Consider the following 51024-nt stretch of genomic DNA (forward strand, 5'->3'; position numbering starts at 1 on the left):
TCTTTAAACATGAATCACAGCACTGCGGGCTGGCATCTACTGAAGACTCCCATTGTGATCCTATTTCCCTGATCCTGGGAGGCTGGGAGCAGAGAGGAGGGGTCTGCCTGTCTGTAGGCACTCATGCCGGGGTCCCCGGGGGCATATCATAACCTATTACCTCCATCTCTGACAAAATATACATTTAAAGTACAATCACACCCCCTGCCTCCTCCTGTCTGGGCATTCCATCTCGCTGTCCCCTCTTCTGCAATCCAATGGTTCACCCTGAAGGGGGCGGCTTTATTCCGAGCACTCACACGCTCAGGAGGAGGTGCGAGACGGAGGAGAGAGCCCCAAGAAAGCGTTCTGTGTGTGTTTTATGTGCCAAATGAAAAAAACTTGATGTGATTTGTGCATTTTTGTATCTTCTGGAACAAATTCACTGCAATAATTGTGTAATTTCAACACTTTCAATACACAAAAAGCAATTAAATATAAATTAAAATATAGAAAATTAAATATGTGTTGATATTTCTCACAATCCATCTCTGAGACAAAGGAAGGACAATATTTACATGTTTTTTTTAAGACCAGACCTCCCGGTTCGCACTTCACCATCTGCACGAGTCACTGGCAGCTTTGTATTACCCACAATCCTTTTCAATGCGCAGCCAGTGACATAATCATCTGAGTGGGCAGCCAAAATGAAGAATAAGCCCATATTTTACATACCTGCATAACACATAGTCTTTAAAAAAAAAAAAGTCTCTGTCTCTCTTTTTACCCCTCCCCCACAAAAAAACGATAGGCCTTTGTTTTACATGAGCAATAAAGCCAATGTGCTGTGTTTCATGCTGCTTTCGAATGAGCTTCACATCCATAAATCCTCTATCCTAGTTGCATCGACCATAAGATGGGTGTGAAATGTGTGGCTCTCAGGGTATGAGGTCCCGTGTCCCTTTGCTGGGCGGATGTAAGCAGAGGTTTCATTAAACTGCAGAATCCCTGACTGAACCTTCCTTTCATTTTGGGGTGATTGGGGCCAATTTCACAGCCGGCACTCTGGCTGAACACAGAAATTGGAAAAATGTGAAATCGATTGTTCGGAATGCAGGTTCCATTCTGCCGTGCTCCCCTTCCATCATTTACAGTGTTGTGCAGCAATACAGTTGATTCTGGCCTGTGCGAGCCTGATAATAGCAGAACGGCCTCACGATAGTTGGCTGTTGCCTGCCATGACGTCGTGGTTCCACTGGCTGCCATTTCCTGGAAACAGGAGCGGCGCCAAACGCCCAGCAGCTAGTAAAAGTGACCCGTCCTGGACCCAAAAAAAGGATCCAAGTTCCTTTTCACAAAACCTCATTCATTCTCTTACCTCAGTTTTACTCACCGCTAACAAACTGCCATTATCCTTGGCACCTTGTGACCTTAAACTTTCTAAGTAAATATTACACTAAACTGAGTCTGAGCTACATCTGTACTTCCATATAATCCAAAAAAATTAAACAGAGGATGAAACAGAAACCTCATAATTAACTATACACCCGCCAGGATGAGGAAGATATAGTACTTTTTCCTAAACGAAGAGTAACGGCACGGTGATTCTTGTCCACAGTTCAGAGTGATATGGTTGTTCACGCACTGCGTCCTCGCCCTTTCATATAGCTTATCTTTTCACCCAAGGACTTCATATTAAACACCTTATTTGAGACCACTACAGTGAAAATGAGGCTATTTTGCCCTTAACCTCCATTCACACTTTCCTTTTGGACATTAATTAGCTTTGTACAGAGACCAAACAGAGACATTTTGTTTCCTGATGCCAATTAGCAGTCGGAGTTACAGCCTTTCTATAATGAACAGCCGCAAATTGTGTCATTTAAAAATTATTTACTTCAGCATGGTGAGATAATGAATCTAATTATGCTGTCAATATATACACTGTAATTAAGAGCAATCAAGATGAAACAGCATGGGAGTGTGAATTTATGGAAACTGTAAAGCAGCTGAATGTCTCATAAGAGTAATTAGCATGTTCTTGCTAACAGAAGCATACTGTGGGTTATAATTGATACTGCAAATATTGCAATAGTATAAAGTCCACAACAAGCACACTCTCCATCACTATGATTGAAAATGTGCATTTATATCCAGGTCTATTCTGCACAATTTGTTAATAGGCTAATTTTTTTGCCAAGCCAAATATAAAATGTCTTACTTCATTATGTAGAGAAAGCATCATCCTCAGTTAAGCTAATCAGTTCCATTTGTGTGGCAAATTGCATTTTATGGCCAGATTTGCCCAGTGCTCTGCATCAATGTAACAGGCACAAGAAATTAATGCACTTTGCAGAAATCCCGGAAAATGATGCCCTGACTCTTTCCAGTGGAGTGCAGATCCTCAAAGACTTAACAATCTATGTACAACGTACTTGATACACTGATGATGTGTTATTCTAAGTACATGCAAACACATTAACTATATAACCAAGTCCATTATCCTGAAGCTGCAGACTAAACCTATATGATCTTCACTATTAACGTGGTCCAAAAATGATTAAAAGAGCACTCACATTAGTATGCATGGTACAATGAGCAGGACAGCAACTCATGCATGGCATACAAACATGAAAGGACAATTCAACAAGTCAATCCATTTGAAAAGTATGTCTTCAGGCTATACTTGTAATATAGACCATATTTGTTAATGTAATTTAATTTTCTACAACATCATCGAGTTTCTGTGGGTGAAAACAGCCACTGACGGACACATAACAGTTGGCATGTTCATCCATAATCCAGACGCTTATCTTTGGGCAGGACGCCATCGAGACTATGACAGGTTTGGGCGCACTATGGACGGAATGGCAATCTTTCGCAGCGCATACAAGCTATGGGCAGTTCAGCAATGGTAATTAAACTAAAGCAAGGCCTACATAGAGATACTAGCACTGACACAGAGAGCTGAATAACAAAAGTTGCCCACGACGCGTACAGCCGCGATAGGTAACTCGGCATTTTCGGGGCGTTCGGAATGCGGGCGACGTCTGCACACTGGCGATTGGTTGGCGTGCGCGCTGCTGATTGGTTGGCGTCCGGCCGGCCTTCCGCTTCCGGGCGTTAGACTCCCGGTGACGTTTACGCTCCGCAGCCTGTCTGCGGGAGAATGGCTGCCAGTGGAGGTGAGCGTTTCCACACTGTTTGGGCTCGACGTTTGAGCACTTTCGGGACGGCTAGAAGTTCCCCAGGGTCCATGGCAGGTTGGGTCTGGATAACGTCTGATTAAAACGCTCGGCGTTATTGGCGGCGGTGTTTTTCTTTACGCTGGTAACCACTGTTATCACTGTATCGGGATGTGGATGGTACGGCGGTAATGGTGGCCGACTCGCCAGCAGTGCTGCCACTCGCGTTATAGCTGCTCCAGGAGACGCTGAGCCTTTCGCCGTGGTGTGCGTTTTGTTTCACACTAACGTTTAAATATTCCTGTGCGAATCAGTTCCAGTAAACGGTGACAGAAACCTTCCGCGAGACCCTTTAGCATCATGCTAAGGTGCTGTTCAGTTTGCACAACAAATGAAGCATCTGAAGGGGTTTGTGTCACGCTTCTGTAACCGGTAAATGCCGGGGTGGCATTTAAATTGGGTAAGCTGACGATCCGCTGTTGGGCATAGGTCTGTCAGTCACGCCTGTGTGTGGTTGCAGGGATGCGATCTTTATGTAAAAGGCCGCGTTTCCCCGGGACACGTAATGTTTTGGAGCGGAATGCCTAGCCGGTTTGCTTTTGTTGTGCTTTTTTGTGGCAGGGGCTGCCTGGTTGCATGGGGGGCTGTCCTCCTGAGCGCTATCCCGCTGTGCGGCTGGGTCGCCGGCCGGCTGCCTTCTAGCCGTGATCATTAACAGGGGTATCTTAAATCAGGATACCAAGAACACGGGCGCAATATATAAAGTGATTATAATGAACAATGCAATTGTGGGTTTTACCCTGCAGCCGGCTGGGAAGGCCATAGTGCTGCTTCCCCGTTTATTCATGTGTAAATCAGGGTTCAGCCCGTTGGCATTTCCTCATTCCTTTACATACGGGTATGTATAGATTTATTAAGCACATACAGATTTTGTCCTGCACTTAAAACGGATAATTTGTCACCATAGCATTTTTTCTTTCTTAAAGTGGAGTCATCAGTCTTGGCATATAAGCAATGGGTGTTTTCTCAGTCGAAGGAAATTTACTGTCTTGTCTTCGTACACTTTGGTGCTTGAAATTTGATTTCCATTCATAAGCTTTGTATTTGTTTAGCATCCTATACTGAAGATTGTGTGATGTTTGTGAAATGTAAAGGTACAGGCAAATTTCTGAGGAAGTAGAAGCCTTATTTTGTTCGATTGGGAGGCTGAGTGTCACTTCCTGCTCCCAGTCATTATCTTCAGGCCCAGTCTGCTGAAAATATGCTTCATTTGAAGATTGTTTGCCAGTGTTTCAATCCACCCCACGCCTGTGTGCTCAGACATAGGCAAACTGCCGCAAGTACAGAATGGGACTACAGCCAGCGCGAGCTACAATGGCGTGGATGCCGCTCATGCCTGCAACGTTCTCCAGCAGCTGAAAGCCTTGTATGATGAAGCACAGCTGACTGACATCGTGGTTGAGGTGGATCACGGGCAGACCTTCTCCTGCCACAGAAATGTCCTCGCTGCAATTAGCCCCTACTTCAGGTAAGGCAGCATGGGGGTGATGCGCCCTTCTGCTTCTTGTAGAAGCTCTGCACCAGTTGCAGGCCTTCGGGGTGCCCAGTGCCACCTCCTAGGACTCTGGCCACTTACTATTCTCTTGTCTGCTCTCCTAGATGTTTCTAATGATGATTGATTTGGAAGAGGTTAAATTATCCAATAGGGTTGAACAATATCACATCACAATATAATCAAGACTATGTGGCGTCTGCGAAGTGATCACCACGGCTTTAGATGCTGGCTGTAATCACTTGTCAGGATGCTGGCTTTCCAGTAAAGTATGGACATAAAGTACACCCACAGTGTGATAAGCAGATTAATAGTACACACAAAACATTAATGTGTATTGTGACTCCCGAAAGTTACTAATCTGTATATATCTGTCGTTTACTTGTTTAATAAATTTGTTTAGCAGAGCACACCACATGCTACTGTTTTGGTAAATCATGGTAACAATAAGCACTGAAGTGGTGGTGAAGAAAGGGGCAGCTGAACAGCCACAACGGGGGGTGGGGGGTTATGAACACGGATAAATAAGCATGTGCTGGCCAGTCAGTTCTAGTGTCATTAAACAAACTGTTTAAAAGGCTAAGTGGGTTAATAGAAGGGCTGATTTCTACCTACTTGCAATCTCATGAATATTGCTAATATGTCACATTTCTTTGTTGTCCAAAGCAGGTTTGGGTTGCTGGGTAAGAGCGCTTTTCCACCACACTTGTGGTACTTTCCCTTTTCCATTGACTTCTGATTGATTACCAGCACCAAAATTTCTACATTCCCAAGTGCCAAACCAATTGAAAGTACTTTTTGGCATTTCGGTACTTTGAGGTGGGGCTTCAAACGATGTCTTTGTCGATTGGCTATGTAAGTGTCCTTCTCCTGAAAAACAATATGGCTGCTGTCTTGAATGAAGTCATGATCTCAGAAAACAACAGAAATTAATTAAAAATAAATAAATAGTAATTATGCGTGAACAAATGAAAAGTTCTTATATTTGCAATCTGGTCAGAAGAACAGATACAAGATTAGGATGGCATGACAAGGAAGAAAATGTATTTTGTACAACATACTAGGGCAGCATGTTATTGGAAACTTGTCAGATATCACTGTGGTTTTGTTGTAATAAATACTGGCATATTTATATAGCAAAAAAGGATTTGAACATAAATTTTTAAAAGTTAAGTTTTACTTGCGATCTGGTTGGAAGAACAGATACAAGATCAGGTTAGCATAACAAGAAAAGTATTTTGTGTAATATACAGCAGGGTTATTCAACTCATGGTCCTCGAGGTCCGAGCCCTGCTGGTTTTCCAGCCTTCCTTTACCTGTCAGTCAGGTGTGAAGCCTCTGACCAATCACAATCAGTAATCATTAAACAACTACCTGGGAGAACTGAAAACATGGCCTCGATTTGGAATCGAGGTCCAGAGTTGGAGAGCCCTGACATGCTATTGGAATTTTTTCGAATAGCGCAATGTGATTTTGTTGTAATAAATATTGGGGTATGTATGAAACAAAAAGGGATTCAACGTAAATTTCTCACAAACCCATCTAGGAGTGATTTAAACGGTGATGATGATTTTTAAACATATACTAGTTAAATCATGGGAAATCATGGGATTTGAATAATCATCAAAATTGCAGAACATTTTTTCCCCTATGACAGTAAAAATGTTTTAGCGAAACTTAATCCTGCGCAATAATGTCTGTATGAAGGTATGAAAAAGCCTGATCTTTATCTAGCTGGGTAGCGGTGTGAGAATTCCATGTGCGTAACATGCGATGTTGGTATTAATATCACACATCCCCCAGCCCTATAATATACCAGTAGTGCTTTCAGTTTTTACACCAGTGGAAAGACAACACCTTGAGGTACTATAGTTTTGGTACTTTCTTGAAGTACCAGAAGTACGGTACCAGGTGCAGTGGAAAAGCGCCCTAAGATGATTATGTCCAGCCTATACTGTGTTTTTATACCTAAGTTCTGGAGCTCGTCCTGTGATCCTGGTTAGTATAAGTAGAGTATGGATGGATGGCATTGCTAGGTATTCATCCTCATGGTGTGTAGCAGCAATGTGTGGTCGTGTTTTATTCAGGTGTTTACGCTGCGAGAATGAGAGAAAAAAGTAATGAGCTTTATGTGAGAGGATATAGAGTTTGATGTGTATATGTCTGTATAGTAGAGCTCCATGATATTCCAAAACAATCACATTGTGATGTTTGAGATTTTTGCAGTAAATATTGTGATTTTTATAAAAACAAAAAATGAATTGAAAATTTACCCTAGAATAAACTAGCCAAGTGGAACTAACTTACCAATTTAGTGCCAAATAAGTTGGTGGTCTTGCTGCAGGTTATCCCAGCAGACAAACAGCACTGCCGACAGATCACTCACTTTTGCTCAATATTGTCTCTACGGAGTTCAAAATATTTCCAGTCAGTGGAAGACAAATGTCTTCTGGTGATCAATTCTTGTTCACTGTTCTCCACTTTAATCTCCATTATTGTTTATTTCTCACAAACCCACCACACTGTCTATAACTGAGTTCAACACCAAGAAGGAAGAGCTCCTGTAAAAGCAGAGACAGCAGCAACAGTAACTTTATGCTGTTTTTTTTTTTTTTATAAATGACTTCCTCTAGAAGATTATATAGTCATTAAAAGTAGACCTTGCTAAATTTTGTTTACAGTAAAAATGTTTCAGTGTAACATCCCTATGTGGTACATGGTTGACATATATCATTTTACATCAACTCGTTATTCAGAAAAGAACCACAATAAAACTAATTGGTGAAAGGAAAAGGACATGTCTTAAGGTAGTCAAGGTATTGGTGTTTTTAAGTTGCAGGATAGTTGTATTTCAAGATCAGGATATCATAACAAGAAATAAAGTATTTTGTATAATATACCATGACAGCACAGTACTCAAATATTGTGATGTGATTTTTGATGTAATAAATATTTGGGTATTTATGAAACAAAAAAGGAGTTCACCATAAATTTCTCATGAACCCGTATAGGAGAGATTTAAACAGCAAGGATGAAGATGGTTATGATTGTCTCAAAGAACACATGCAGAACTGATTCAAAAGCAGTGGAGGTAAAATTTAAACAGATTTTCAAACATGAACTAGATAATCTTGCAAATGAATAATCATTAAAATTGCAAAACTTGCTTGGTTTTTTTCCCCTATGTGGAGGAGCCTGCACTGCTACAGTGTGTAAGGAGCCTGCACTGCTACAGTGTGTAAGGAGCCTGCACTGCTACAGTGTGTAAGGAGCCTGCACTGCTACAGTGTGTAAGGAGCCTGCACTGCTACAGTGTGTAAGGAGCCTGCACTGCTACAGTGTGTAAGGAGCCTGCACTGCTACAGTGTGTAAGGAGCCTGCACTGCTACAGTGTGTAAGGAGCCTGCACTGCTACAGTGCATTGTCGCACCCATCACATGACAAACCACCTCAAGGGTGAGAACCTGAATGCAGCCATGTGGCAGGTGATACATCAGCACCACACCAGTCTGAATGGACGAGTGGGGTTTTTTTCCCCAGTGGCTGGAGTGCCAATCCTGCCACCAAACCCCGAGTTTTTCCCTGTAAGTTGGAGGACCTCCTTATAGGTGTGGATGTAGATTAACATCATACCCAGGACACAGCAATTGCAGGTTAAGGGCCTTGCTCTAGGGACTAGAACTATTCTGGGCATTCATGGGATTTGAACCAGCAACCTTCCAGTTGTAGGCACAGATCCCTAGCCTCAGAGCCACCTCTCCACCCATTTTTTCCTATGACTGAATCAAAATGTTTTAGTGAGACTTAAACTCCCTGCGCTATAATATCCGTACCAAATTGAGGTAAGAAAAGGCCTGATCTTAATCAAGCTGACTAGCAATATAAGAATTGGATCTGCATATTATGCGATGTTGGTATTGATATTGTACGTTGTCCAGTCCTACTGAAGCCATTTTTTGAATTCAGTACAAAATACTCCACCTTGCATTGTGTTGTCATTCGGCACTGGTACCAGTTTTTACGCCAGTGGGAAATCAACACCAAGAACCAACACGTTCTTGAAGTACCAAAAGGAGTATGGTACCTGGTGTGGTGGAAAAGCTCCCTTTAGTTGAGCAATGAACGTACAGCTTTACAGCACTGTACATTTCGGTATTCACGATATTCCTTGTGCCTGTGGTGTTATTCGAAGGCAGATGTATGGTGCAGGAGTGCGCCAACAACGTGACCTCTGCTGTGCTCCAAGCTGCTTCTGTTTCTTTCGGGTCAAAGCCCGGTGAGGAAACTGATAGATAGGTAGGTAGATAGAGATACTTTATTCATCCAGAAGGAAATTTAGGAGCATGTGCAGAGCGCCTAGGCCAGTTCGAGTCCAATTGAACGTATATATGCAGAACGAAATTGACTCCCATTCGCATCATCTTGGTGTCAGTCTGACTTTGAGAAATTTCATTTAGTACGATTTCAGGCGGATTAACATGTTTACATGTACTTTAAAAGTCCGGTTTGATTTTCTATGGTTTGGTATACTTCAGTGTGATATGCACTGTAGCGGAGCACACCACATAATACTGTTCTGGTATACTATGGTTTGGTATACTTCAGTGTGATATGCACTGTAGCGGAGCACACCACATAATACTGTTCTGGTATACTATGGTTTGGTATACTTCAGTGTGATATGCACTGTAGCGGAGCACACCACATAATACTGTTCTGGTATACTATGGTTTGGTATACTTCAGTGTGATATGCACTGTAGCGGAGCACACCACATAATACTGTTCTGGTATACTATGGTTTGGTATACTTCAGTGTGATATGCACTGTAGTAGGGCACACCACATAATACTGTTCTGGTACACTATGGTTTGGTATACTTCAGTGCGATACATACATACTATGAAATGAATGGATGCATTTGGAATGGATTTCAAAATCACAAGTAAATTTCCAACATGGAGAACATGCAAATTGTGACAGCGAGTTTATGGGTCATGATAGTTAGTCATAATTGGAGGACTGGGAACATTTTCACTTCCCAATTAATTACATCAGTACTGCTGAGGGACTCTAACACTGAGCCTGTCTGCCTCCTCTGTTAGATTGAACTCTGATATGTTGTGGAAAACGCATCCAACATGCAAACTCATTCACTCACGACATCTGTGTGTACGCTTGAAGTGAAGCGGAAACGGCCGCAGAACGTTAGTCTCCTGGTAGCATTTACGCTGCTTTTGGTAGGAAATTCAGACTAGGCTAAAAAAAAATAATTATGGCTATAGGGGTGTTTATCGCTACAGATATGCGACCATACACAATAGTAAGGAACATGGGATTCAAGTGGGAATTATTTCATTATAATCGTTGTTTTGATGTTTGAATTTATTTGAAATATTTTTTTTTCCGACGTGCAAATAAACATCTTAGGTTTTGTAATTCAGACACGTCAACAGATGCATTGCCTTTCGTTTACAACTATTCCTAATTGTATTCGCAGTTTTTAAAAACGGTTTTGGAACAAATTTTCTCTGCTGTGCCGAAATTGCACTGAACCCGAACCTGAAACAGAGGTTTGTACCAAAATGTGAATTCCGTGCACCATTACATTCATGGTTAGAAAATAATGTGTAAAATAGGTTATTGCTGGTTTCAGCTGGTTCCAGCTGACTGTCATGATCCTTGTGATGTGACGACTGCGTGTGCATTACATGAGATGTCGATATTAATAATATCATACAGGCCTGACAAGGTCATCAGTGAAGCATAGTGAATCTGGGCTGTACAGCCACAGTGTAAACAGTAGAAGAGCACTCTGAAATGTTTTGGCAGGTCTATGTTCACCAGTGGCCTTACGGAGAGCAGCCAGAGGGAGGTACGCATCGTCGGGGTGGAGTCTGAGTCCATGCGCCTCGTGCTCGATTATGCCTACACCTCCCGTGTCATGCTGTCGGAGTCCAATGTCCAGGCTCTGTTCACGGCGGCGAGCATCTTCCAGATCCCTGCCTTGCAGGATCAGTGTGCCCAGTTTATGGTGAGTCGCTTGGACCCCCAGAACTGCATCGGGGTTTTCATGTTTGCCGACTACTACGGCCACCAGGAGCTGAAGGAGAGGTCGCAGGACTATGTCCGCAAGAAGTTCCTGTGTGTGGCTAAGGAGCAGGAGTTCCTGCAAATGACCGCTGAGCAGCTGGTCAGCATCCTGAGTAGTGATGACCTGAATGTGGAGAAGGAAGAGCACGTCTACGAGAGCATCATCCGCTGGCTGGAGCACGATCTCACCCACCGGGAGCCCCACCTGCCACGGGTGCTGGCCCAATGTATCCGGTTGCCCCTACTGGATGAGGCCTTCCTGAAAAAGATCCCACCCACCTTTAGTCAAGCCCTAGCTAAGGATTGGCTGGAAAAGGGCAAGACTGGTACCTGTCCTCGACGGCTGGGCATGACTGCATCTGCAATGGTCATCTGCTTTGATGCTGCCCACAAGCACTCGGCGAAGAAGCAAACTGTGCCGTGCCTAGACATTGCCACCGGGAAGGTGTTCAAGCTCTGTAAGCCGCCCAACGACCTGAGGGAGGTCGGAATCCTGGTTTCTCCAGAGAACGACATCTACATCGCTGGCGGCTACCGGCCGAGCAGCAGCGAGGTGTGTATCGACCACCGTGCCGAGAGCGACTTCTGGCTCTACGAGCATGCGGGCAACCGCTGGCTTCCGCGGGCACCTATGCTGCGCGCCAGGATCGGCTGCAGGCTGGTGCACTGCTACAACAAGCTCTACGCCCTGGGCGGCCGTGTCTACGAAGGCGATGGGCGCAACGCCCTCAAGTCGGTGGAGTGCTACGACGCTAGGGACAACCGCTGGACAGCTGTCAGTCCCATGCCTGTCGCCATGGAGTTCCACAGTGCCATAGAGTACAAGGAGCGCATCTATGTGCTGCAAGGTGGGCAATCGGCTTCCTCGCTCTGCTTTTTGGCGTGAGGCGTGCTGTTTTTGACGATAAAGCTCCGTACTGTAAATCGGGTCTTTGACCCTGCATGTGTGTGTCCATGTAAGCGAGTACCAGTACCAAGATGATTAGTGGCTTGATATTGATCCTATGATGGGTCGCACTGAGTTATGACCAGCACAACTAGCCCTATAAAGAGCATTTGAATTGTCTGTGTTAATGTGTTTAACTTTGTCTGGCCCTCTGTTAGTCACATCGCTTGTCCTATTGGATGGCACCATTTAACAGAGCCAGTAAAATGTCCCTCCCCCCTCCATCCGCAGGTGAGCACTTTTTTTTCTTCGAACCTCACAAAGACTACTGGGGCCACCTGACCCCCATGAGTGTACCAAGAAGCCAGGGGCTTGCTACCCTGTACAAGAACTGCATCTACTACATCGCAGGGACCTGCCGGAACCACCAGCGCACGTTCGTGGTAGAGGCCTACGACATGGAGAGGAACATGTGGACTCGGAAGCGAGACCTTCCGTTTGATCAGGCAGCCAGCCCCTACATCAAGGCTCTCCGCCTGCACGGCCAGATGCACCTCTTTGTCAGGGCCACTCAGGTCACCGTGGAGGAGCACGTCTTCCGGACCAGCCGCAAGAACTCACTGTATCGATACGACGACGAGACCGATGAGTGGAAGAAGGTCTACGAGACACCTGACCGCCTGTGGGACCTCGGGCGCCATTTTGAGTGCGTTGTTGCCAAGCTCTACCCGCAGTGTCTCCAGAAGGTGCTCTGACAGTGAAGGGAACAGTGTCCAGAGTAGCTGAATTTGTCAGGGAGCCTAGTTCTGCCCTGCTCTTGGTGCTGTCCATGCTGGCAATATGAGGGATGGAGAGCCGTGAAAAGCATTAAGCGTCTGCCCCCTTCGAGACGGGCACTCTGAAGCTTGCGGAGTCAGGTTTCCGGCTCCACCCCCACCTTCCCTATTACAGATGCCTTCCAGTGGTACTAGATTGAAAAGTGCAATTATCACTGTGCCTGTTCAGTGTGTCTGGGTGCTCTGCTGGGAGACAGCGGGCAGGTAGATTCGCAGAGAGGGAGGGAGGGAGGGAGGGAGGGAGGAAGAGAGATGTAGATATAGAGAGATATAGAAAGATATAGAAAAGAGGTCACGTTGTGAAAATGTATACTGCGTATATACGGGTATGATCGACAGTGCTGCTTGTTAAGTTCATTTTGTTATATTAATTTTCCTAAGTTGAACTATGCCTCATTTGTGTTTAGTAGTTATCTTTTAAGTTGATGCTCCAATAGTGAAGATTTGGTGCAAGGGGCAGTGTTTTATCAGTTTTATTTATATTTTTTTTTAATGAACATGTCCGTTTAGCTAGGTAGTTCTGGGGAGTGCCTGTTCTTTATATACATATATATCAATAAGCATAATACATTTTTAAAGAGCCAGCAAGTCATTCTGGGCAAATTAAGCATTTCCGTTGAATCGAACAGTCATTGAATCGAATTCATTTGTCATATTGCTGTTCAATATTTAGTCGTGTAGCTATGGAAGCTATAATTCTGGATGTAAATGTGAAGGGTGCGCTTTTAAAAAGGCTAGAATGAACGCATCCGCGCGTTTATCAGCATCGGGCCGATTTCACAATACGCAATAAATGAGGATTTGAGCCGTATATATTGACTGTGTGGATTGACTAGCTTTGGCAAAGGTGTCGTCTGGTTTCTGTAGCATGTTTCCAACTCTGTTACCAGTTTCTCGTAATCTCACCTCGTTGTCTAATATCAAACTATGATTAACAGGTTTCAGAAACGCATTTCAAATACCTCTTCGTAGCATCCGTTTGGTGTCCGGAAGCAATAATGAACAGAATGGTGATAGGGTGTTCAGGCATAGACACCGTACCTCCTGTTACAATGTCAATGTCGGGCCTGATCGGGGCCATTTTTGTCCGAGTTGTGCCGCAGCACTGGCGTGTCGCTGTCCCCGCTGGCTGGGTGCTCCATTTTCTGCTCTGGGATGAAAAGTGTGACCACAGGCTTTGTGGAGCCATCCTGCTTCTCATCGAGCGCGAGACCGAAAGGTGCACACCTGTAAATATCCACCTTGGTTATACGTGCTGCAGGACATGTTGCTGATTTAATACAAGCTAAACTGTTGGTGCTGCTTTTTTTTGACAATCTTGTACAGTGTAGAGAGATCACATCCAAGCATCATCCTTTTGTTTTCACCATTTAAACTACTTGTCAGGAATTTAAGGTGTTTCCATTAATTTTTCATATTTGCACTACGTTTCAGAATTTCTTGCTCGGAGGTAGATGCCGCTAAACTCGAACTGCAAACAGTCTTAAAGCCAGTCACGATGTGCTGTGTGCTTTGTAACACACTGTGTCTCTGTGTCAAACCCGTGTTCAGAAGCACCATAGGGGTGTGTGTTTCATGAAGCCTGCCACCTGTCACCCCCATCCTGTGGAAGCGCAGCATGTGATTAAATACCCATGGTGGGGTCCCTGGTGTCTTCTCTTAATGAACATGTCTGTGTTTAGGGAGTTCAGGCATTCTGCTGCAAGATTAGGGGAACTGAAATGGACAATTCTCAGGATAATATCAATACACAGTACTGTAACTCTGCTAAATGTGTATCATACTGTACAATACGTTTGCTCTACTTGCACAGATTAAGTAGGTTTTGGAACCTGAAGAATAGGTGTGATTCCTCCACCCCCAATATATTTTAATTAGTGGTGTGTGTTTTTTATTTTATATATTTACTATTTACTTGGTTTGATTAGTTAGATGGATGATTAGCTACAGAAAGTGTATACAACGTGACATCGAGATCAGAAATGGTTGCTTTCTCCCAATGTATAAAATTCCTGCAGAGTGCATATGAAGTTTGGTTTAAAGAACTGGACAACTCAAATTTTGCATGCGAGATTGTTTCAAAGGGTTGTTTTTGTTTTTTAATTTTATGTAAAAGCTCTGGGCTTTGAACATGACCTGTACGGCACTAAGTACCAGTGAGAATGGTATACCACCATTTTTTTTTTACATGATTGTTTGCTATGCGAGTTTTCTATCATGGAAAAAGTTGTGATGTACTGTGAAATTCATTCCGTACATACTTTGAGAATAAAAATGGATAAAACAAACTGAATTCTCACTTTTTAAATAATGTGGTATTGCTGGGAATTTCATTTTTACTTGGTCCCGTATGGGATTTACATGGGAGAAAATAAATAAGTTAAACGAGTTTGTCGTGTGGCTCCTATTTAAGCTAAAGTGAACGGTAATTGAACCCTGAGGTCTAATGTTTACTGTACTTTTTAGTAGGAGAAATGCAGAGACGTTAAGCCATTAGGTCGCCTACTTATCTGTGTGGGCCTAAGTATGAATGTGGAGTTCTGGGTGAAAAGCCCTTTGCTCTGGGTGAACACTATGGGTTAACACTAGGGGTTAACACTAGGGGCAGGGTCAGCACTTGCGATCGAAGGAAGTCACATTTGTCACTAGAGGTATTTTAAGCTGGGTTCAGCGCCAGTTAGGAGGCACCACGGCATAACATCTACGATCGGTAAGACGCTATATTTTATTTCCGATGTTTTCGCTTAGTGTGCGGCGCACGTGGGGAGGGATGGGCGAACCTTAATCCGGATCCCCCACGTGTGTGACGTTATCCGCCGACGGCCAGCTAATGCTCTATAACTTACAAACTCTACCACGAGTTAGTCTTTCCCGGTACAAGTGGACCCAGTCATTGCGATTTTCTGCCCTTAAAAGGTTAAGAACTTTGAAATACCGTTTTAAAGATTTGGTAAGTTTGCGTTTTTAAGCAAGCCTACCAAGTTGTAATTTATACGGCAAATACCTCTCCGGCAGCCCACTGAAATGAATATTTTGTCTCAATCACGTTGCGATGATTGAGAGAAGTCAATGTATTATAAAATACTCACTTCTGAAAATAAGGCGCGAAACATGCAAGTAAAATCACAAACGATTCCACGCGAATGATTTTAATTTGTAATGCAGTCTAAACGATTAAACATCTACCTTAAATTTAAGTTCGTAGTCGGAGTCCACGCTTTAATTAGATGTTTTAAAGCTTAACTTATTTAAAGGAATTTTATCTTTGAAACATATGTAATGGATACATTTATCATCGTACAACTTAGTAACAATACAGTAAGGCATTCCTTTGCTTTGACAACCGTTTTATTTTCCAATCTCAAAATTAATATCAAAGAATGCATACTTATTTCCCACGAAAGACCACTCAATCATACATTTATTACAAACTATATCGGCCATGATGTGTTCCGAGTATGAATAAACGTGGATAACGTACTGGAAACATTCGCATCTGAAAACCAGCCCGATCATCTTAACACATCTTCCCAAGGTAACAGTAATAAGGAAATTAAAAGGTTTAATGGTTTCTTTTGGCCACAAACATAACCGTTTCCCCCTGTTGCTCCAGACTGATAATGTCCGCAGCAGCGTCTTCGGCTAGCACACCTCCGGACGGCGGGTGGGGCTGGGCCGTGGTGCTCGGCGCCTTCATCTCCATAGGCTTCTCCTACGCCTTTCCCAAAGCCCTGACCATCTACTTCAAGGAGATCCAGGAGTACTTCTCAGTGTCCTACAGCGAGATTGCCTGGGTGTCCTCTATCATGCTGGCTACCATGTATGCGGGAGGTAGGTGTTATGAACAGTACAGCCACAAGGAGGCGCCACAAGTTGAAACAGGACGTCAGTGTGGTTTTATTTGTCCACAACCCATCCATCTTTCAGCCATTTAATTTGGCTATGGTCGCAGCACAATCGTGAGTCTTGATTGTAAAATTACCAACCCTTTATCTAATGTATACCTTTAGGTATTGTAGTAAAATTCATAATGGTCTTTGAATCCTAATTTGAATTTTTCAGAACAGCTATTGATTGCAGGTTTGTCTAGAAAGCTTGTGGTGATGGACTGGCCCAGTGGGCTGAATTTTGATACCTGTAGAATGCCTTGCCAAGGAAACACAGGTTCTTGTGTTTCATGCAGACGATTGCCTGCTTCCTTGTCTGCCACACAAAACTTTTCACAGTCAAATGAGCCATGGGGTTGGGTACTGCTTCATTTCATTAATGTCATCATTACAGTAGCTGTATCAGGGGACATTTTACAGGGGACAGGCCTGGTGTCTCTGCTCTAAAATCACACACCTCCATGCTTGGGTGTCTGACATGAATTTTGAGTTGAGTGACGTTTTTTCTCCACAGTGGAGGAGGGAAGGAGGTCATGCAGACACTCATTGCCTCTTTATTTGTGCAAACAGCCACGACTGACTGATGTTTCTTTTCCTCAAGGCTATTTTCTGTAAGACCTGCCTCCCAGTTCCATCACCAACAGTTCATTTTTAAACAGAGTTCCGTGAGAAATGGCCAGCTTGAAAATTTTCTGATGTAAAAAAGGAAATTATAGTCTTTCAGAAATCTGACAGTTTTTTTGTGCAAATGTTTAATTCTCCTTGTCAGTTTGTGAGATACCGTCTTCCGAAAGCTATTTATTGGGACCGGATTGCTTATTATAGCACTGTGCAAGGTTACTGGCCAATGCTGTCTTACTCCCTCTTTCTCTCTCACTCGCTCACAAAAGCAGCGGAGAAAATGCAGGTGAAATATTCCCATGTACAAACGCGGAGGCACCAAGCTTCATCATTCTGTCCTTGGCTCTATTTTGCAATGTCATCCAGTGGCAGAAGGGACACGAGTTCCAGGTCTAAAGGTGACGGCGTAGGTCAGCAGTGGCGGGATTGTAGCGGTAGACATCAGGGGCTGTGACATCCTCAGCGGCAGGTTCTCCAATAGATGGTTCAGACTAATAACCCACAAGATGCCCTTTTCTTCCCATATATTGAGAGAGATACTTCTCTCCAACCTTCAGATGCTGAAAGGTAGCTAAAAACGCAGGAAGGACAATGAGCATTTAGCATCGGAAGCCCAGTAATCCTGAGCAATATGTAATCTTTCAGTACACAAGTCTCACCTGTGTCCGAAGAATTTAATCTCTTTAATGTAGCAAAGAGTGGAGTTCATCTCGGGATCATAGTAACACAGAAATGGACATTTCTCTGCCCACACAGCCTTTAAGGATGTGCTTATTTAATATTTAACGTCATTTCAAAGAACTGCTGTGGTTTCATATTAACTATATTTAAAAAAAAAAAAAACATTTGATAATATTTGTTAAATTGCCTTAACTCAAGCCCATCTGTAAAATGTGCAATTTGTAATAGACACAATGTTTATGTGAGTAATATGTAACAGACTAGGAGGTGGGGGGGGTCCCAACCCCCAGTCCAGAACGCCACTGGGATGCACATTGGGGGTCCTGCAGAGGTTAATTTCCAAAAATAAAATAAACCATATATTTTTAAATATTTAAACTTATGAAATTGCCCCCCCCCCCCCCGACTGCTATTTCACATGACTTAACTCGGTCAGTGAACATCAGAAGGTCCAGGAACTAGGCCGACGTAAACTCCTGGCTTTGGAACCAGTCAGTATAGAAATGGGATGTATATGACATGGGGGGTGGCATTGGGGCGGGGGGGTGGCATTGGGGCGGGGGGGTGTTAGGGCAATTCATGGGGCCCAAAATTTCTTTCCGGCTCCAGTCTCATATTTCAAGGTGGTGATGCACTTTTTCAGCAATATTGCCAGGCAATGTTGCTGTCAGTGGGCAACCAGGTGAGACACAGGACAGCCAATCAAGATGAAGGACAGTTGGCAACAACCAACCAGAGAAGGGCAAATCTATTGCCAGGGAGACAGACACCAGAAACATGGATGCTGAAGCTCCAAGTGGGTCACGTGATCGGCTGGTAGCATTCTGATTTGAAGATTTCAAGAAGTTGCCCTTTGTGTCATCACCTTTTCACTTCTGCTGTCACACACATCAGCTAGTTTCAGACCAGGTGCTTCAGGTTCAGCTGAGATTTAAAAAAAATTCAGAGTAATAACCTTAACCTTATGGTGTATATACTCTGTAATTTTATATATTATCTATTCTCAATAAAGTCACGGATTGTTTTGTATAACTATGTATTCTAGGTTATTCTGAACTTCTCCAGAGACAGCGACAATGACTACAAACCTGATAGTCATGTCAGTTTATATTGCTCCTTGCAGAAATACTGGTTCAACCGGTTCCTTAATTATAGTGGAAGGGTCACTGAGCTTCAGAATAAGTGAACATTACTGGAAAGCTTTCCTGATCCGTGTAGCAGTGTAAGCATTATTACAGTTTTTCGAAATCATTAGCTAATGAATATTGGATTTGAAAGATGGCAGAAGCCGTGTCTTTCTCTCTGCATGAAAGTGAACCATCATGTTAAATGTGCGTATGGAAATGATTCGTACTTGTTTCCTGCCGGACGCATGATCCTCTTAATGTCGACTTTCCTGTTATTGTGATTCTGGAAAAGCTCGATGGCAGCTTTGTCCGGAACCACAGCGATGCGTTACCAAATTACGTGCTGGAATAATTAACATCTATCATTTTGAAGCATAATTGATGCTGAAATTAAGCAGCTTTGAAACCAGGAGCCGAATGTGGAATATGGCTCTCCGTAGCCACAGATTGTACTGGAAACACGGCAATCCCCATAAATGTTACCAAAACTCAGCCCCCCGGGCTGTATGATCTGGTTTCATGCTAAGAAGTTTAATGACGTCATGACTCATGCTTTTACTTGGGCGTCCTGCACGGTGCGCCAACCCATTCTATGTGAGTCACTGACTGTTACCTACTGCAAAGGCGTTATCGCTACCTGCCTGAGTGATCATGTGATCATGCTGCTGGGCACACAGAGACCCAAATCATTGGTCACATGACCCACACTGTGATTAATCGCTGCTGGTCACATGACCCTGGCCGACAGGCTTGAAAGTGTTACCTGAACCTGAGAGGAAGGTCATTGCCTTCCTGTCTTCTGCAGTTTTCAGGAAATCTCCTTTCCCAGAGCCACAGGCCATGGTCTGTATTGTGTCTACATGGGCCACAGTAACCATCGATTAACCCTAATTAAGATTGTGTTAAGGTTTTAAAGTATCTTTAGTTCTTCAGAAAGGATGCTCAAAGAAGAGGATTTCAGCCAGATTTCTAAATCATCTTTGGTCTGCATTCGCTAATGGGTTTGTGGATCGACTTGTTGAGATCTGGAAGAGAGATGCCTCTGATCTGTAGAGGTTAATGCTGCTTTTACCTCCTGTCTCTCTCCTTTTGTTTCCATCCTCTTCCTGTTTTCTTCAGGACCTTTCAGCAGCATCCTGGTGAACCGGCATGGCAGCCGACCCGTGGTCATAGCTGGGGGGATTATGTGCGGCGTTGCCATGGTGACTGCCTCCTTTGGAAGCACCATTTTGCATCTGTACATATGTATCGGAGTCATCGGAGGTATTTATGCAGAATTCCTCTCTTCTGAGCGCACAGTTTTTGTGATGATATAAATGTGTGACAAACCTTAACCTTCCCGAGTTCAGAATGAAAATGTTGTGCTTGTGAGATGGAGGAAGGATATGGACATATTTTATTTAGGGGGGGGCAGCTGCCAGTTGATGACATGGGGGTTGCGTGGTACATTGTGGGTAGTGGAGTTACACAAAGTCTGCATCCCCCAGTGATTGGTCTCATATTAATCTTCCAAGCTGAATTATTTTCCACGCAACAGGGGAAGCTGCTCAGGCCTGTTCAGGCCTGCTGTCCCTCCCGCCCCGTGCTCAGTGTTAAACAACCCGCTCGCTCTCTGTCCTCTGTGGTGCGGGGGCATGGCGATGGCCATGGGGCGGCACTGCGAGCGGATGCAGCTCCGCTGATGGCCATGGGGCGGCACTGCGAGCGGATGCAGCTCCGCTGATGGCTATGGGGCGGCACTGCGAGCGGATGCAGCTCCGCTGATGGCTATGGGGCGGCACTGCGAGCGGATGCAGCTCCGCTGATGGCTATGGGGTGGCACTGCGAGCGGATGCAGCTCCGCTGATGGCTATGGGGTGGCACTGCGAGCGGATGCAGCTCCGCTGATGGCTATGGGGTGGCACTGCGAGCTGATGCAGCTCCGCTGATGGCTATGGGGTGGCACTGCGAGCGGATGCAGCTCCGCTGATGGCTATGGGGTGGCACTGCGAGCGGATGCAGCTCCGCTGATGGCTATGGGGTGGCACTGCGAGCGGATGCAGCTCCGCTGATGGCCATGGGGTGGCACTGCGAGCGGATGCAGCTCCGCTGATGGCCACTCCTGAGGGTGTGCTGAGTGATGGGCTCTACCGAGGGGGCGCTTGTCCCTGGGGAGCCACCTGCGAGACTCATTACCTGGCAAACAGCCGGCTGTGAAGAATTAATTGGGGTGGGGGTGCGGTGACCGTGAGTGCTCATGGAGCGAGTACGTCCCACTTTGGGGCCTGTGTTCTGGAAGCCGGCAGAAGTTTACCTGGTTGCCCTGGCAGCAGATGCCTATTGGGGGGGGATGGGCCATTTGCTCAATGCTCTGACAGGGACTGACAAATGGTTCAACAGACAGGACGCCTCACAGAGCGTGGCCCTTTCTGCCTGCCTCTCTGAACGGGCCGCTCGCTGGGCTCTGTCCTGTCATCAATTGGATCTAAGTGGTTCCGTTTATCTTTGAAGACGGTCTCAGTTACCCTCAGTTTCTTAGGGTTCTCAGAAAACAGAAAGACTTTTCACTTAGGCCCATTTTAGAGTAAAATGATATAAGGAATACATTTTTTTGTTTTGTTTTTTGCTTATATACAGATTAAGCTCAGGTATGAAGTATAAAAAACAGTAGAAACTGTAGTAGATGTTTTCAAAGTCCTTGAAATGATTTAAACAAATCAGTCCACTCTAGGAACTTTCACTTGCAGAGTGAAGACTCATTTTGAGGAGTCAAACACTGATTGCCAGAATGAAACAATTTAATTGGACCTTTAGGAAGAAGGGTAGTGAACGAATGACTTTGAGTCGTGATTTATTACTATTTAAATGGATAAATTATTTCTGAAATGACTGTGTCCAGTAATGAGGTTTCAGTTGGCGATTTGAAATGAGATGGAACCTTAATTTACAATGAAGTACATTCAGTCATAATTTAATCTGGTGGTACAGGCATCTGAGAATTAGGGTATGCAAATTGAAATCATTTACATTTCTCTCCCCTTTATCCTGCAGGTCTCGGTCTGTCCTTTAACCTGCAGCCGTCTCTGACCATAATCGGGCAGTACTTCCTGGCCAGGAGGCCTATCGCCAACGGCCTGGCCATGGCAGGAAGCCCTGTCTTCCTCTCCACCCTGGCCCCCCTCAATCAGTTCCTCTTTGATCATTTCGGCTGGAGGGGGGGGTTCTTCATCCTTGGGGCTATGCTGTTGAATTGTTGTGTAGCCGGAGCGCTGATGAGGCCCATTTCAGGAAAAGCAGGGCGGCGGCCGGCCGAGAAGGTCACCGGAACCATTCCTGGGTTCCATTCTACGAACGGTTCTGTCGGTGTGTCAGAGCCGGAGAGGATGACGTGCATCGACAACGTCAGCAAGTTCGTTGATTTCTCACTCTTCAAGCACCGTGGCTTCCTCATCTACCTGGTGGGGAATGTGGTCATGTTCTTTGGCTTCTTTGCCCCCATCGTCTTCCTTGCCCCTTATGCCAAGCACCAGGGCATCGACGAGTACTCAGCTGCCTTCCTGCTCTCTATCCTGGCCATGGTGGACATGGTTTCCCGCCCTAGTACAGGTCTGCTGGCCAACACCAAGTGGGTCCGACCACGGATCCAGTATCTGTTCAGTTTTGCCGTGGCCTACAACGGCGTGTGCCACCTGCTGTGTCCCTTGGTCACCAGCTACGGGGGCCTGGTGGCCTACTCGCTCTTCTTTGGGGTGGCGTTCGGCATGGTCTGCGCCCTGCTCTTCGAGTGCCTGATGGACCTGGTTGGCGCACAGCGATTCTCCAGTGCCGTTGGGCTTGTCACCATCATGGAGTGTTGTCCTGTGCTGCTCGGACCACCAGTTGGAGGTGAGTGTCCATTGTGTCCTGAAATTCCCCCCCCCCCCCCCCCCCATGAGCTGCTTCCCATCTTGAAGGCTCTTCACTCTAGGTCTTGATAAAAATCACATGCATGTGCTTTATAACTCCCGGGATACGGTTGGAGACTAAAACGGTTGGTAAATAAATGAGGGAGTAGAGTGACATCATAATATAGTTCCTGGCTATACGGATTTGCTATGAAACCATTTGAGTGGTTTTTGTGGTGAGACATTCCAGCACAACTGGATTATCGTCAGTCGGCAGGAGCTCGGCTCAGTGTGGCCAGAGAAAAGCCGTAATTGGTCACGCTTATTTGCCGGGTGAGACGCTCCGGCTTCCAGGGCGCGTTCGCTGGAGGATACGGCCCCCCCGCACACATCATGGAATGTTTTTTGGTGCTAAGAGCCTGTAAGTGTAATGATGGTCTCCCAGCGCCCGCCTGTTCTACCCGGCCTCCCCTGCGAGGCGCGCCGACTTTCGCGCCGGAGGAATCAGCTTCCATGCTTTGCTGCTCTCAACAGTCCCTGCCATGATCTCCTATGAACCATTAGCGTGACATTAGTCTCCCGGCTGCACAAATCAGCTACAAGACTAAATCTCTGCTGAGTCATGTGACCACAGGGCTCCACTACCACTGCTGCCCACAAATGACTTAATGGAAGCTTTAGCTAACACAGGGCTGGCAAGTTTGCTCAGCTGGTTGGAGTGAGATTTTCAGTTGTGCAAATCTCATTTACATGTATGTAACAGATTTATTACCTTGTAAATAGTCTCATAAATCTCAGAATTTGGAAAACACTTAACTAATTCCAAAGAATTAGTAAATAAAAAGGTGTTTCCCCATAGAAACTGGCTATGGGGTGTTTTATTACGGCCCTCTGTAGGCCTGGTTTTTAATGAGGTATAAATTTATAGGCTTTCTGTGTTCTTTGCATGACCCACTCACAGGTGCTCATCTAATGGAGCAAATAAATGCCTCCCTACGTGTTGCGTGATTATTCGGCATTCTGGAAGGCCACGGGCGCTACATTTACCCTTACAAGTTCCCTCGTTACGAGACGCCTGCTCGCACCACAGCCCAACCTCCGGGTCAGCCTAATTAGAAAGAAAAGATGGAAATTGCTGTAATTAGCCTTTAGCTTGGCGCTTAATGAGTGAAGTCTGAGTGAAATTCATTAAGGGCCCTTACCTGTGTGATAATTAAGCAACAAATACATTAAAAAGGAGCCGGCTTCACCAGATGGCCATAATTACCGGCCCAATCGAGGGCCGCTTTAATGACGACGGTGGTCCTCAGCGCACACTAAAGGAGAAATGTGATCAATCAGTTGTAAGCCTTCAAGCTGGGACGGTGTGAGCTGAGGGCAGAGTGAGTCACTGGCCGTGACTCCTGTGCAGAAGGTGACTCATTAAGATCCTGTTCTTCTGCCTGTTTGTTTAACCTGCGACCCACTTCAATGCTTGTCCAGCGATTACTCTAAGCAGTCTCGTCTTGTGTAGATCACCAATTATAACAATTGCTCAACTGGGTCCGTGTCAAATGCACAAAGCCAGTGTTTCTAGATGTTTCTAGATGATTACCTGCGATAAGAGCCTGGCAGGTTTATTTATAATGCTGCAGATAATCAATCCAACGTCTAACCACATCAATGTCTGCATTCCAGAATGAGAGATAAAGGGGCCTATCGGCTTACACTCTGAGGCAAAAAACTCGAGAGGGAGATTAAAAAAAAAAGTAGGCTAAGTGAAGTGTAACTTATGCAAGAAATAATAGACTATGGTCAGTATATATGTCTGTGTGGTTGGCGGTGAGCTTTGCGTGCTAATGATACGTTAGCATCCATTGCGGGTTGAAGGTACAGCTGAAAGGTTAGGGAGGAGCCACACAGCCATTCCCTTACCCCCCATCGCACGTCAATGTGACCGCTAGCTTCTGCTGGATCTCTGTCTCGCACCACGCTCCCATGCTCCAGCCTGTTCACCGGTGAGCCCTCGTTCTCCTGCAGTTCCTGATACTCGCCGGTTATCGGAACCCGGTGGCCCGGCGGGTGCGTCTGGCAGACTGTGGGCATGAGCGGGCCGCAGAATTGATTTATCACTGGCTCCCACACACTCAATGGGAAAGGTGGCGGGAAAATGGGCTGGCTAGATGTCGGGATTAGGGCTAAGACGCAGCATGCACCTGAGGCCTGGGTTTAATTACATTCCTCCCTCCCTGTCATCACATGAGGATCGTCAGTCATTCTTTAAATATACATTTTTAATGTCTCAATTACAGGGGAAAGGCTTTTTAATGGGATATGATGTGGGGAGCGTTTCTGCAGTTGATTTGAAATACGTCCGGTCATGTCCGCGCCCCTGAGCAGCCGGCAAGCCTCGGGCCTGTTTCCCTTCTGCTTGATGAGTCACACTTGTAGCTAAGATGCAGCCGGCGCTGGTCATCGATTAGCCATGATAGCAGAGTAACCCTTCAGCCATTCAGATAATGAAGCCGCATGACGAGGCTGCATGCGGCTGCAGGCATGTGACCATGACTGAAAAAAGTCACCTCTTTATATTTTCATTTAGGGTCTTTTCCTTTTGAATCAGATCACATTGTGCTGTATCGTCGTATGGAATTTAGGTATATGTATGAAGGCTCTACACATTTTAACTTTAAGAGCCATGTGTCATAGAAACTGCTGCAACATCTATAGGGTGTGATGTGGAATGGATTTCATGTAAACCCAGAAGGAGTCAGAATCTAATCTGTGATAGAAATAAGGAGAAATCTTTATGCGAAGCACAGGCAAACCTGACGGCCTGTTTAATCTATAATCGTCAAATTTTTATGGGTCTTGCTGATGTGGAAAATTAATATTGTATATAGAAACATGAATAAATACCCGTAAAGAGCAGGAATAGCTGCAGTCAGTGGCAGGGACAGCCAGGCATTAGAGGGGGGGGGCTGTCCTTGCGGAATCCCCGTAACGCGTGTATATTTTGATGTTCAAAATATGAGTAGCTGTCATCTCTATTTGAAATGTGATTTATGCTGAAGCAGTTTGATACTCTTGAGTCTTTGGCATTAGGAGTATTTATGCTATAGCGATGCATGCCCGGTGGTGTAATTACACTGCATCGCCTGCAGGGGCGCTGGTGGACGTCTTCGGTGACTACAAGCCCATGTACCTGCTGTGTGGGGGGGTGATGCTCAGCGCCGGGCTCTTCCTCTTCGTCATGAACTTCTACAACTACCGGCTACTGGAGTGTGAGCAGCGGGCGCTGGCTGCGGAGGTGAAGGAGCTGTGTGCCATGGGGGGGGCAGCAGCGGAGGAAGCGGGTGCCACTGGCCAAGGACAGCATGTGGAGGAGGCTGGCCGGCCGGAGACTTGGGTCACCCATACATGACCATGTGGACCATTCCATGGAACCGATGACACCTGTCAGACGGGTGTCCCACTGTGGACTGCGCTCTGCTCTGGGACTGGCTTCCCTGTGACGGTGCCATAATTAGAAATACTTCCCCTCCGGTTCATCAGGCTACTACAGACATGAAGAACATAAAGACCAGTAAAGCGAAACACAAACACTCCCCCCCGCGCCCCCCCCCAAGGCCCCTTTTAGTTTTCATGTCAGGCCGGATGCATTTTTCACAGCAGTGACAGGCTAACCCTATACGCTCACCTCATTGTGTGTAAATTACAGGAGCAGAGGGACACACTGTCACACTGTCACAGTGTCACACGCAGGCCGCAAATATCGCTTCTTTTTACAAGGTCTAGTTTTTCTTTGCTTTAAAATTCTGCACGTATCTGGCGACCAAGAAGACGAAAAAAGTGGGTGTGGGTTCCGAAAACGAACACATAATAACCTACGATCTTCCGTCATTATCAGCCATTTTAGTTGCTGTCAGCAGTACAGCAGTCTGACGTCCCTGGATGGTGATAAATCAGTTTGCTTATGGGTCATCATTGTATATCAGGAACACAATGTACAATACATCAGAGTTTTTTTGTCTTTATTTTTAAATCATGTGAGATGTTGTAAAACCCAGCATTAGCAAATTCATTCTAGCAATTTCTATGTTGCACTGAAATTCAGCTACCTCAGAGGACACCGCTCAGCATTAAATAACCATATGCTACCCTTGGAAGAGAGTCATTTATCTGTAATCCAGCCCCATCTGAAGGAAATGTATATTTTGTCTGAGCAAATATAAAACGTCAAGTCAGCTGGTAGCTATGGGCATATAGATGCTACAGTGAGACTTCAGTGAAGTTCCATATCTTATGACAGATTCTCTGCGTCATGTCGAAGCAGGTAGTGCCCCCATTATCCAGACAGCTTCACCTGCTGGGCTCTTTGTGAAAATGAGCGTCATAAAAATTACACTCCAATTCTAAAAGGGTAAATGTTAAAGATAGGCCTGTCTTTTGCTGCCTGTGGTCTGTGTGAAACCAGCAAACAGAAGAAGTACGTTGGTATATATGATTTACAGGCAAATTGCTTTTTGTTCCTGTGAAGCGACCGCGGTAGTTTAATTTTGCACAGCGATTACAAAGCCTAGGGACGACGCTGAAATGTCACATCTAAGGGTGTGAGTGCCTAATAATGCATGGCCGGCACCCTGCGGGAAGTTCTGGGCCAGTGCCTGTAGCTGCATGGTGCCTCTGACACTCAGCGAATCGCCAAAGCGGTAAATAAATTACAATCCATGTTGGAGGTCCCTGGACGGGCCCTTGGATGGCGGGTGAGGGGCCCCAGAGACGCAGGGTTCCTGCTGAGGCAGCGTACCCCCCACTCTCCGGCAGCCCCGCCCACCAGCATCCCAAACTCAAAACTTTCACGGCCCGCAGCCCATGCCCTTCAGCGTCCCCCTAACCACGCTCGTCACGGTGACTGAAGCTGCTGTCACTCTGCAGAAAGGTGAAGGTGGGCTGGCCCTGAATAGGTGGGGCGAGCCTGGCCCAGAGTGCCGCGGCACAGCGAGGTGACTGCTGGCGGTGCGGTGACTGCTCGCGGTGTGGCTCGGAATGCGCGGCACTGTGGAATACAATGGGAAGGTGACCCCATTAAGCAAGGCTGTTTGTAGGGCTTGGGGACCCAATAGAAACCTGCATGTGTCATAGAGCCCTCTCCAGTTGGGGGGGGGGGCACCATGTGACGAGGCCATATCCGTGCGTTCTGCAAGCAGAAATGAGGCGAGTCAACCTCAATCTCTGACTCCAACTAGGTCCGGCTTCTTGGAGGAACTTTGGCTCCTGGGGGACTAGAGTCCCAAGTGGGTAAGGGTACAGAGAGGTAATCTGGGAGAGACTCCCCAAGTAAGGGGGGAGGCAGGAACGGGGGTGCAGGCTTAGCGCTTGGAGAGCTCTGCCTCCATCATGGTGTTTTACGGAGAGTACAAATGGCTAATCGCGCTGATTAGATAAAGGCTGCGGTTTGTCCCCGCATTCTGTGATACTTCTCTGAAAGGCCAATGGGCAAACGTCTGCTGTGAAGATGAACCTCTGCATTTCCACACCGGCCCTCCAGTTCCCTGCAAGGACACTAGACTTGATGAATCTGGGGTCGAGATTCACATCCCCAACGCCATCCATATTAGCATAATCCTGTCGCATTAAATACAAAGGTTACTTTCCCACCGGGTGCATCTGTGCATTTTTAATTAGCGCTTTTAGCATTAATACGTGTACAAGGTTCAGGCCTCATTATGAAAAAACATCTGAAAGGTTTTTTGGCAAAATGGGTTTTTGACAATCTGAGGGACTCAGGACTCCAGCAGGACACATGCTAACATGACGACGGGAAGCTGCTTACTCTGTCATCCACGGTGACCTGGATTAAAACGGAGCTTGGAGCTGACACATGAGGAACCCCTTCAGAGAGGCCTGCCTTACTCCCAGCTTACTTCCAGCTAGACAGTGTGAACTGGGACTTTGCCATATTGCTCATTTGACTTTTTCTGCTGCCCTTTGAGTCTGGTTCCTCCCAAGGTTTCTTCCTTCTATTGAGTTTTTCCTTTGCCACAGTCGCCCCTGGCTTGCTGAGTCGGGGCTTTGGGTGGAGATTCTATAAAGCGCTTATGAGAATGTAATGTTATGCAACTGTACTATACAAATAAAATTGAAATGAATTGAGTTGAGCTCTCTACTTGTTCACTCATGGCCTTTGATCAATGCCTGTTGTCTTTTACATCTGATTATTACGAAGCCTGAAAATAATTACGTTCTATTTGAAAAAACTGTAGTTGCATTGAAAAAAGTTCAGACTTTGATTTGCAAATTGAGTGTCACTGGTTAGACTGGTTTGCTGTGTAGATTGAAGCTACATTAAATACATGGTCTTCCAGAACTATCTGCTAGCCCTCATTCAGTCTGGATTTAGCAAACTGTATAAATGTTTAATTACAGTATGTTTGACTGGCTATCGACAGTCTTTTTAGGCATTGTTACGCAAATCTGAGTATGCAGAATCGGCTCTATGGTGATGCCAATTTCTGCAAAGTTGGTAGCATCTGCATGAAGATGGCAAACATGAGAAGGAGTGTGTACTGCATGTCTGCGGATCTCCGTCCAAAGGAGTGTGTACTGCACGCCTGCGGAGCTCCGTCCAAAGGAGTGTGTACTGCACGTCTGCGGATCTCCGTCCAAAGGAGTGTGTACTGTACGTCTGCGGATCTCCGTCCAAAGGAGTGTGTACTGCACGCCTGCGGATCTCCGTCCAAAGGAGTGTGTACTGCACGTCTGCGGATCTCCGTCCAAAGGAGTGTGTACTGTACGTCTGCGGATCTCCGTCCAAAGGAGTGTGTACTGCATGCCTGCGGGGGTCATTCGTGTGTGTGGGTCTCTCTCGACGTGTTGCTCTTCACCCCACGGCTCTCTGTGGCTTTAATATGCTCCCTCTCCCCCTTGCACCCTGGGTGGGGGCTGGGATGGGGTGGTGAGGGGGAGGGGGCTCTTTCACACTTGTTTCTGTTAGGTTCCCCACAGTGTCATATATTAGGTCACGGGGGGGAGTCACTCCAGCTACATGACTCTCCTGCAAAGTTTGACATTGCACTGCCCCCCCACCCCCACCCATGTGAAAAATAAAGCCAGTGGCTCTGCTGGATTCGGCACCTCGGATGGGAGGCTGGGATGGTGTGGGGTGGGGGGAGCCTCGGACTGTGCTGCCATCCGTCACCCCCGTCTCTGTGCACCATCTCCTGACCAGGAGAGGTAATGAAAGTAATTTAACATACATCCATAATGAATTCATGTTGCCAATGGCGACAGGCACCCAGCCCCCCCACGGTGACAGAGTGTATCTATTATTTTCACCCAAAAACAGTGATGAGACTGATGCAGGGACCTCTCGTCTCTCAGCGGCCCTTACTGTGGGGCCCCACTGTCTAATCTGCTCCTGGATGACAAACCACTGTGGTTCCTAGTACGACATGGCCTGAGGTCGTCCTCCCGCCCAGCTGCAATCACTGTCCTGCTCTTCCTGTGGATATTGTCTGTCTCATGCCATCCGTCTGGGGCCATTTTCTCTGTCCTGCACCCACTGGGGGCATTTCCTCTCCCAGGGCACCACTCCAAACACTGGGACTCCCTGGCACACTCCACCAGTCTTGGGCCGCCGGCCCGGGGGGGCAGCTGTCTGCTTAATGTGCGGCATACGGTGTGGTCTGGTGAGCGTCAGCACTGCCCCGGATCCGGCTCCGGCTGCCAGGAACTCCAGCGCCAGCAACCCAGGCCAGACGGGACGGGGGGGGGGGGGGTGCCCAGTCAGGCCAGCCGCTCCTGTTCATTTACAGGTTGGATCTCATGTCCCAGGATGAAGGGCAGGCGCTTGCCAACCTAACCTTCCCCCCCCTGGGGAGAGGCAGGCAGTCCCATCACAGAAATATAACACAGGTAACACCTATCAAACATCTTCACCTTCTTCGTTCATCTTCCGAAAACATCTCCACATCTCCAGGTAAACACCATCTACACTGACAGAGGTGTAAGCAATGGCGCGGCAAGCTGACAGTGAGGGATCATCCTCACATAAACCCCCCCCCCCCTGCAGTCATGCCCTAAAAACAAATCACTTCCCTGCATCCTCAGTGAACTTCACTGTGCCCGATCTCGTTCTTCATTCATACGTCGTCGTCGTTTTGCGCGCCTTAACCCCCACCGCCAACCTCACAGTCCCGGCTCACGCCTCCCGGGGGGGGGGGCAACACCCCCCGTCTCCTCACAGGTGTATCCCCTGCTCCGCGCTAATGGTCAATATAGGGCATTTTTTCTGGGGAGATTATTCCATGTAATTGGGCCTTCTGTGGTAATGACCTTGTTTTAAATTGGAGAAAGGAAATCTAGTTTGACACCGGACCTGGAAGATGTATTGCGACTCCATGGCAACTGCCTCCCGCAATAAGGTCGCTGTGGACGTGTTTAATTAGTCCAGCATGGCTGTCCCTATGGAGTGTGGCTTTTTATTACCCCAATCTGTCATATGAGCGCATCACCAGCAGCCAGTCCGGAGCGGGGGGGGGGGTCTGCATGCCCGCCGGGGTACCTGTCGCCATGTCATCATCACGCAGACGCGCATTAATTACACTCAATGTCGCGGCGGCCATCGCACGGCGCTACCCGGCGGAGCCTCTGCACACAGACAGCACCTCCAAACATCAGAATCCGGTACAGCGTCTTGACAGGCATCTGCTGGGAGCGCGGAGGATGGACAGCGGCTCTGAAATCGCAGGCGGCCCCCCCCATGCGGCTTCCTGGCCCCCGCCCTCTCGGCCTTAGCCCTCTTCTGAAGTTTGCTCCTCACACAGCTCAGCTGGACCATCCAGGACCCCCCGGGTCCGAGCCGTTGCGCTCCCAGGTCGAGCAGCCGGAGGCTTAGTCACGCCTGTTTGCTCGGAAATGAGCAGACACTGGGAATTCAGCTCCCAGTGCGAATCCTTATCCTCCCCCACCGAGGTTCTTTGTGGGGTGTCTAGCATGGGGAGGGGGGGGACATTTATTATTTGCATTTATCAGGCCACAAAATTCAGAATAAATTAATTGTAGGGATGACATTACCTTTTAAGTATATGAAATTAAATGTGAGCTGTGATACAGTGAAAATGATAAACCACATATTGGCTTTTGAAGCTACATTTTAATAGCCATTAAACTTTATTGTCAGCAATTGTTTTTACTCTTAACAGCAACTGATCTGTGCACGTAATCTAAGCAGGTACTTTGAAAAAAAGAAATTCCTACGATTTTCTACACTTGAGAAATAATCGCGCAGTGCTGGATAGCCACTAGAGGTCACTGTGGCTCTTTTTTACAAACCAGGGCGCACTTTCCGCTGTGGCCTGAAGCACGGTGACCTTGCTCTCCATTTCGATCCTGCCAGCTACTTGTTTTTCAATTTACCGCCGTGATTGAAATGAGTTTTCCCTACTTATAAGAAAACTAACAATTAGAAGTTATTCTAGAGGGGCAATATAGGTGACTGGTTGAGTGACGGCTTCCAGTCTATAAAAAGTTTCAGTTTCTTTTAAAAATAAAACTTTATCTCACATGTCCATCCAGCCATCTTCCTACCACTTAGCCATTGCAGGGTCCCAGAAGCTCGGGGTTCGGGGAGCTGAATACCATGAATGGGCTGCCAGCCCAGCACAAAATGTGCTGTCACTGTTGCCAGTCCATTTATAAAAAAAACCAGCAAAGAGCAAAGATTTAGTGCAAGTAAATTCATTAAATATATTTTTTGGAAGAATAACGATTAATATAAGTACAAATAACTGTGGATCAACAATGAGTTGCACTGTAGCCAGGGCTGCGGGTTCGAATGCTGATGGACCGGCATCCCATCCAGGGTGTACCCCAGCCCCGTGCCCCGTGATGGACCGGCATCCCGTCCAGGGTGTACCCCAGCCCTGTGCCCCGTGATGGACCGGCATCCCGTCCAGGGTGTACCCCAGCCCTGTGCCCTGTGATGGACTGGCATCCCGTCCAGGGTGTACCCCAGCCCCGTGCCCTGTGAGGGACCGGCATCCCGTCCAGGGTGTACCCCAGCCCCGTGCCCTGTGACGGACCGGCATCCCGTCCAGGATGTACCCCAGCCCTGTGCCCTGTGATGGACCGGCATCCCGTCCAGGGTGTACCCCAGCCCTGTGCCCTGTGAGGGACCGGCATCCCGTCCAGGGTGTACCCCAGCCCCGTGCCCTGTGACGGACCGGCATCCCGTCCAGGATGTACCCCAGCCCTGTGCCCTGTGATGGACTGGCATCCCGTCCAGGGTGTACCCCAGCCCTGTGCCCTGTGAGGGACTGGCATCCCGTCCAGGGTGTACCCCAGCCCTGTGCCCTGTGATAGACTGGCATCCCGTCCAGGGTGTACCCCAGCCCTGTACCCTGTGAGGGACTGGCATCCCGTCCAGGGTGTACCCCAGCCCCGTGCCCTGTGACGGACCGGCATCCCGTCCAGGATGTACCCCAGCCCCATGTCCTGTGATGAACTGGCATCCCATCCAAGTAGATAAACTGAAATTACTGGAATATGGATGGATGGAAAGAAAGACCTCTCCATAGAGGCACACAGACAGGAGAGGGGACTCGCTGTCCTGATGTCAAACGGCGAGAAACAATATAAATGAGTGGATTAGAATTCCACAGCTAATGATTTTTCCTCCATCGATTGGTGAGCATGTACTTGTCAACAGTGAGATTTGATTACTGCTGACAAGATGGCTGAGACTGAATCAGAGCCTCGCTCTGCCAGGGCCATGCGGCGCGTATCAGACAGAGGAAACTTCCTCTTGATGTAATTAATACGGCCATGTGGTTATGACTTTCCTGGCACAAGCAGCTGGTTGCATGGCATCGATCTGGTCGCCCGTCCTGCAGGGAGGGCCAGCTACAGTGCTGCTTTGCCCGTGTGGTCCAGTTAAGGGTGAAGTGGGTGATCCGGGTGGGAATGTTTATAACTGAACAGAAAAGTGGTTTTGGTTCCTGAAACGTCACATTTTAAGTTGAATTTCTATCCATACAAACTTTTAGTCTCTAAAGACATCGCTTGAAAAGCTTCTGCGCGAATTAGCTGGATTATCTCACCATTTTTTATAACCGTATTTTATATGTTTTATATTTTCAGATTATATGTTTACAATATTAAATACTGAACTAAAAGGATTTTTATTGTAATGCTATCGACTTAAATGTGCCTGCTCCTTCCTACCAATGTTAACTCATGGGTTAATATTCTCACCGTTAAAAATATATTCAGCTTATTGAAGTAGATCTCGGCTTACAGCATACCTGATTGTTTATGCTGATAGACACGTTATTATAATAATAATAATAATAATTATTATTATTATTATTAGTGAAGACAGGACGAGTGAATCCACAGCTTCGCAGCTCCTCCTTCACTCTCTGCCATTTTTAGGCCATGGGTCCCTGGAGACGCCTGCAGCCGAAGCCCTGACACATATAACACATGGCACTGTCACCAAGGCTTATTTTAGATCGCCCTCCTTGGCTGAGGGGAGTTCAGCCTTATGCAAATCACATTAATAAATGTATTTTAAAGTCACTCTGAGGACTGAGCCTTGTCCGACTGCAAGGTGTGAACTGATGCTAATCCTTTGTTTGCTATTGTCACACAAACTAGACCTGGTGGGGATTTTCTTTGGAAAACATCTCGAAATGGGTCAACCCGAAGCCAAACAGGCGGAGTGATGCCTGTGATCTGCCAGCCACTGCAATCTGCACCTCTGTGCCAGGTTTGATGCACGGATGCTAACATGGCTTTTGAAATGTGTTTCTTGTAATTTAACTGGACAGGAACATAAATAAAATATTAAAATCCAGCATCACACCTGATGAGACCTAACATGCCAAATTGTCCATTTTAAAACAGGAATGAAACCTTGAATTATGAGAATGCTGCTGGATATGCTTGCATTTTACTTGATAATTACTTGCAGCCTTATGGAAAACACAACTGTACTTTCCCCATCATGCCGTTCACCATACAGCGCTCTTTAGTAACTGTCTCTGGTGTCTTATATGTTTTTTAGTTTATGCAAAACAGTCTGAACTTTGGGCATCAGTGCGCTTGGGTGTCGGATGGATAACATGCATACCAATGGAGAGCTGCAAGCTGTTTTATAAACTGCTAATAAGCCCAGACTGGTCTGAGGTCAGGGCAGTGGAAGCTCATGACGTGCAGCATGCTAATGGAATCCCGTGAGCTTTCATTTGTTAAGCCTCTTCTTAGTGCCACCAGGACATCGGACCTAGAGGGAATATTCCTGAGCTGCTTTCCAGTAGAAATGTGGCATGAGACGTGCAGTCTGTAGCGGTGTTGCTCCTTAGAGTCACCCTGGTGCATGCTGGGTAACGCTGTAGCAGTGTCACTTCTCGGAGTCACCCTGGTGCATGCTGGGTGTCACTTCTCGGAGTCACCCTGGTGCATGCTGGGTAACGCTGTAGCAGTGTCACTTCTCGGAGTCACCCTGGTGCATGCTGGGAACGCTGCCCCCTTTACAGGGACGCTCACCCTGTTATAGAGTCATAGCTGTCAAGTCTCCCGTTTTGGCCGGGAAACTACCGTATTTTACCCCTCTTTCCCGCCGTCCTCCCGTATTAGTACTTTCCCGTAAATGACAAGTGGTTATTTTAGATTTCCTGTATACATCTTAAAATGTAAGGGATACTGGAGCTTGGTTGGGGGGGTGGGATGGCTCGCGGTGGGTGCCGGAAAATTTCCCTTATTTTCAAATCCAAAACTAGCTGAATGCGATCGGCCTCATTGAACAGTGAGCTTCGCTAACGTTTCCCCTGCACCGTATCAGAAAGAGCTGCTTCAAGCGAGACACCCCGGATGCTCTTTGCAATTCTCTGATTGGCTTCTTCTGTACTTTAATGTCATACGAAGGAAGAAACAAAAAAGCTATGGTTAAAATAGCACAGAAAGTTATGGGTTATTACCCCGCCGGTGACACCTTGATTTTAAACCACAGCTTCTCATTACTTTGTGTTGGTCCTCTCATCTAATCATTAAATTACTGCGAATTCCCCATTAATAAATGAAGCATGCCAGAACACTGACAGCGACATTAATGCCTGCTGACACTAATTTGGACTTGGATGTTTGGATGAGTCACCTTGAGGAAAAGTGCTGAAATGCAGCTTGACGGACTCCTACAATCACAGGACTGGTGTAAAGTTTAGATTCTGAGAAAGAGCCCCATTCTGAGATTAAAAAGGTGTTTGGGCTAGTATGGTTCTCTGAGCAAATGCACTGTGTCCTCAGATTGATGGGTCTGGAGATTTGAACCAGGAAGACAGCCGACAGAGACCTACTGTCAGATAAGAGATGGTCCGGCCTATTAAAACTCTGCAAACCTGAGTCTGCAACTGCTGTGATGAGTCTGTTTGCACAAGTAGGACAGGCTTTCAATCCCGTGGTGGCTCTGTGAGGGCAGGCCTTCAATCCTGTGGTGGCTCTGCGAGGACAGGCTTTCAATCCCGTGGTGGCTCTGCAAGGACAGGCTTTCAATCCCGTGGTGGCTCTGTGAGGGCAGTCCTTCTATCCCGTGGTGGCTCTGCGAGGACAGGCTTTCAATCCCGTGGTGGCTCTGCGAGGGCAGGCCTTCAATCCCGTGGTGGCTCTGCGAGGACAGGCTTTCAATCCCGTGGTGGCTCTGCGAGGACAGGCTTTCAATCCCGTGGTGGCTCTGCGAGGACAGGCTTTCAATCCCGTGGTGGCTCTGCGAGGACAGGCTTTCAATCCCGTGGTGGCTCTGCGAGGACAGGCTTTCAATCCCGTGGTGGCTCTGCGAGGACAGGCTTTCAATCCCGTGGTGGCTCTGCGAGGGCAGTCCTTCTATCCCGTGGTGGCTCTGCGAGGACAGGCTTTCAATCCCGTGGTGGCTCTGCGAGGGCAGGCCTTCAATCCCGTGGTGGCTCTGCGAGGACAGGCTTTCAATCCCGTGGTGGCTCTACGAGGGCAGGCCTTCAATCCCATGGTGGCTCCGCGAGGACAAACATTCAATCCCGTGGTGGCTCTGCGAGGACAGGCTTACAATCCTGTGGTGGCTCCGTGAGGACAGGCCTTCAATCCCGTGGTGGCTCTGCGAGGACAGGCCTTCAATCCCGTGGTGGCTCTGTGAGGACAGACCTTCAATCCCGTGGTGGCTTTGCGAGGACAGGCCTTCAATCCCGTGGTGGTTCTGTGAGGACAGGCCTTCAATCCCGTGGTGGCTTTGCGAGGACAGGCCTTCAATCCCGTGGTGGTTCTGTGAGGACAGGCCTTCAATCCCGTGGTGGCTCCTCGAGGACAGGCCTTCAATCCCGCGGCCTTGTACCTGCTGGGGGGGCTGCATATTTCCCCAGTGGTCAATAAGACCCACTTGTCCGTCCTCCCGTGTCCCTTGACTGACCATCACTCTGGAGGACACTGAGGGTACTGAGCAGGTCAGGTGCTGTGCTGGACGTCTGAGCTGGTCACCTACTCAGCTTTTTAATGGCATGGCTCTCTCAGCAGTGGAGGTACAGACTCCCCCTGCACCGGCGCGTCACTCTCTGACTCACTATGATCCCTCATCTGCATGGTCTCGGATCCATTTGGGCCTCTTTCCAGTTTCTTAAAAAAATAAAATTAATTGCCCAATCAGACTGTAAACTTGGGAAATGTGTCCATCTGACTGGTGAGTCATTCCTTGATGATGAATTTGCTCTTTCCAGACAGTGCTGGTTGTTTACGGAAACATGTAAGGATGAGGTCCCCATCCAGCTCAGAGGTCCTTAGCGTCACCATGTGTAAATTACAATTGTTGACGTGGGACCTGCCACAGTGGGCCAACACATTCGATGGGGGGGGGGTCATGGGAAGTCCGCTACAAAGCAAAGGGCACTTACGCAAACAGGAACACAGAAAACCCCCATATGGACTGGAAGTGCAGGTCCTCCGGATCTGGACTAATGTATTAATTAATTCTGAGTGAAGCTGTTTATCTTGATTAGGGCTGGGGGACGTGTGCGTGACGTGAACCATGAACACAGTTTGCTACAGACTGCCTGAGAGCTACTGAACCAGAACTTCACAAATCAGGTCTTCAGGGCACCATGGCCTACTGGCCAGGGCGTATCGCGGTCACTGGGAGGGCGGGGGAGTGGCCTACTGGCCAGGGCGCATCGCAGTCACTGGGAGGGCGGGGGGCGTGGCCTGCTGGCCAGGGCGTATCGCAGTCACTGGGAGGGCGGGGGCGTGGCCTGCTGGCCAGGGCGTATCGCAGTCACTGGGAGGGCGGGGGCGTGGCCTGCTGGCCAGGGCGTATCGCAGTCACTGGGAAGGCGGGGCGTGGCCTGCTGGCCAGGGCGTATCGCAGTCACTGGGAGGGCGGGGCGTGGCCTGCTGGCCAGGGCGTATCGCGGTCACTGGGAGGGCGGGGGGCGTGGCCTGCTGGCCAGGGCGTATCGCGGTCACTGGGAGGGCGGGGCGTGGCCTGCTGGCCAGGGCGTATCGCGGTCACTGGGAGGGCGGGGCGTGGCCTGCTGGCCAGGGCGTATCGCAGTCACTGGGAGGGCGGGGCGTGGCCTGCTGGCCAGGGCGTATCGCAGTCACTGGGAGGGCGGGGGAGTGGCCTACTGGCCAGGGCGTATCGCAGTCACTGGGAGGGCGTGGGGCGTGGCCTACTGGCCAGGGCATATCGCAGTCACTGGGAGGGCGGGGGGCGTGGCCTGCTGGCCAGGGCATATCGCAGTCACTGGGAGGGCGGGGGGCGTGGCCTGCTGGCCAGGGCGTATCGCGGTCACTGGGAGGGCGGGGGAGTGGCCTGCTGGCCAGGGCGTATCGCGGTGACTGGGAGGGCGGGGGCGTGGCCTGCTGGCCAGGGCGTATCGCGGTGACTGGGAGGGCGGGGGCGTGGCCTGCTGGCCAGGGCATATCGCAGTCACTGGGAGGGCGGGGGGCGTGGCCTGCTGGCCAGGGCATATCGCGGTCACTGGGAGGGCGGGGGGCGTGGCCTGCTGGCCAGGGCGTATCGCGGTCACTGGGAGGGCGGGGGAGTGGCCTACTGGCCAGGGCATATCGCGGTCACTGGGAGGGCGGGGGCGTGGCCTGCTGGCCAGGGCGTATCGCGGTGACTGGGAGGGCGGGGCGAGGCCTGCTGGCCAGGGCGTATCGCGGTCACTGGGAGGGCGGGGGAGTGGCCTACTGGCCAGGGCGTATCGCGGTCACTGGGAGGGCGGGGGAGTGGCCTGCTGGCCAGGGCGTATCGCGGTCACTGGGAGGGCGGGGGAGTGGCCTGCTGGCCAGGGCGTATCGCGGTCACTGGGAGGGCGGGGGAGTGGCCTGCTGGCCAGGGCGTATCGCGGTCACTGGGAGGGCGGGGGAGTGGCCTGCTGGCCAGGGCGTATCGCGGTCACTGGGAGGGCGGGGGAGTGGCCTGCTGGCCAGGGCGTATCGCGGTCACTGGGAGGGCGGGGGAGTGGCCTGCTGGCCAGGGCGTATCGCGGTCACTGGGAGGGCGGGGGAGTGGCCTGCTGGCCAGGGCGTATCGCGGTCACTGGGAGGGCGGGGGGCGTGGCCTGCTGGCCAGGGCGTATCGCGGTCACTGGGAGGGCGGGGGAGTGGCCTACTGGCCAGGGCATATCGCAGTCACTGGGAGGGCGGGGGGCGTGGCCTGCTGGCCAGGGCGTATCGCGGTCACTGGGAGGGCGGGGCGTGGCCTGCTGGCCAGGGCGTATCGCGGTCACTGGGAGGGCGGGGGAGTGGCCTACTGGCCAGGGCATATCGCGGTCACTGGGAGGGCGGGGGGTGTGGCCTGCTGGCCAGGGCGTATCGCGGTCACTGGGAGGGCGGGGGAGTGGCCTGCTGGCCAGGGCATATCGCGGTCACTGGGAGGGCGGGGGGAGTGGCCTGCTGGCCAGGGCGTATCGCGGTCACTGGGAGGGCGGGGGAGTGGCCTACTGGCCAGGGCATATCGCAGTCACTGGGAGGGCGGGGGGCGTGGCCTGCTGGCCAGGGCGTATCGCGGTCACTGGGAGGGCGGGGCGTGGCCTGCTGGCCAGGGCGTATCGCGGTGACTGGGAGGGCGGGGCGAGGCCTGCTGGCCAGGGCGTATCGCGGTGACTGGGAGGGCGGGGGGCGTGGCCTGCTGGCCAGGATGTATTGCAATCCAGCAGAGGGTTGCATGTCGCGTCTTCTGCTGGAGTAACTGGAAGACGTGTAAGTTTGCTTAAGATGCATAATTGATGAGGGGCCACATCGCACTGTCGATTTCACTCTTGGGCTGCCTGATGGAAGCTGGGCAGGGGGCTGGGGGCCGCAGCAGGACCGCTGACGTAATCGGCTGGTGTGGCTGGTGAAAAGGCCCCACCCTGGGCTGTCCGACCCAGTGTTCCTGCATACCGACGGCTTGACAGGAAGCCGCTCTTAAAGGGATGTGCTGGTTAAAGGGACGTGTGTTTCACAGGTGTAGGGGTGGCTTACACTTTTCTGCTCCATTACCGGAGTAATGTGGCTTCCCCAATGAAAGCCGACGTGACGGTAAGCCGGGACGGGCTCAGGGGGCCCTGGGTGACAGCCGGTTGCTAAGTGACACTTTACAGCCCCTCCCTGCGAAAAGCGGCTGGTTTGGAGCTGACCTCTGCTAGCGCCAGAAAACACGTAGCGACTGAGACGCCGTCAGAGCCGCTTGGGGACAAGGGCGGACGCACAATGCCGGAATGCTCTGCGACTGTCCAGAACATGATCTCTCAGGCTGCGTGGGGCACCTGGAATCGCATACGGAGAGAGCAGCGTCAATGTCGGAAGGCTGGAGGCTGACTGCCGGCAGCCCGGAATCTCGTACCCAGTACAGGAGCGGATATAATGTTTTATTCATTAATCCGGGAAGGAAATGGTTTGTAGCAGGTGGCAGCAGGACCGATGAAGGTATCGATAAGCCACACAGGGCCGCACAGGGTCGCACAGGGCCGCACAGGGCCGCACAGGGCCGCACAGGGTCGCACAGGGCCGCACAGGGCCGCACAGGGCCGCACAGGGCCGCACAGGGTCGCACAGGGCCACATGTGGAACACGGGCCATCAGGCAGCCACTCAGGCACGGGACAGAACATATGCTGCCATTAGCGTAAGTACCGGTACGGGGGGGGGGGTTTGGGGGCTGAGAGTCCTCCAGAATTTCAGTCCCTCCTCTGCAGTCCATCCAGGTGGACAAGCATCCAGCGTGGCCAAGGGTTCCAGTCTCCACTCCGGGCTGGGGGATGGAAGGAGAAGGAGAGACGCATGTGATACGAACAGGAGACCAGGCAGGCAGACCTGAGGGCTGATCGTGTGATGTGTGTGTGTGTGTGTGTGTGTGTGTGTGTGTGGGGGGGGGCGAGGTCGGCTGGCAGGCAACGCTGCGGAGAGAGTGAGACACACCCCATGGCAGCTTAGTGAAGGACGGCCACTGCCTGTTTACTGACATTCAGTCCAATAAGGTCCACTCTACTCATCTCAGCGTACAGCCTTCATAAAAATGCCCACTGCTTTACTGCCGAATTCATCACTCCACAGATCCTCCACCTCCCTCAGGAAGTCGCGTGTGACTTTGGGCCTGCGGATGGAGACTCTCCGCGAGGCCGGCAGGTGGAGACCAGGCACAAGCGAAAGCCCCTCGCAGGCTCCTGTTAAGGCCTCCGTCTGCGCTGAAGGGTTTTTCCCAACTGCTGTCTGTAATACAATATTCAGGCCCCCTCTCTGAGCCTGGCTTTCATGGTTGCCAGAGGGAACGGCCAGACTTACAGATGAGAGGCTATGCTATCAAAGAGGGGGATGTCGGCTCGAGGAACGGCTCTATTGAAGAGGAAAAACATCCGAAATACAGTCGACACGTGAAGCGCGGCTCCCTGATTCAGGCCTGTCTGGGCAGCCTGGCTGTGGGCCCTCTGGGTCCCGCCATAGGCACAGTGGGCCCTCTGGATCCGGTCATAGGCACAGTGGGCCCTCTGGATCCCTCCATAGGCACAGTGGGCCCTCTGGATCCCGCCATAGGCACAGTGGGCCCTCTGGGTCCCTCCATAGGCACAGTGGGCCCTCTGGATCCCGCCATAGGCACAGCGGGCCCTCTGGATCCCGCCTTAAGCACAGCGGGCCCTCTGGATCCCGCCATAGGCACAGCGGGCCCTCTGGATCCCGCCATAGGCACAGTGGGCCCTCTGGATCCCTCCATAGGCACAGCGGGCCCTCTGGATCCCGCCATAGGCACAGCGGGCCCTCTGGATCCCGCCATAGGCACAGTGGGCCCTCTGGATCCCGGCATAGGCACACAAAGCCCAGGGAGGTGCTGCCAAGCCCACGCACAGTCACTCCCAGTGCTGATTTATTCTTATGCTGCCATATTAGTTCATTTATATTTCCCTAAACACTTCAGAGTGACTGGCCAAACATTTGTCTTTTACTTAGCGCCCGGCAGCAGGCACTGTGGCGATGTCCCGCTACAGACCCCAAACAGCCATCAAATCAAGCTCATGGCCAGGACTCCCTATCAGACCCACCCCCGTCACCGTGGTACCACTGCCAGAGCCTCGCCCATCAGACGCAAACGGAATATTCCGTTACATGGCCCTCCAAATCCCACTCCATCTCGTGTTGGGCCCTGGGGTAACATATATTACCATGACCCCAGAGAACTACCTGCCTTGATGGCCAGACATATCGAAATGAAGGCAAGGCTGGACGAATGGCAGGCTCTCGGTCCCGGGCCGACGGACAGCAGACAGGCAGACGGACAGCAGACAGGCAGACGGACAGCCGACAGGCCGACGGACAGCAGGCAGGCAGACGGACAGCCGACAGGCAGACGGACAGCCGACAGGCAGACGGACAGCAGACAGGCAGACGGACAGCCGACAGGCAGACGGACAGCAGACAGGCCGACGGACAGCAGACAGGCAGACGGACAGCCGACAGGCAGACAGCTCAGCCAGGCCACACGGAATGATAACATAGACAGGAAGAGGATGGAGGCTCCTCTGCATCGCAGACAGGCACGGCCAAGCGGGCAAACAGAGGGGGGGGAGCCAGCTTCATGCCAGCCAGCTGCTCTGTTCTGCTCCAATTGTGTGGAGGCGTGTTCAGGAAGAGCGGCAGCAGCTAACGCTGTGTGAGTGTGACACGTACACGCGTGAGTGTGACACGTACACACCATTGGCATGTAGATGTGTGAAAAAGGCCCTTTGAAGAGCGTACATCTGCATCTAGGGAATCAAAAGTGTCTTTTTGTCCTTTTCCATCCTAGTTTTCAAACTATACATGCTAGATATTAAGTGTCACCCGTCACTGTTAACGCCGATGCTAACGCCGACGCTAACGCCGAAGCTAACACGCCACGTCAGTCAGTAACAGGAAGCAGGGAGCCACTTCAGTTTCCCTCCCAGCACCGACACCTCCAGTAAGTCTTCGAGACCGAGCAGAGAGAAGGTGAATCGCCAAGGCATATCGACCAGAGACGGGTGCCTGTTTACCCACAATTCCCCAGTTCATGGACGGTAATTGCACGGCTGCGTGGTGCCTCATGAGGCAGCCTGCCAGCGGAAGCTGCCTCCGACAGATGGCCAAGACTGGCACCGCGAAGTGCCAATTGGAACCCGTACTGCGAAACCTTTAATTTCTTAATTAAGGAACATTCGCCGCCTTCTCTCACAGTTTGGCCAGTAATTACCCACAACACCCCAATGACGCAGGGCCTCGGTGGCGGATTGACTGACATATGCTGGCTCAGCGATAGGAACCCGATGGCAGAGCGTTAACAGGCTAAGCCAAGCCCAGACGCCGCAGAGTGACGGCACAGGCCTTGTTTTCAGCTCTCCCAGGTAGTTAGTTTAATAATTACTGATTCTGATTGGTCAGAGGCTTCACACCTGGCTCACAGGTAAAGGAAGGCTGGAGAACCAGCAGGGCTCGGACCTCGAGGACCATCATTTGAATAATAGGGGTCTGGACAAAAGCTAGCCATAGGGCCCTGTGCGGCGCCCCCTTGAGGGCTGGTGCGGAGGCGTGCCACACTGCCCAGGCTGGACTAGCTGTCTGGAACGGGATGATGAATGTCTCTGGTGTCGAACACTGTGCTCTTCCACCACATGACGAGACGGGCCTCACACGCACGGGGGTTAGTCTGCCAGCCCGCAGTTGTAGAAGCCCGTACAGGGCTAATTAGAACAGAATCACAATTATAATTAGGCGCCTGAAAATGTCACTAGGGCAGATCAGCCACTGTGACTGTTGCCACGTCAGTTGTAATATGCAAATATACATTGTAATATGCAAATATATATTGGCCATGATAGCCAATGGCAAAAAGCGGAACTCCTGGGATAACCAATAGAATTACACAATAAACAGTGCTTAAGTAACAACCAGGCAACCGCAATACAGAAACACCACAATGACCGACGACAACACACAGGTCTAACAACAGTACACAGATGTACAGGAACCAATAGTCCAATAACAGCAAAAGCCACACTATCAACGCATGTCGATGCAGGAGCCCCACAGGTCACGAGGGACTGTTCCTGATATCTGTGTCACTTAGCACTCGGGTAGAAATCTATGCCAGCCACAGCGAGCTTGAATGAAAGGACCCTCAAATTAACCCTGAAATGCATCCCCTCCTGCTATAACGCCGTAGAAACATTCCCAGAGAGCAGAAACAAAAACAAGCAAAGTGCACAATCAAAATATCAGCTTGGGCCAGACCATTCAAAACCGAACAAAAAAGACAATTCAAACCTAAACTGAGCTCAAATCAGGCTCTTCGTTTACATCCAGAGCCTGATGTTTTATCGTCAGTTCAGTTCTTAGACACACATATTTATAGTGATGGAGTAGATTTTGTGAAAATGAGCAGCACATGGGGACTGAAAAAATATGTAAGAGATGTAACACAGGTACAAGAAGTGATTCTTATTAGAAACAGCATCACCAATTAAGATGATCATTATTTCGCGATAATGTAGGCTGATATCATGCAATTTGAATTTCATTGGACAGCAGTCTCCTATCATGGTCGCTTGTCAGATTGCACATGTAAACACTTCAGAATTAATCTAGCAATTGAACAAACATGGGGTGATTTGTCAACCTTTGCAAACGGACAGAAATGTCCCATTGTGAGAGTCTCACAACAGAAGACGTGAAACAATTGGGCTGAAGCGTTCTAGGAGCCTGGGCTGAGATGGCAGGAAATGACATGTATGGCGTGTCCGTGTGGCGTGTCCATGTGGCGTGTACGGGTGGCGTGTCCATGTGTCTGCTGCTGGAGAAGTGTCCTCTTGCCCTTTTATTTCCTAGCGTGGAGTTCAGCAGAGAGAGAAAATTACGACACCTCTGTCTCGCCGATATGTTGTCAGAATGCTAATTAGCGCCCAATCAGTTGAATTATTCATGTGTCTTAATTAGCAAGATTTTTCCCATTAGTGCTCTGCCCTCGACCGGGGAATTTTCTTACCATCTGAATTCAACCAAAACTATCTGTTAAGATTCACAGACCATTGGAAAAAAACGTGTAATGAAGTATTCGGACGAACAGCTAAATAGCATGACCGGGGCACAGATCATACTGACCATGGATGGAAGGACAAAACACACACACACATGCACACACACACACGCACATGTAGGGTAAACATATCCTTATGGGGACCGCTCATTCATTTCAATGGGAAAAATGCTAACGCTAACTATGACAACCTTAACCCCCACCCTGCCCTAACCATAACCATAAGTAACCTAACAAAATACAAGAGTTTTTGCATTTTTAGTTTTTTCATAGCAGTCACCGATTTTTATAAAATAGAGTTTTCCCTTCTGGGGACCAGGAAACCGGAAAAAAAACGGATATTTATCACGTTATGGGGACATTATGTCCCCATAAGGATAGGTAAACCCGCTCGCATACACACACACACACACACACATACACACACACAGCAGAGGAAAGCTTGGAGCAGGGCAGTTCTGCATAGGGGTCACAGACCAGTCTTTTGTCCTTAATGCCCATTGAATACACACATCATCATAATAGATGCAGTTCTGCTTGACAACACACAACACAATAATACACAGCACTCTGAATATGGCCCAGCTGACACAAGAGACACAATGGGAAATGTACAGCTACTGTTAGCGCGGTTATGAGCCTTTGGCTCAGAGCCATGGGAACATGCAACGGACCGGAAACGGGCAGAGCGAAGCAGAGAGGGGCTGATCACATTATGGCTGCTTTAGGTGGACACACATCAGTACACTCAGAAGCACCGTCCATCTGCTCCTTTATCAGCAACAAAATTAGCTGTTTAATGTAGCATATTTGTTCAAGCAATTGGAAAATAATTAATAGGCTGAAATTTGACCAACTTCAGAAATGAAGACCTGCTGCATTGAGAAGGACCGTCACACGTAAGCATGCAGGGCACCTTTAGCTATGATGTACGGTACCCGTCAAAAGTTTAGACACACCTACCCATAGAAAGATTTCTTTGTACTATTATCTACATTTTAGAATAATTGCAAAGACATCAAAACCATAAAATAATGTAGGGAGCCGCCCCCTGGGGTCAAAGTGGGGTTTCTGATTGGACGGCCACTGCTCGGCCTCATGGGAGCTGAGCTGGCGGTTTCACCCTGAGTGAGGGGCACCTCAGACCCAGAGAAGTCCAGGGTCACAGAGCTCTATGTGGCCAGATGCCGTGCAATAACATGTATGGAATTATGCACTGGCCAAAAAAGTCCAGAACGAAAAAAAATAAAAATAAAATATATATATATATATATATATATATATATTAATTAAAGGGGGGGGGGGGTGCTCTGTGGGTTGGGACTCAGAAGGTTGCTGGTTCTAATCCCATGGTCGTCAAGACACTTGTGGAAAGTTTAATCAAAAACCAAGAAATGAATAACTGCATAGCTGTCTGGATTAGACAAACAGCTCTCCCCCAGCGAAGATGTGCGTTTAGGTTCATCGGCATTCCTGAGCAATGTGTGTGGCCTGTGATAGACTGGTGTCCTCTGCGGGATCGATCCCAGCCCTGACCCCCCCCTCAAAACTTACTTTAAAATGCTATTTCTTTCATTTCACCTGGAGCCTGGATCACAAAGCCAAATTTCTTGCGTAGCCGGATAATTTGTCGGCTTCATTTCTGTTCAAAATCAACCAAGTGGGTGTAAAACCGAAGAAATATGTCAGAGACAATCTAGAAGAGTCTCAGACAACTGCTGAACTGCCTAAATCGTTCACAGTTTTGCAGGTTTCACTGGAGCCTGTGCTGAAAATGACAGCTGTGTGCGGCACGTGACAAACTCTCTATGTGTATATAATCAGCAGCAGCAACACAAACATTTATCACAGGTTTAATTCCTGTAATAAAAACAATCACCCCCCCAGGTACCATTCATACAGGACACTTTACCTTCAACACCCAGCTTTCGAAATATTTATTCCCGGCACAATCCACAGAGCCCCCTGTTCCTCGCAGTGGTTTACGGAGAGATGATCAGTAACAGGGCTGCTCGCGGCAGGCGGCTGGTCTCCAGGGGGACCGTGAAGCTGCTGGGACACCGGGGCACATACATCAGCGCCGCCGTGCTTCATGTTACACATCCCCGTAAGCGAGGGCACCGCAAAGATACATAAACGCAGAGCGATTACAGGTACATGTGACCCTCAGATCCAGCCGCAAAGGATGTCCCTTAAAAAAGGAGGGCGCCGTTCCATAAAAGCCCAGTTTGAACTGCATTAGCTTGCATAATTTAAGGTTAATGAGAAAACAACTCGGTGTGAATATCAAATATCGCCGGACTGGGCCTCTCCTTCGTTAAAGAGGCAACGGGCGCCGCTTCTAACGATTAGACAGATCATTAGAGTTTGAGCACGTCGCCACCGCATTGCGTTCACATTCCAGAATACAGCCTTTCATTTTCAGAGAGATGTTCAATTTCATTAACGGAATCGCGGTGCTGCGTTTCAAATAAAGGGCCCCTTGCCAGCCATCCAATTACTCTCAGGATAGGTTTGCAGCTTCAGAAAACACACACACATACACACACACACACACAGCTCTGAGTGTGGCTCTCTCTCCTTTACTCTGAAGATACTTATAGGAATAACCTTAGCCTGTGTTCTGGGAGAGCAGGGGGTGGAGGCGTATTGACATGCCTTCAGAACACCTCAGCATTTTGGCGGACAAGGCCCACCCCCCACAATGACCGGCCCTGTTCTGACAAACACTAACAGGCCGAGTCTTTGTGTCATTAATCCTGCGAATGGGAGTGTGCTCCAGGCTGGGAGCAGGCTCACTGTGCGAGGAGGCTGTGCACGTTGTTCACCTTCATCTCACACATCTGAAGCTCAGTACCTCAGACACCGTGATCGTTTGTGACAGCGAGCCTCGTACCAAGTTCCAGGGAACATCTCCCCTACTAGCCATATGACACCTCGATGAGAAGCACTGTAGCCCTCACAGCGATGCTTCCGTGCATCAAAGAGACACACTCTGCTCTTCTCTACAGTCCACAGGACACAGTCAGGGCTGACTCCCCCCTTAAAAGCAATCACCCGCATCAGGGAGACCTGTTACTTTATCCTGAAGACAACCAAGGTATGGAGCAGAAAAAGCCATGGGATCCCACCAGCAGGCACAAGTGGGCGCTATTTCTGCCCTCGGTAGGGCTCCGGTACAGCAGCCTATCTGCATGCGCATGTACAGGCGGTTAAAGGGAAGGGAAACGCAATGGCCCAAGAGATGAGGTTTTAATTTGATGAGGAGATAAGATTTTGACCCTTGCTGCACGGAATCGCTCATGGGGAGGAATCTGTGGCAAGAAGGACTCCCTCTGGGGCGGGGGGGGGGGGGGGGGGGGGTTGTCAGTGCTCTTTCATTAACTCCCTCAAAATCTTGGGTGCTTAATACCTCAGAAAATTGTTCTTTCAAAAAAAGAGAAGACGTTTCATGGAGCCTAATCAAAACTAGATAGATATTCCTGCGGGGGGGAAATTATGTTTTTTTCCAAATTGCCCCTTTTGAGACACAAATTCAGTGGACCCTACCTTTCCTGAGGCTGTCATGAGGTATTTTAGGAAATGTCTGACAGGTATTCAGGAAGTGATGCTCAAACGCGGGCCTCGGATTGGGGGGCCCACAACGAGAGACACCCTCAGCTCTTTCAAATCATGGGCTATACAGACACCCTCCACAACCCCCCCACTAAACCATTATTCTGACATTGCATTCATACAAACTCGGCTATTCACTACACAATGCGTTATAGTCCATAAGTGCTAAACCTGGATGGCGATGAGTCTGAAACCTTTACCCAGAAGCATAGGGCAGTGGGTGCAGCCCGGCATCGGATGGGCGTTTGGCACACGGCACACGGCACACGTGCACACACTTAGAAAGTACACTAGGGTAGCAGGAAGCCTTTGCCAGCTGAAATAGCTGTTACAATATTAGTCACATGAATAGGTTCATCGCTGAATGAGGGTGGGAATGAACACCTGTAGGGTTTGAGGGGGTGAACACGTTTCTTCTCCATCATTTTCAGATAAGGGCATCCATAACACAGAAGTCATTGCAGTTTTCACAGACTAGAATCACCCAGCATATATGAATTGCCGCCCTTCAATCAAAATTAATCTACTGCCGAACAACACAAAGGCGAATACACAAGCGGAAACGGCGACCGCCGATCGGCCTGCGAGATGCTGGTGCCAGAGATGATCATCTCACCAGAGAGGAGCCGCCCCCCCGCACCGGCACCCCTCGCCATCGCCGCCTCGCCGCTGACAGATCCCTATCGAGCGCCGCCTGCCTGTTATTTGACGCGGATGGTACCTGACATGCACAGGTATCCTGCGGGCAAAGTGGCAGCGATCCGGGTTATTAACGTTAACTGGGAAAGTCACCTTCAACCGTAAATATGCGGCCGAGCGTTTATAAACACTTCAGTATACACCCAGCCTGACCAATCGCAGAAAGACCAGCGTGTAATGAGAATGAAAAAGAACCCCCCTACTATCTACATTACTTGCAATTTAGAAACTGCGATATTGCCGTATAGGCTCACTGCCAGCACACCAGCTCGACCTTGCAAACCCTTCACAGAATTTCTTACACAAGTTAAAGTTTCACCTTTTCTTCAGCCCTTACTTCAGAGATGTAAAATTTACGGTGTTTAATACGTTACACTTACTAGGAGAACAAAGGGAGTCGGCAAGCAAGCAAAAAGTCTCAAACAAGCCAGTGCCACTTAAATAGCCATAAAATTAAATTCAGCTGGACAAAAAGGCCTATAAATGCGAGTGGCTCTCACTGCCTCTCGGACCTGCGCATCCCGCGGCTGCATCTGCAGCAGGAAGCCTGTGGCGTACGGCGGAGCTCTGCCGGGATGAGGCAACATCTAATTATCAGGCAATTTTAAGCAAAACGATGCTGTTTTAATTAGGGAGGCTTTTGCAGGTCACGTTAAATGAGTTTTTAATTAGGGTTTGCGTCGGTATTTTCCTGGCTTATAGAAAGCCCCCCTTCTCAGTACCTCTTTGTAGATAATTGGATCAGAGAGGATTCGCTCATACAAAATTTTTAAACTTTTCTAGCATTAAGTTTGGTCGGTAGAAAATTAAATGCGTTGAATATTAGACCTGGAATAAAACATGATTCTCATATTTTAGCAACAAATTCCAAAATCCTGAGTTGTTACATTTATGGTGGATCGTCGACTAAGTACAGACATTACGCTTTGGAAATGCAGTGGTGTATTCTGATTTCAAGCCAAATAATCACACGTCAAACTTTACACCAATATCATTAAACTATTCACAAGGAGGCAGAACGGCTCTCCCATCAGGACAATGTGATTTTGCTCTTATAATTACGGCTCTTGGCATCAATGTGGGAAGCAGAACCTCACCAGTCACCATATAGAAGCTCATGAACACGGCTAATGTTTCCAAATTGATATCTCTGCACAGTGCTGTGTAAAGACTTTCTGAGGTGCTCTAACGGAGGGGGGCATTGGGTCATTCTGCCAGACAGGGGACGGCATTAAATTTAGTATGGTAATGCAAAATACAAAAAGGGGCATTTATATGGATGCCAAAGGAACTTCCCAGACGTGCTACATTGGTGATGAACAAGAAGCTTAAAATGATCAAACTACTGATTGGTAGATAAGATATATCCCCATGTTTAATAAATTATATATAATATATAGCTGCCATCATATATTAATCATTTTTACAGCTTCAAAAACCAAGACTGTTGCCAAGTGGCGAGTAAAATAAAGGGAC

At 48.7% G+C, this 51024-nt stretch overlaps 2 protein-coding genes across 6 annotated transcripts; both read left to right on the plus strand.

Moving 5' to 3' along the window:
* The first annotated feature begins 3095 nt into the window (after positions 1–3095).
* On the plus strand, positions 3096–12770 carry kbtbd8 (kelch repeat and BTB (POZ) domain containing 8). 3 transcript variants are annotated; one of them, XM_023793979.2, is made up of 4 exons: positions 3096–3164; positions 4485–4692; positions 10549–11657; positions 11987–12770. In XM_023793979.2, exons 1-4 carry the CDS (start codon positions 3149–3151, stop codon positions 12448–12450), a joined length of 1797 nt encoding a protein of 598 aa, XP_023649747.1. In that variant the 5' UTR covers positions 3096–3148; the 3' UTR covers positions 12451–12770. The 3 variants fall into 3 exon arrangements, with proteins under 3 accessions (XP_023649747.1, XP_023649748.1, XP_023649749.1); XM_023793980.2 differs by having other exon boundaries at positions 3153–3242; XM_023793981.2 differs by lacking the exon at positions 3096–3164 and adding an exon at positions 7728–7807 and having other exon boundaries at positions 4592–4692.
* Positions 12771–12776: 6 nt separating this feature from the next.
* LOC111834555 (monocarboxylate transporter 2-like) lies at positions 12777–28845 on the plus strand. 3 transcript variants are annotated; one of them, XM_023793983.2, is made up of 5 exons: positions 12777–16066; positions 16145–16362; positions 19967–20110; positions 21878–22711; positions 25854–28845. In XM_023793983.2, exons 2-5 carry the CDS (start codon positions 16152–16154, stop codon positions 26111–26113), a joined length of 1449 nt encoding a protein of 482 aa, XP_023649751.1. In that variant the 5' UTR covers positions 12777–16066; positions 16145–16151; the 3' UTR covers positions 26114–28845. The 3 variants fall into 3 exon arrangements, with proteins under 3 accessions (XP_023649751.1, XP_023649752.1, XP_023649750.1); XM_023793984.2 differs by having other exon boundaries at positions 12777–15241; XM_023793982.2 differs by having other exon boundaries at positions 12777–16362.
* The last annotated feature ends 22179 nt before the right edge of the window (positions 28846–51024 follow it).

Source organism: Paramormyrops kingsleyae, chromosome 8 (assembly GCF_048594095.1).
Source record: "Paramormyrops kingsleyae isolate MSU_618 chromosome 8, PKINGS_0.4, whole genome shotgun sequence".
Taxonomy (NCBI): Eukaryota; Metazoa; Chordata; class Actinopteri; order Osteoglossiformes; family Mormyridae; genus Paramormyrops; species Paramormyrops kingsleyae.

Bases quoted from the DNA above. Each gene is read 5' to 3' on its own strand.
- kbtbd8 (XM_023793979.2), top strand. The intron at 4,693-10,548 runs GTAAGGCAGCAT...ATGTTTTGGCAG, and splicing joins GCAATTAGCCCCTACTTCAG to GTCTATGTTCACCAGTGGCC. The intron at 11,658-11,986 runs GTGGGCAATCGG...CTCCATCCGCAG, and splicing joins GCGCATCTATGTGCTGCAAG to GTGAGCACTTTTTTTTCTTC.
- LOC111834555 (XM_023793982.2), top strand. From the start codon at position 16,152: ATGTCCGCAGCAGCGTCTTCGGCTAGCACACCTCCGGACGGCGGGTGG. The intron at 16,363-19,966 runs GTAGGTGTTATG...TGTTTTCTTCAG, and splicing joins GGCTACCATGTATGCGGGAG to GACCTTTCAGCAGCATCCTG. The intron at 20,111-21,877 runs GTATTTATGCAG...TTTATCCTGCAG, and splicing joins ATGTATCGGAGTCATCGGAG to GTCTCGGTCTGTCCTTTAAC.